Below are 70,264 nucleotides of genomic sequence, written 5' to 3'. Positions count from 1 at the left end.
TCCAGATATGAAAGAACCTTTATTCCCTGGTTGCGCAGAGGGGAAATAGCTGCCCCCACACAAATAGTGAATATTTTGGGGACCAGAGAGGGACCGAATGGGAGAGTGCAAAATTTGTACACCTTGTCTTGAAAGGCGACCCTCAGGTATTTCCTGTCTCTCCACAATTGGGATGTGAAAGTAAGCATCTTTCAAATCTCCCCGTCAGGTAGAGTTAAACAGTTCTTGATGTGTTAACATTCAGAGTGGGAGCTTTTTCAATGTTTCATTTAAAATTCTTAGATTAAGAATTAGACTCAAAGAAGAGCCATTTCTTTTTTTTTTTTTAATATCTGCTGAAAAAAACCACAGTTTCTTTCCCTGTCCACTACCGGGCAAGCGGCGCCCTTCTCCAACAAGGATAGAATTTCCTGTTTCAGGATGAAGGACCTCGAGACCAAGACTTCCACCTTTGTGACTCCAGCGAACATCAGTGGACGGAGGGTAAACTGCAGTGCATAGCTCTTTCAAATCGTCCTCCCTAGCTAGGGGGAAACTAGGAGAGGCATGCTCTGGTTTCTAGTAGCGATTGCACCATGGAAAATTCGCCCACAAATTGAGCCTCCAGCCACATCTTCTGGGCAGGGAGGCTCACACCTGTGTTTTTGTGTTTGATGACATGTCCCAGCCTCACCTGAGGCTTCAGGCTCATATTTTCGTTTCGGGCCATGATGCTCATGACTCTAAGTGGACAGGGGTCCTTGATAAACACACTGGGAAAACACACTGGAGGGAGGGGGAATAAACACTGACTGGATTTTGTGTACATTAACCGCACGTCATTCGCTGTGTTTTTCGAGCTAAAACTCGGCTGACGGTCCAGCAGCATGAATCCCCTATCCGTAGGGGTTCAGGTCCTCTGCGCCTTCCTGCCCCTCACCACTGAAGCCTGCGACTGCTTGGGATGGCGGAAATGATTCCTGTTCCAGCTCCTCATCTGTCTACGGGGGGGCGGCTGAGACGTCTACAGAGCCGGAGCCAGTCCCCTCTGGGTCCGCAACGTTCTAGAGGGACGTCTGGATCCCGACTACACCCAAAATGAGCGGGGGTTCTGCTGGGGCTCGCAATGTGGGGACCATTTGTAGGTCATGGTATCCACAATCAGCCCGAATATGCCCGACACCTTCACTGGACCATTCAGAAGCGTGTTCTTCTTCTCCTCCTCCCCTTCTCAACCTGGTATCTGAGACAGTTTCAGCCATAGGTGGTGCTGCGTCACCACCAAAAACCCCATCACACGCCCTCGGTCTTGCACTGCACCAATGGCCACCGTGAGGCTGCAGCCGATGGCCTTCCCCTCCAGCTCCTGTAGGCGCCTGGACTTGTAGGCCTTCATTAGGCAGACATTATTATTTTATTGTTATTGAGCACTGCTGCAGCCTGCCCCGCAGCCTTGTAGGACTTCTCCGCCAGATTTGCTGTCAGCCTACACACCCTGGACGGTAGCAGAGGCTTTTTCGTGGTGAGGGAGTGGAACAGGTGGGCAGGTGGACAGGTGGTTCCTCCAGGGTTGGGCATAGCCAGGTAGCCCAACTCCGGCTCGGGTCCAGGGTCCAGGGTCGACCATTGGTTGATCACCTGGATGGGGGAGGGCATATTGTGTGTACCGCCCGCCCCATGGCGACCTTACCTCACCTCCAGCACCGGAAGGGAATGCGGGCGGAGAGGCTGATCCCTAGCCTCTGTAAAATACACCCCAGCCAGCATGGAGGGAGCAGTGGGTTCCCGGTCTGCCCACAGGATCCCGAGCTTCGCCGCAGCTCGCTCCAGGAGGTGCAGGAGCTCCTGGTGGAAAGACCCTTGAGACAGTTGGTGAGTCGCCCGAGTGCCTAAGTGGCCCAATCACAGCCTGCGGGGGCCAAGTTGTGACTTGGTTGGTTTAAAGAGGCTTTCAGTTTATTCACTGAAGCTTTATGGAGACCGATTAAGGCATATTAAGAACATGAGTTTGAAATTACGCTAAACGAGATTAGGTGAAATTGATTGTATTAGCCGCATTCACCGCTAATCTGTCAAATATAGTCTATATGTTAAAACATTCATCTTTTGCAATAATCTTAAACGTAATATTAAATTGTTAAAACAATTTGATTTTTCACCCTGGTACACACAGTATATATACACATTTTATTTGATATACTGTAAATGTATGCAAAGTTACACAATTTCATACAAATAGTTTATTTTTAGTTTTATTGTATATTGCCAATTTTTCCAAATGATTGTTTGTCTATCTTTGGGGTTTTAGATGCATTTATTTCTGTTCTATTTTTTAATTCTTATTACCCCTCTCGATCAAACTCCCTATGCCAGTTGATAGAACATTCCAGCATTTACGGTAATGCCTGCTTCACTAGCCCACGGCCTGATTTATTATGCCCTTATAATAAAGCCAACAGAAGAAAAGATGCGTTGTGTAACGTGACTTCTTTTTAACTTGGTTTGAACAAGCGGGTGCGGCGGTCGCGTATGATGTCGATACCGAGTAATAGATCTCGGGGTGATTTGAGGAGTTTTTGGGAAAGCGGAGGAAACTTTAAATCCCTTTCCTTCCTTAGTCCCTCCTTCTCCTCCTCCGTGTTTTGGGAGTCGGGGACCATGGCGCCGCGCTCAAAGCGCCTCTCTGCATACGTGGCGCATACAAGTAGGATGCACAAAAGGGCAACTGCAAATGTTGCGCAATACAAAGTAGGTAGAGCAATAAAATATGTAATCATACATATAATATAATCCTAATCAGAATAAAAATACATATAGAAACATATAAGCCAAAAATAATTATTACATAGTAATATCATACACTATGTTAGTATAGTGTAGTACTATATATAGTACTATAGTAATAAGTACAATCACAGTGTGCAGTGGGGGAATAAATACTTTTTTTTACAGTGATGTACAAAAGGCGTACGCTGCCATATGAGCAAACGTTTCATGAATATATACTGGTTATATTTTAATGATCTGCAGCTATGCACCAACAAATGATCTCCAACTATGTTTTGTTTTCTTGTTGTTGTCGTCTTAATCCACCTCGCCAGACTCGGAGCAGGGCAGTCTGTGGGACCTGTGGGCTCTGGACTGGGTGCAGCAGAAGGCTGAGTGTGCGAGGTTCTGTCTGAGGCGCTCCATCTCGCCGGCAGGTCTGCTGCCCGTCTCCGTGGACATAGAGTACGAGTTCAACACCAGGAACCCCTACAACTACCTGCAGGTCATCTACTACAAAGTAAGGCATTAAAATCTGTAACGTTATGAACTGATTTTGAGGTTTTTGCCGTCAGGTCGTTAATAAAGTACAACGCCAGTGAAATTAAGGAAGAACACGGTAAAGAACGGTTTCTTCAGTCGTGTCTCACTTTCGCTGTCTCCCCCCCCCCCCGCGACACGCTGGCTTCACGCCATTTTATTCCTCCTGCGCAGCTGGTCAAGCTGCAGAAAGCAGCGTCTGCCGCTCACACTTTCTTCGTGGCCAACCCCAGCCACCTGGAGATGAGGAACAACATCGAGAAGTACAGACGGATGGACGGAGTGACTGAGGAGGCCTTCCAGGACCGAGAACTTCACCACGAGAGACACTGGGTGAGGCCCGGAGCAGACGCTTATGAAAACGAAACGAAAATAAAAGCAGGGAGAGAGAGAGAGCGAGAGGGAGAGAGAGAGAGAGAGAGAGAGAGAGAGGGAAAGAGAGAGAGAGAGTGAATTCCTTTGAAAAGTCTTAGATCATGCCGAAACGCACTCGATGGGAAAACATCTGAGAGGCAGGACTGCAGCCGGGGGCCTCAGGGACCAAATTCCTCCCAGACGCTCACCTTTGCTTCCTGCTGTCCAACCCCGGGATGCGAATCAAGCGGGTTTTATGCTGAGGCCCGTTGCCAAACGCTCCTGCTTTGGTCAAAACCTGTGAGGACACATTCTGGCATCGCATCACATTCTGAGCGTGAACCTGCGTGAGTTCATCGTTGTAATTAATTGGCAGGAATGTTGACTCTGCAGCCGTCCTATCTCTCTCTCTCTCTCTCTCTCTCTCTTTCTCTCTCTCTCTTTCTCGATTCATTTACCGCATACTGGGCAACTTTTTATCTCTATGACAGCAATTAATTAACGACATAAGCAACTCCTGATGGTTTCCCTCCCACGGCGTTGTACACCAGAATTTACAAGTATAATTATTAGTTTAAAGTTAAAAGTTCTTTGGCTCAACTATTTAATTGTTCAGCCAAACAAATCTATTTGTGCGGACTAAATTGCGTGTGAGTCAAACTAAGCATTGATAATTTACCTTTTTTTAGAATGATTGTTGAACTTAAAAGTATTTTGTGTATGTTTTTAAACGCCCCTTTTTAATGTTATGGCTGAACCGTTAAATAAATTCTTACTGTACGCTGACTTTTGAGTTTTTCGGTTCAAAAGAATCGAAATGTTACCAGCTCCTTCAGAGGTTCTCAGCAGTTAATTAAGACGGTGAGCCGTCATTCTGGAACGTATCTGCGCTGGGGAAGTGAACATACGCCGAACGCCCCGAAGTGCACGCCGGTTTTGCAGATTCCCCGCGTCCCGCCGTCAATTCTCTGGTTCACCCTCTTCTTCCCCGCGCTCCACCAACAACCCCCCCCCCCCTCCCCAGGCCCTCTACGACGCCGCCTTCCTCTCCGAGGCCTCCTCCGACTGGCCGTCGGCGGCGACAAAATGGAGGGAGTGCGTGAACGAGACTCTGAAGCAGACGGAGGACTGCCGGGTTCAGTGTGAAGTGGCGTCTCAGTTCCTGCCCGAGGACAGGGGGGTCGAGGGAGGAGCCGGAGTGTTTGAGAAGGCCGCCGGTAAAAAAACAAAACGTCGAGAAAAAAAACCCCAGTGGTTGAAGCCAATTCCCCCCCGCCGCCCGTGAGACCAAGACTGGGTTTGTTTCTTTTCTCACACTCTCTCTTGCTTTCTCCCGTCCAGATCTCTCTCTATCCCTGCTGTCGTGCAAACAGTCCTGTGTGACGCAGGTCGCCACACGGCCCGGAAGGATCTCCGCCCAGGAGGATTTTTTGCCCACACAGCTGGAGCATCTGCACCTCGCACAGTTCAAAGGTCAGGGTTCAGAAGCAGTTCAGTGCGTTATTTCCAAGTGGGCCACAGTGTCAGGCATGGTGACACCACCAGTATAAATATCGCATTTACAATATCATTTCCTCCAGCCCTCATTTTTAGGAAATAATTTGAAACTAAACTAAATTAAACTATAATTGTCAAAGCACCCACAGGCTCCAAGACTCAAAACTCTCACCTCTAACCCGGCAGATAGTCAATTATAATTCATGATTTTGGGATGACACCTAGGAGCCACTCACACAGTGCACAATTTCACGCCCCTGTCTGAGTTCCCATCCCCCACGGCTCCTAAGGGCTTCGACTGTAGAGCCACAAAAGTGACATTCTTCACAGTTTGAAGTCCTCTCCACCCGCAGCTGGAGACCTGGGCAGCGCAGTGCAGACGCTTCAATCTCTCCTTCTGTTCTACCCTTCTGACCCCAACTCCCTGGGGAACCTGCAGCTCTACTATGAAACACTAGGGGGAGACACCGAGTCACACGGCTCTCAGCCGGCTCAGGTAACACCGCGGCAGCCCGGGTGGGGATTGTTCTGCAATTCACTCTTTGTCCAATTAAACAGGCTTACACTTGCACCCATGCAAAATCAATGCAGTGCAATTAACACGCAAATTAACATTAAGTTGATTATCTGGGCTTTTATTTACATTTTAATTCTATAATAAGTTTATTTATTCTTGTTGGTCTGTCACACAGGAGATAGTTAAATATGTGAGTCAATCATTAGAAGAGAAAAAGATCCTCTATTTTGGAAGGGAGAACCTTGAATTTCACTTCATCGACCCGGTAAGTATTAGTGTCAAACACACGCTCTTGTCATTTCATTTGTGGAACAACTCTTGAAAACCCCCTGCACATTGGCTCTCGTCTAGGATCTTTGGACTCCAGAGGACATTGTACCCGAGTCACTGAGAGATGCTTGGAGGTGAGACGGGCCGAGGCTTATCTCAACAAAGGGACTTTTAGTCGACATTGACTGAAAATCAACCTTTTCCTCTGGGATACATTTGCAGGGCAGAGAAAGAAAAAATTAATGACAACGCAAAAGAGGAAGAGAAAGCGATGGACGACAGTGGATTCTATGCAGGTAACACACAGCAAGTCCCCCCCCCCCCGCCCATCTTGTTGGAATCAGTCTGGAAGTTTCTGATTTGTGTCAATTGGATTTGGGTTCATCTTGTGCCCTCTCCTGGTTTGTCCTCTCCCAAGGTGGTTCAGTTCCCCAGGTCGGAGTGACGATCACCATGGATGACGAGGCTTTGAATGGGACCAATCGCGTGGTACTAGACGGAGTGATGACTCAAAAGGAGTGTGACACAGTTCTGCAGTTAGCTACAGTAAGCCCACCGTGCATAAGTCGTTGATTATATAATCAAGCCCGCACGCAATTTACAGGAAGTGAGGTGTGCGAGGCTTTAACAAAAAAAAAAAGTGTAACACTCTGCCCCCACAGGCTGCGGGATCCGCCGGAGATGGTTATCGGGGACGGAGGTCTCCACACACACCCCACGAAAAGTTTGAGGGCCTGACGGTGCTCAGGGCTGTGAAGGTGGGTGTTGGGGAGATGACGCTGCGACACACACACACACACACACACACACACAGACACACACACACACACGCACACACACACACACACACAACAACACAGGGTTTCTGGGGTTAACCCTTTCCCGGTACCCCTCTCAGTTGGCCCAGGACGGCATGGTGAACCAGTCGGATGCCAGGCTGTTGCACGAGCTGGGGGAGCGGGTGAAAACACTGCTGTACTCCTACTTCAGGAGCCCCTCGGATCTCTTCTTCTCCTTCACTCACCTGGTCTGCCGCACCGCAATCACAGGTAGTCAGTCCCCCTGTATAATAATAATAATAATAATAATAGTAATAATAACAATAATGATAATAATAATGATAATAATGATGATGATGATGATAATAATAAAGATAATGATGATAATAATGATAATAATGATAATATAATGATAATGATGCTGATGCTGATGCTGATGCTGATGCTGATAAGAATAACAATAACAACAAAAATAATGATAATAATGATAATAATAATGATGATGATGATGATGATGATAATAATAATAATAATAATAATAATAATAATAATAACTATAGCTGCAGGCAGCGAGTCCAGTTTAGTCATGTTAGGTACGTGACAGGTTTCTGAGGTTTTGAATCTGCGCCCTGTGATCATATGCGGGGACGTTTAGAGCGGACCGAGGGACTCTCTCCTGCCGGTTCAGACCAGACGTCACTGAAATCGAGTTCTCATTGGTGTTTGAGACCCGGCAGTGTCAGCTCCGAGGGGGCCTCATCCCCGCTGCGCGCTGCCTATCCGGCCGGGGAGAGGGCGGGGGAAGCTCCTGCTGAACGATTGGCTGTTTGTGTGAGATGGTTGTTTCTCTGCTTTCTCAGCAATGCACAGGGTCTAGTTTAGTCGCAGAAATTTTACCAATTACAAAAGAATGATGGTTGTCCGGAATGGTTGTGGGCGTTGGTGTAGCGCGTTGATCCCTTTGTGTATTCCTCTCTGCTCGGACATCTTCCGAATTCCCATGGAACGCAGCATTGGCACCAATGCACTGCACACCTCGCCCATGTGAAAGTCCCCCCAGAGCCACACCCTGCACATATATCACAAATTGGATGATGATGTCACAAAACGCCCTGCTCCACCAACCCAGGTCCCTTCGCCCGGCTACTTCCAGTACCTTGGCTCCACGTCCTTCTGAAAAACGTTTTTTCACTTATTCCTGCTCAAAATATAGATCGACATGCATAAAACGTGGACCACAAAATGCCCCGAATACAACGACCCTTCATTCGTGTCCGTGGGTTTTCTAGTTGCCGTGCGCCAGGCACTTTCAGTTGGCAAAATGCCTCGGAGAAAAATAATTAAAAGCCAGTAGGAATGGAATCCTCTTGTTTTTGTTTTTTGTTTTGTTGTTTTTGTTCCTCCCACCATCAAAAGACATGTATGTTAGGCGTTGACACTCCTGTCGGTGCCGATGACCAAGGCACTGGTGAAAGAGCTGGAGTTGGTTGGTACTACTTCTGCCCACTGCTCCTCGGTATAGGATGGCTCAAATGCAGAGGACACATTTTTTTGTAGCCTACTTGTTCAACGACAAATAAATATGTTCTATTCTACTCTCTAGTAGGCCTGTCGCTGAAATGGGACCCCGATTTGCTGTAGGTAGGCGTGTCTGTTTGTCGTTTTTCGTCAATCATATTAAAACTTTTTTTTTTTTGTTGCGCCCAGGGGACCAGGAAGGCCGGCTAGACCTGTCCCATCCCGTCCATGTTGACAACTGTCTCCTGGAGCCAGAAACCAGACAGTGCTGGAGGGAGCCCCCGGCCTTCACACACAGAGACCTCAGGTACACCCCTCAAGAGCCACTCAAAGCAGTCTGATCTCGCGTTTTTAGTCTTAGGTATTTTTCTCGCAATAAATGTATCTGTTTCACGTCCTTTTCATGCAATTCAGCTTCAAGTATTTTACGAGAGTGTAAAGAATTTATTCTCCGACCTCAAACCCGTTGCTTTCACAGCGTCGTTCTCTACCTCAACGACGACTTTGATGGCGGAGAGCTCTTTTTCACGAACAGAGATGCCAAGACGGTGACGGTAAGTTTAAAACCACAACTCATTCATCATCTGAGATCCGTATTCATTCACACTGTTTAAAAAAACAAAAAAACATTTGCAAATAAACCCCCCACCCCCTGCACACACGCATCTTTCTTTTCCCTGCCTAAAGGCCCGGGTCAAACCCACGTGTGGCCGTCTGGTGGGCTTTTCCTCGGGCCCAGTCAATCCCCACGGCGTTACCGCGGTGACGAAGGGTCGAAGGTGTGCACTGGCTCTCTGGTTGACCAAGGAGAAGCTGCACAGGGACATGGTGAGTGATCGTGTGGGTCAGAAGCTTCTGGGCCGTGGACCCCTCTTTTGCATTCGTGTCGTTGTTGGCAAAGTGACACAGATGCCTGGCCAGCGAGATCCCAGAGCGCATTGCAGATGTTACAGTTGTCTTCATTTTTGTCATTTGCACTGTCCACCCGCCGACAATTTTTTACTCAAGTTACATTCTATTTCTGTTGCTCCAGGAAAGAGAGGAGGCCGAGGCCCTGTGGGCTGCGGAGGGACATAGTGTGGCAAAAAAGAAGGATGAGAGAGGGGGGAACACGCCCTCCGGCCGCAGTGGCAGGAGCCAATCGCCGACAGGGAGGAGCCAAGGAAGAGGGAAGGTGACGGGGGCCAGGGACGAGCTATAAGACCCCCGGACAAACCCCGACAGACTGATCCACCCGAACTGGTCCAATTCTTCTGGACTTTGGGATACACTCCCAAAAAAAAAAAATTTTATATGTATTTTTCCTGCACATTCATCTCCCATCTCCCTTTGAACGCAATATAGATTTTACACAGAGTCTGAGTGAATGTACAAGCAGTATCTTCGTCTTGTCGGCGTCTGGAGTCCGCTTCAAGGCTATGAAGGAGCTCTTACACTCCACCGGATGGAATAAAAGAAAAAGAGAAATGACTGGAATATGGCTTTGTGGCACGAGAGCGAAAGAGAGAGAGAGAGAGAGAGAGAGAGATGGAGAAGTGCCATGACACAATGTCTAAACACGCATGGGTTAATGCAGAGGGCTCTGATTTCATTGAATCCACTGAGTGATTACCCGATGCATGTCTCTGACAAAACAACCTACAGATTTAAATAGAATACGACCCAGACGGCGGTGACAGGTTTCACAGCATTATATATCACACTATCTGCCTGTGTTTTCCCCATGTAAGATAAGATAGTACTTCATTGTGCCGCTCAGGGATCAATAAAGTATCAAGGGGGGATATCCGAGCAGAACCCTTAGTACGTCAGAAGCAAAGCCGTTCGAGTCACGGTTCCAAACCCCCACGTCCGTGTCGTCCGTCAGAAACCCTGCTCAGAGTACGAGGGAGGAGAGTAAACACAGGGAGAAAGGCTACGCAGGAAGGGGGGGAAAAAAAGGATAGAAATAGAGGGAGATTACCGGTAATCCCTCATAAATGAGTGCATTTGTTTATGAAGCTTAAAAAATCTCCCATTTAGAATATGGAATAGTAATCCAACGAGGGATCATTTAATCATTCACATCCAGCGGAACGGCTCTTCATGCCTGCCCCGCTCCCAGCTCCTTCCTCCCAGTGCGACCAGTGGCCGCCGGCTGACGGACCCTCACCCTCCACGCAAGTCCATCAGGTAGCGAGTCGGCCGCTGTGTATGGCCCATATTAACCATCTCACCCCCCCCCACCCCCCACCCCGTGTTATAATCCCCCACAGCTGCAGAATTGGGTCGGCCGCCCTGTTAATGGAGCCTCGGTTTTAACCTTTTCCCAGCCTCACACTCTGGAACCACCACACACCCTAAAAGGCAGCATTAATCTGCTCTTAAGTAGGCACCATATCTGCCATAATGCATCTTAGACATTCTCACACTAAGTCCTCTGTCTGCTGCTGTAATTATACCCTGGCCAGGGATGTGGGATATGTGTTGACCATATGATGTTATTGCCCCCTGATTTCTACATGATTAGCAAAAAAAAAAAAAAAAACACGAGAATTATGCGAGAAATTAAAGGGTGGAAGTGCTCTGAAAATGCTTTTCAAACGTCGGGAAAGTGGTGTTTTATCGGAGCGGTTGACAGCATCACCCATTCCGTTCGCTTTCCCAATAGATTGTGGCTCTGAGTCACAACTGTTCAACGGATCAGTATTCTGGAAGCCATGGGCATTTCGGGCATATGTATGTTTCGCCAAGGTGAATTCACCATCTCAATTCTTAGTGTGATCACATCTGATCATTCTATTTGTGATAAGGATTGAGTACTGTCATACTGTCCTATATACAGTATATATACGTATATATATATATATATATATATATATATATGACTGTATTCTACATTTAGATGACTTGATATAGGATGCTGTACAGAGTTCAGCACAGAGGTCTTACCGATGGTTTTGTCTCATCTAGGGACGCTCACATCACATTGGTCTTCTATTCACTCCCTCTCTCCTGGACCAGGGTACTGTGTGTTTGTTTGACTGATATTTTGCTGCTTTTGTCCGTCGTTGTGTCTCTTGGTTCCACACCGCCTCTCCCTGGTTCCGTGGCTCAGCACAACACAGCTGAAAGGGCCTCGTTGCACCCCTCCATCTGAACAGCTTTATTCCACAGGAATTGATTGACACACCCTGGCATCAACACTAATGCACTGTAGGCGACACACACACACACACACACACACATACACACACACACACACACACACACACACACACACAAAGAGCAGGGGTTATTATTTAAGTATCTGTACATACTTAAGTATATTTTCAGAAACTTTCGACTCTTACTCACTACATTTCAAAGAAAATATGTATTGTTTTTCCTCGACTACATTTCTATCACAATATAATTGTGTAACTAAGTAACTAAGTACGTATCTGTACAAAGTATACACAGTACAGTAAGTATTTTTAGTCAATTCTAAACAAGATCTGCACAATCACTCATTTGAATTTGCATTGCATTCATATTAACATTAAACAGCAAGTGCATGTGATCAGAAACATCTTTTATTTTGCCGTATGTGAGGGTTCACACATGGACTTGAATTCAACTCGACCCCTCCTTCAAGGTCAGAGCTGGGCCGGCACAGAGCGGCGGACCTAGGTGCGGAACCGGGAGACACAAAATGAATCGCCCGGGCCGTTTTTGAAAAGGAAAACTCTCCAACAAGGGGCTCTGGATGAGGTATGGCCTCCTTAAGGGGTTTGCAAGAAAACCCGAAATGGTCAAACGGGTCCGTCTCGTCTTGCCGCACGGAAATTAATGAGGTAAAAGGACGGCGCATTCTACCTATTCTACTCCGAGGAGGATTTACTGTGCCGAGGTGCAAGACGTACAGTTTACTGACGACTACACAAAATATGAACACAAAAACGCGGGTATCAAATATAACATCTGAGATTATGTATAGAGGAGAACGTATAGATATATGGAGGTGAATCAAAGAAAACGAGTACAAAGTGGACGGTGGGGAGGGAAGAAGCACGACACGATTAGAGTAAAAGCGTCAACATGCCCAAAATGAGGGCGACACATGGTCGCAGAAAGAGATTAGGAGATTCCCACGAACCTCCACAGTGCTTCTGTGTTCCAGCAGGTTGACCAAAGGAGAGGGGGTTGACCTCTATTGGATATAATGGCTACGGAACGGGGACCTCGCGGTACGTACCTTTTCGAGCACGTTTTTATTTTGTATTTTTAAGAAGTGAAGCTCAGCGCCCCCACCCTATCTGGTCCCCGCTCTGTCTGTGCTCTTTCTAATATTAGCCTCTCCTCAGGTTTACAAAACACAAAAAAACCCTCCTGACAGTCAGACACCAGTTACAGACTATCACAGCTCCATAAAAAGCCATATCCCCAGGTCCTCTATTTATCTTTTTTTCCTTTTTTTTTTTTTTTTTTTCCCCCCATCGGAGTGCCGATCCCTCCCCTCCTCTGTGATTTCCATCTCCCTGTTGTTTTTTTTTTTTGTTGTTTTTTTTGTTTCTCTGATCCAGACCGGCTCACGTCTTTTGACCCCATGACCAGGCTCCACACCTTGTTTGGTGTAGGCCTACTCCCATTCCTCATCTCCTTATCTATCCCTCTTCCCCTCTCTCTCTCTCTCTCTCTCTCTCTCTCTCTCTCTCTCTCTCCCTCCCTCTTTCTCCCATCACTCTATTCCTCTTCGCTCTTGCCCCCACCCCGCTGTCCATCCCAGGGTTTTATCCCCTAATCACTGATCTCCCTTCATCCCTCCAATCCTCATCTGTTCCTCACAGGAACAGTGGATAGAGGGAGCACCAGAGGAATATACCCACTGTGTGCCACACGAAAAGTGAACGAACGGGAGGTAGTGCGGCGTCCGGAGAAGCTGAACATATGACCAAGATAAAAAGGGGAAGGCCGACGGAAGAGTGAGCTCCATCCATCCATCCACCCATCCATCATCCATCCATCCATCCATCCATCACCCCCAGAGGAGAGCCCAAAATTGGTGAGTGAAGGGGCAGGGGGGGCTTCATGTGTGAGTGTGTGGATAATTTGGTGTCATCTAAATTTAATTTATCTATGCGCTTATGTCAAACTCTAAAACCCTCTAAAACTCAACTTCTATTGTTTTCCCCCCAAGGAGAATATTTGAACATTTGATAGAAATCAGTGACTTTTAGGAATGATCTCGGAACTTTGGTGATTTGACTTCAAAATCTGACAAAATGCTCAAAAATCGTCTATATACATCACTACAGGAAATCATCAAGATGATTCCTAGATTTAATACTACTTTTATGCAAACTACCGCTACTTTTTTCAACAAAGGATACTTGTGGTAGTGGAGTCGAGGAAGCGGGATGACTTTAAAAGCGAAAATCATCGGACACCATGACACCAAATATCAAGACATTACACGTTGTCATATTTAATACATTGAATTATGGCTCACGTTAAATGTAAATAAACCATAAAGGGAGTCATGGGGTTGTGTGAATATATTTTGACACTGATGACTGATGATCTCGCTAGTTCTCTTAAGTTTACCGCCACACATCACCTGCAAAATGTATTTCTTTTGTTTGGTTTTCTGGAGCCGCCTGCATTTGCAAGACTTTTGTTGTTAGTGGGGTCTGTTTAAAATGACAGCGTCGGGAGATTAATTTATGAATCACGTCTCTTGCCGTGGCGTTCACTGTCTGTAACCCATGAAGCCAAATGGGCGAGCGTGGCTTTCCGTTCATTTACCTCGCGGGATGAATCAGACTCGGTTATGAATTCTTCACTGTTCCCAGATTAGTCCCGTATCGCGGCGTCCCGTCCCATCGGGCCTTCTTCACCGCATCGCGCTTTCCTACGATCACGGCGGAGCCTGAGGTTCATGGTCCGGGTCGGATTGGAAGCGTCCCACCGCTCATCAGCTCCCGTCACCACCATCACCACCACCACGACACCACCGCCGCCACTGCCTCCCCCACCACCACCACCGCCACCTCCCCTGTCCCTCATTCTCACCCTCCCCTCCTCCACCCCCTCCGCATCTCTTATCCAGATGCAAAGAGCAGTCAATAATCGGATGAGAGCAGATTTGATTCAAAAGGCTTCCCTTAAAATCTCAGCCACTGGGATTTAAAACTCACTCTCCTGCCTCGCCTCTTACCTCCCCTCCTCTCTTTGACTGTGTTAATGCACTTCGCGATCCAGAACAAACCCCCCCCCCCCCCCAGTCATTTAATCACTTGGAACAATAGCAGGGTCCCAGGGACAGAATGGCAAAAGGGCAAAACAGCGCGGCTAAAACACTCTAGCGTTCATTCCAGCACCATTATTGAAGCGAACCCATCTGGCATTTGAAAAAAAAAAAAAAAAAAAAGCCTAAAAAATGTATTAAAAACATCCAAACCAAAAAATCCCTGAAATCAAGTTCAGGGACTCTGAAGAAGTTAGGGTTTCCATTCCCATTATGGCTGAGGGGCCCTAAATGGAACGCCAACTAAAGAGCAGTTTGGGTCTGGGACTAACTGCAGGAGCCTGATGTCACCAAAGTTAAAGAAAATCTCTTTCTTCCATAGAGTCACTCCCCCCCTTCTCTCCCATCCTTTGCACTTTAAACAAATTAGAGGCAAATCAACCAGGTCATGAGTTTTGACAGGCACACACATTCAACTGCAGAGAGAGTGAGCGAGAGAGAGAGAGAGAGATTGCTGCAGAGACGCCCGTGATAAAAATCAAGGAAAACATTCCTCCCCGTTGTCTTTCTGTCCGTTTGTTTCAAGGTAAGGCAAAAGAATTAGCACCAGGGCGACTGGATCGATCAGCCTCACAAATGCCGAATACAATGCGTGATCCTGAGACGTGGGTGCGGGCTGTGTGGTGTTGGTGTGCGATTCATATTGTGCTGCTTTTCCACAATGTGTGCAAACATAATCTTATTCTGAAATATAATTTGTTCCTAGAGCTACTCTGTGTTAATAAGTCAGCCGGACTCAAACGACTCGATTGTTCGTCAAAAAGCAGCGAGTCGCTGCTTTCACTCATGAGTTGCGTTGATTGCATTTGTCACACTGTATTAGTTTATCCATTAGGTGATTGGTTCACTGCTAAAAATTGTTCTTTTAATCATGACATTACCAAATTCAATAGCCATCAAGCGTAAGAGCTCATTGAAATAGTAAATGGCACGCCTCCTGTGCAGTATATACACTATATATTTAATAGAAACTGTCGCTGGATGGTGTGTGACTCTGCTGAATGCTGTGTGACTGTAAAACAAAACAAAAAAAGGAAGAATAAATAGATAGAATAAATATGCTAAGAACCTGGTGACAGGACATACTGGTTTGGGTTTGCTGTGAGGGTGTGGATGTGTGTTCACCAGTGTCACCTCATCTGACAAACAAGTATCTCTTTATTTGCGATGAAAAATGGTAAAATGTAAAACCCCAATATTCAATAGCGACAAAATTGTGTGTGTGTGTGTGTGCGTGCGTGCGTGTGTGTGTGTGTGTGTGTGTGTGTGTGTGTGTGAGAGTTTTTGTTTGAATGTTTGTATGTGGGTGAGTTTTTGTCCTATTGTGTGTCTGCCTGTGTGTTTGCTTTGACGCTCGCAAGCCTGTGTGTGGAAGTTGGCTTGTGGGTGTTTTTTTGTCTTTGTACATGGATGTTTGCAAAGTAGTTTAAGGCGAGTTTGAATTGCAAAATAGCACTTGCCAGGCAGCCAAAAAGCGGAGAGGGAAACAACTCCGGGGACATGCAGGTCCAAGTAAGATGTTTAGCAGCTACGGCGAGTTCTGTAAGTGACGATTTAACACCTGAAATGTGTTTGTGTTCCCGTTTTCCTCTCCTTCTTTTCAGGATTGCATCACCTCCCCTGTCGTCTCTGCCTGTCTCCAGCGGTGACTGGTCCTCGGAGCCATTGCCATGGGTGAAATGGAGCAACTGCGAAAGGAGGCGGACAGCCTCAAAGACCAGATCACTGTCAGTACTTTTTAACTCCACCTCACCGCAGCTTACTCTTATGACTACGACTCGATCAACCTGAACTTCATTGTGTGTGTGTGTGTGTGTGTGCCTCCACAGGCGGCGCGTAAGACGGTGCAGGACAGCACACTGCAGGAGGCCGCCGCGGGGGTCACCGTGGTGGGCCGCGTCCAGCTGAAGACCAGGAAGACCCTCAGGGGCCACCTGGCCAAGATCTACGCCATGCACTGGTCCACCGACTCCAAGTAAATACACCCTGTTAAATGAACTTCTCCTGCCCGTGTTCTGATGGTTTTCCATGATATGTGGCACCCACAGACAGCTGCGAATAGAGTCTGTTAATCCATGAGGTCGTTTTCATTGGTAGATTGGATTCCAGTAGCGATCACACTACCTTTAACTGGATTAATTACCCAATTTAATTCACAGAAAGAAACCAATTATATTGGAGTCATTGGTTCGACTGAAAATGTTGCTTTAAGTTGTTAAACTTATATATTTTTTAAGTTTTCTTAATATATTATTTATATATAATATTTATAATAATATATGTCTATATATAAATATAGGTTTTTATAATATCTATAATATTTTCTTAGTATTATTAATGTATTCCTAATTTTTATATTTTAAATTGAGGAAACCTAAAACATGTAGGTTTTACAAATGAAAGGCAATTTTTTTTATAAGAGGAACTAGTACATTTCTTACCAACATCTGTTGTGTTTTATTTTTCGTTTTTCCAAATCTCTTCCTCCTTATTTCCTCCATATTTTTCTTTTACTCTCTGCCATCCTTCCAATCGCTGTCTAATTATTCCCCTGCTCGTTCTACCAGGCTGTGCGTCAGCGCTTCACAGGACGGGAAGCTCATCGTGTGGGACAGTCTCACAACCAACAAGGTGCGATAAAAGTCACAAGATGTATCCAGACTGTGGTCCACAGAGTGTGCACGTAGAGCTCCGCTTGATGGAAGGTTCATGACATTGATGAACATAAACCGACAACCCATACAAAAAAAAAAACGTATGCATCTGTGCTGTTTGGTGGCTTCGGTAGTTAACAGAGGTGGGTAGGGGAATCAAAAATCATACTATCAAGTCATAGCCCTGTTATTTAAAAATATAGTAATAACTCAAGTAAGAGCGGTTCTCCAAATAACAACTTTAAGAGTAAGTTACTTTAAAAAGTTACCTTTCGTCAAATCTGTTTTCACATCTCAATCGATGGGATTGAAGCGCACGGCGAAACGCTATGGTCGTACTGCTAGTAAAACGGTAAAACGTCTAACCCGAGGGGACGGATCGAAGATGTGACTAGTTACTCTGCGCGTCTCCAGGTCAGCGCCATCCCTCTCAAGTCGTCCTGGGTGATGACTTGCTCCTACGCTCCCTCCGGGAACATGGTGGCTTGCGGCGGCCTGGACAACATGTGCTCCATCTACAACCTAAAGGGAAAGGACGGCAACGTCAAGGTCATGCGTGAGCTGGCCGCGCACACCGGTAGGGGGGGCGACCTGTTCAGACTTTCCCGTCCGTGCCGGCGTCTGTTCTGACACCGGGTCTCTTTTATTTCTTCATGTTGTGCTTGTGTGACGAGCCTCTGAACCTCGGTGTTATTTCAGGTTACCTCTCCTGCTGCCGTTTCCTCAGCGACAGCGAGATCATCACCAGCTCAGGGGACTGCACGTGGTAAGAGTTACGTATGACCATCACCGACCATATATTGAAGTCCCGGACTCCTGGACCCTCCTCACAGTCCTTGCTTCGCCCCCCCCCCGCACCCGTGTTCGTCTGCCTTGCTTTTCTGGCTCCTCCAGCGTGCTGTGGGACATCGAGACAGGGACACAAAAGACCGTCTTCGCGGGGCACCTGGGGGACTGCATGTCCCTGGCCGTGTCCCCGGACTTCAAGATGTTCATCTCGGGAGCGTGCGACTTCACGGCCAAGCTGTGGGACATCAGAGAGGGCACGTGCAGACAGACCTTCAGCGGCCACGAGAGTGACATCAACGCGATTGGGGTGAGGAGCCACAGAGCGTCCCCTGAAGCTCACTTCATTAGGTTGCAAGTTGTGTCCATGGTGGTAACCATAAGATCAGGTGCGGATACAGGTAACCTACTTTTTGCCCCTCCCCCAGTTTTTCCCCAATGGTAACGCAGTCATAACAGGCTCCGACGACGCCACCTGCAAACTGTACGACCTGCGGGCCGACCAGGAGCTCATCACCTACCAGGACTCCAGCATCATGTGCGGCGTCACCTCGCTGGCCCCCTCCCTGTCCGGGCGCCTGCTGCTCGCCGGGTACGACGATTTCAACGTCAACATCTGGGACGCCCTGAAGGCCGAAAGAGTCGGTGAGTGGGAAAAAGTGGGGAAACTGAAAGGAGGGCAACGGAGAGCGAAAAAATGACGGAGCCCTCTTCAGGAATCCTCTTCGGTCAGACTGATTAAGCGTAGCCTGCAAGGGCTGGCTTTGGGAGACAGACCCGGCGGTGCCGCGAGCTCCCATGCCCTTAACAGGGCGGCCTATTTCAGCGTCCGATCCCTCACGCTTTGCTGCTTGGTTCGCCGCCCCCCTCCCCCTCCACCTTCCGCTGCATCCACCCGTCGGGCTCTACCCTTCTACCCAATGGAGGAGTTAAGCTCATCGCTCCTTTATTTCAAACAGGAGTGAAATACGCCTGCCTTTGTTTGCTCTAACCTTGCCGGGAGTGATCGGAAGCAGACCCCAGGCGCCATTATATGCTTGATGCGTGATAGAATAAAACAAATTTGAAGGTCATTCTTGGAGATGTCTGTCAGAAATGTTATCTTTAGTGAGATTGACGTCACTGAGTATTTTTCACCGGCATAAGATCGTTCACGCACTCTCCAGTGAACTGCCCCGCCGACCTCGCACACAATCCGAGCTTTTGCCTCTCTACATTTTGTTGACACACATGGACGAAAGTTCATAAACACTTCCCAGCACTCGAGATCTGCCAATTTCTATGCGTGACGTGACAGACCGATTGTATGGACGATTTCACTTTTTTTCCAGATTGATTACAGACACGATCAACGATCATCGTTTTGTTCAGTAGTAGATGTTAATGTTAATTATTGAGCACAATAGGTATCATACAGTTCATAAAATCGGTAAAAATCTGAATCCCTATTGATCTATTCACTAATTTCTTTATGATTATTGAGTCACTATATTGAAAAACATTTGTGTACATCAGTTAAATTTAAAGTGATTCACATTATATGAAATGATCTACTCGAATTGTATGGGCTTTAATCATCATTTTAGACTCTGGATGGACCTTGAAGTTTTGTAGCTGTTACGAACAATGAAATTATATTCAGCAATACACCTCCCGACTCATAATCCATCCTTTGTTTTTGTCTGATATTTCAGGGGTGCTGGCTGGTCATGACAACAGAGTAAGCTGCATCGGGGTGTCGACGGATGGGATGGCGTGTTGCACAGGATCCTGGGACAGCTTCCTCAAGATCTGGAACTGAGGGAGTTCCTCGTCAACCGGGCGGAAAGAGAAAAGCAGGAGCGAGGGGGAGAGTGACCACCTGCCAGCGAGTTGGAAGAAGAGGATTTCGGGAGAGTGGAGAATTATTGATTTTCTAGGGAGGGGGGAAAAGGGCCAAGGAAACATGTAGCGAGAGAAGAGAGTATTTTCATTGTGCCAAGTCCCATCTAACGACGGAGAAGGGTTGTAAACATGCATACATATGATGGAGGAATTCCCTCTTCTCTCCACCACTTCTCTCTCACATTTCTTCTCAAGCTATTGGGGAATATGGGCTGGGGGCTGGGGTCAACAGTGAAATATACTTAAGATTCAAGACGAATCCAATCGATTCAACGTGCAGACTTGTTACAGTAATTGGAAGGATCACCCAGTGAGAACAGTTGCCAAACGGGAAGGATAGACACTGAATGACATAAATATACACAGGTCCAGTAACAGCGCATGTAGGTCACGCAAGCTATAAAATACCATTTTATATCAACCACAGGTTACAATTCAAATAAATCATGAGAGCGTTTGCGTCTTGTTCCCAACTGATCGTTTTTAGTTTGGTAGGCTTTCCCCTCGATACTTAAGGTCCTTATCTTTACTTTCTCCATTTTCTAAGTAGCTTAGAAAGTAGTTTAGAATGGATTTTTAGTGTGCTGATGTCTAAATTAGTATTTATGAGTTGTTTTTGTATGTGTGTTAGACAAATGTTTGAGTTGGGGCTCTTATCCTATGCCCTGTTCCCCACTCGCTGGTCATGAAAAGTGCTTTGAGTAAACCGCTGGATTGACGAATGAGAATATCAAAATGAACTCATGGTTCCCTGAGCACTTAGAAAAAAAATAATATGGCCCATCTTCCAGATTTATCAGATGACATTGGACATGAGAGTTTGAATGTGGATGATGACCAAACAACACAACTCTGCACACAAAAGATTACCTTCCCTTCAAATCGGCGTAAAGCTTCAGTTGTTACACTGCACCAGGTGTCTAGAATTTGGACTTCACTCTGAAAAAAATAAATACACTGCATAGTAAAGCCATGGTCTCTTTCTGAAAACTTTCTAATAAATGTGGAATTCTGTATGGACTCTGTATGGCATGTTTTGACCAAAAGCGTTTCAAACTAGTATCAGAATATCAAGGTTGAGCACAAATATCTGTGACTTATTGTGAAAACAATACTTCCACCTAAAATTTCCCAGAGTGACAGCAGTAGTGGGATTTTGTAGGACCGATTACAAGTTGAATTGTCACTTTGGACAAAAACATCTGCTAAAGGACATCATGTATGACATTGAAAGATGTTAGTTGTTTTTCCCCCTCTATTTTGAGACAAAATACTGTATAGTGGCATACCATCCAGTTCTTACATTATACAGTCATTAGTTCCTCCTATTCAATGGGTTTTATGTCCCAGAAGTCCCTTGAAAAGGACGCCACCATTTTAAGTAAAAGTGTTAATTGTGGGGGAAAATAAATAAGGGGGTTTGTGGAAGGGCAGACAACTTTAATTGAACTTTGCTGAAAGTAAAAACGCTGACAAAAACCAAGCATAAAACCGACATTTAAACAAACTTATTTCACAACGCAAATTAAAAGTCATGGAAATTACAGGGCACTTCAAGACAAAAGACTTTTCTCCAGACTGAAGAGCAGATGACAGATAATAGGGTAGTGTTGTCAGACAATTAAAGAACTTAATATTTACAAAATAGGACACAACAGGAAATTGAAAACTGGCAGGAAAGGTGTAAAGAGGCAGTTGAACATTTACAAAGATTTTCTTTTCAATCTGTACAATTAAAAGTGTTTTTAAAGAAATCTTAAAAAAACAAAACAAAAAAACAACAAACTGGCAGGATCCCACACGTCACTCCCTCATCCTCTGTTCTCCTGATCCAGAGCCACAGTCATGACTCTGCGGCTCATCTTCCCGGGCCTCTGCCGGTCGGGGGTGGAGGCATTCTGCTTCACCTGACGAGTGGAGGAGACCAGTTAGATCAGTGGAGAGCAGGTTAAGTAGAAAAGTACAATCATTAAACACATGGTACCACTCTTAATTTAAAAGTCCCCGTAAAATACAGTGATTTTTCTAAAACACATTGTACAGTTAGAAAATAAATTTCTGAAAACATGTGAAAAGATTAAACTACAGTATGCAACACTGAATTGTGGAGTTAAACCGTTGTTCACGATTTATGGACCACATTTTTTGTGCAGGGCCTAATTCAGGGCTGGATGACGCACAGCGGCCCTACTTTTCATTACTTATTATAGTAGTGAAAAATATTGAAGTCAAAATTTCTAATTTTGAGTATCTTCATTTATCAAACAGCCAACAACGAACAACCTCTTCCATCAGGGGAAGAAACTCCATGGCTCTCTCCAGTATAGCCCTACATTACTGGACCCCCACTTGACTTAAAAAAAAAAAAAAAAAGCTGAAATTTCACATAAAGTTGATTAAAAATAAACAAAGAGTTTGAACTGTATTTTACAAGAGATGTTTGCAGCATTGTACCTGAGCGTGCTGTTCTCTTGGAGAGTTTGTTGCCTTAAGGATCTGCAGTGGGGAGCGGCTTTCAGAAAGTCCATTACCTTAAGGAACAGAGGGAAGAGACACAAAAAAAAAAAAACACCAACACACCACAATTAAAGCAACAATGGGCAAAAAGAGGTTTCCCTGTTCCGTTGCATAGAATTGTATGATTTCAAAATAATAGTTAACACACCTTTCTGGTTCCCCTTAGCAGACTGGCCCTTGTTTTCTTTGGTAGCATTCTTAACAACCAGCCGGACAGCAAGAGGAGAGGAGCCTCCCTTTGTCCCACGAGCCTGCACCCCTCTGGCTCTGAGCCCGGTGGTACCAAAGCCCTTTCCTAACCACTGGGGCTTGAAAACCACCTGGCTTGGACTCTTTGGGTCAAAGGTCGGGCAGCGGATGCCAGTGCAAGGCTGCGGCTGCTCCTGGTTCAGGGCTGGAGTTGAGACAGCCGGCAGCTCAACGGCAGCAGGAGAGACAGGAGGCGGCTGGACGACAGTCACCTCCTGGTTCAAGGCTGGACTTGAGACAACTGGTAGCTCAATGCTAGCAGGAGAGACAGGAGGCGGCTGGACGACAGTCACCTCCTGCGCCACAGACGGGACCTGCGCTGCCTCCTCTGGGGAAGTTTCAACTCGAGAATCTGTAAGGGCGGGAAGGGAAAGCTGGGCGGGGTTCACAGACGCTTCTAGCTCCAAAGTGACAGAAGGGAGCGCATAGGAGTCGTGGGTTCTCAGCCTCGTTGGAAGAGGTGACTCTTCGGCCTCCTCCGCCTCCTCCACGGTCAGCTCATCCTCCGCGTGCACTTGGGCCTCCTCCACAAGCACAAAGGGGCTGGAGCTGCCAACACACTTGAGCGACGCCGTCTCCGGCGTGGCCAGAAGCGCAGCATCCGCCACCTTGCAACACAATGGAGGAGGAGTGAGGAGAGGCTCGCTGGAGCCCAGCTCCTCCTCCTCCTCCACAGTAACCTCTTCCAGCTTGAGCCTGAGGGGTTTGGGTTGCTTGTCCACAACGTCACCATTGAAAAGCAGGGCCAGGCGACTGGGGAATGAGGCAAATGTCACTGTAAGAGAAGCAGATATTCCAAATAAGTGCACAGCACATTTTAAAGCAACGGTTATAAGTTGCAACAGAAGACTTCAAGCATGCGGCCACCTCTCATAGAATCCGTAAGAGGTGTGCGGACGATGCCAACCGTGGGTGACCGGGGGTCACTGGAGAGCAGGTCACCTTCATTGGTCAGCTCACCTGGGCACAGGTCCACCAGCCTGGACGCAGCCTAAATAGCAGAATGAACAAATTGGTCAAATCCTGCAATCTCCCCTAAAACATTATCAGATAAGAAAATTGGTTCCAGTTAAAATAGTTTGATTCTTCTTGACGAACACGACTAGCTGATGTGCCTGTACCTGGATTGGGGTGCGGTCAACAGCTGTTGAAGGAGACCGAGGGTCGACCAAACACCTGGTCGCCACGCTTTTGGGACACGTGTTGAGCTCTGGTTTGGGCTCAGAGGACACGGTCACCTTGCTGTTACTGGATCCCATTGTGTCGACTGCTTAGTGTAGCTGTAAAGAAAGAAATCGGAGGAATTAGAAATCTGAATGAGGTTTATTGGACCAACACATCTACATAAGACAACGCATCTGTTGTAATGTAGTGCAGGCAAACGAGGAGCATTAAAAAAAAAAAAAAAAAGAAGAAGAGGCCACTTAACAGTCTAAAAACAAAAACAACTGTCGGGACACTTGAGAAACTAAACAGCAAAAAAAGGAATACACAGAATGTGATCTATGCACAGACAACGTAATTAAAAGGCTTTGGCAGGGGCTGAGTGGACGCTAGTATTGGCTGTGGATATACATAGAATGTGTGGCTGTGAGACACACACACACACACACACACACACACACACACACACACACACACACACACACACACACACACACACACACACACACACACACACACACACACACACACACACACACAGGGCTTAACCGTCAAAACTACTTTCAATGGCAGCCTTGCATTTGGCTTTCGCGCTAACATAGCACGTAAGTTAACCTGGTCATTTAAAAGCCAAAGCGCCGCCCGGAAAGTGCCCGTCACAATCATTTCGCGCTGAACTATATCGACTGATGTGACTCGGCGCAGCGGGACTCGCTTCGGGACTCACCTGAGGCGCAGCGGAGGTGGCTTCACTCCGTCGCGGGGAGAGCCGTTATTAGAACTCGCAGCCGTTCCTTCAACAGTTTAAATGGAGCGCACGTGTCTAATTGCTGGCCAATCGGCGCGCCCCGGCCTCGGGCCTCCTCGGCGCCGACTGGCCAACCCCGTCGTAGGGGCGGGAGAGGAGGAAGCCGATTGGCCGAGATCGCCGCGTTCAAAACGCGAGGCGTGGAGGCCGGAAGACAACAACTTTCAAAATGAGCGCAACGACAACTTGGGACCGTTTGGCAGCGAGGCGCCGCGACGGGAGCGATTTCACATTGAAGCTCAAAGCGATGGATACACGAAAAACGTTGATTATATAAACAACTACAGTAATAAATAAATAAAAATATGATAGAATAAATTATGATGCCGACCCTTCATAAAATGTTTTCGTCGAGAAAGAATAAAAAATAATGTGGACTCGTGACTCGAAAAGTGAGGTACTGGCACAAACAAAACATGGAATCTGAGCTTTATTGCTGGATATTATATTAAACATTACAGTCAGGTTAACTAGGTTGAAAACAATAATAGTGCAATAATTATAGTACAGTACACAGTATGGCAGAGAGCATTATTTTACAATTAAGCAAAGCTGTTTTACAAGGGTATTGAGAAAATAAAGCAAGAAGTAGAATCACAACGAATGCCCACATACATACACGTCTACTACACAATGGAAACAGTCTGAGTGGTTGTCTTTGCTGACTCATTGTTGGAAAAAGTAAGGTGAAAATAAAATCAGCACTTCCAACCAGCGGACCTTGCGTCCTTTCTTTTTTTTTTTTTTTTTTTCCCCCTCTTCATTCCGGCCCAACCTAATGTTAAACTCAAGAGCACTTTCAATAATAGAATACTCTTTTCAGCATTTCCGAAATGTAGTACCTTTCAAAACTGCACATGGGTAAAAAGTTTGTAATTTAGTAGCCTTAGCCACCACCACCAAGAAAACACGCGCGCGCACGCACACACACATACCCACACACCTTTTTTTTTTTTTCCTAAACCAATAGCAATTGTATTTTCTCCCACTTAGATTTTTTCCCCCCGAATCGGTGGAAAGAGGAATCGAGGGGGAATCTTCTGTTGTAGTATTATGATATGCTGTGTCCGTGTCATCACAGTGAGTCCTTAACCTCTGGTCGCTTCCCAAGAGAGATTTGACTTGAGTCCCTTAATGTCAGCATGTGTACACAGTTTAACATCTTGGCAGGTGGACGGTTCAGTGTCATACTCATTCCATCTCCCTCTCCACTCTCCCCTGCTGCGATTGGATGGATCCAAGAGATAACTATCATTCCCCCCTCATCGATATGTCATCTTGCTGTTCTCCGCGTTTCCTTCCCTAATTTTTCTCCACCTCAGAACAACACATTGTCCCAAACATAACGCACTCACACACTATGTCCCCCCGCCCGCCCCCAGTCCTTCATTCAGGTCCACCCTCTACCTCTCTTTGACAGAAATGAGCCAGCAACGTGTCTAAGTCACGGCGGTCGGCCACAGAGTAGAGAGAACTCTCTCCCATCATGCTGAGAGCCATGCGCAGGGTGGACCAAATGTTATCAGACATCATGGTGGCCGCGGCACCACCTGGCCCTCGTGCGGCTCCTGACCCCGCGCCGTCCCCTGCCGCCTGGCGCTGTAAAGACAAAGCTTCCAGAAAGTGCTCCACGGCCTCCCTGTGGCAAGAGTGAATCACATACGTGCAGGTCCGAGGTCAGACAAGGTGTCATCATTACAGCTAAAGCATTGTGTTTTTTAGAAATAGAAAAAAAAATTCTGGTCAAAGAGGCAGCTTTTCTTTGTTACCTGTGTGCCCCTAAGTTGACGCAGCTGATGCCCAAATTGTAGCGACTGCGGACAAACCCTGGCTGCAGTTCCAGAGCCCTCCTGTAGGCGGCCACTGCCTCCTCTGAGCGGCTTCCGTTGGCCAGTGTGGCGCCTAACTTATTCCAAAGTAGGTAGTCCTGCAATGAAAGAGTCCATTAGAGAGATGTGAAATGGACAGGTCACGTGTGTTGGGAGAATTAGAGTAAACCTACAAATAACAAGGGGCGAACTGAGCCATTGTTTTCCTATGAGGAGCGCAGCGGTGGCCTTTCAATATTGTGATACCCCTGGGATAAATAGAACTCAAACCAGGCGTTTTAGCGCTTTAAGCGTTTAGCGTTCAAAGTGCAACCATAGGAGGATGAGCCTGTTTGCTGCTGCGCAAACTTTACTAAATTTACAGTGTGACGTAACAAGGAATGGGAGAAAAACATGTGATCCAGTGGGAGGACAAACATATCCGCCAGAACTCACCCTAGACAACATTAAAATGCCACGACTTTGTGAAAAAAAAATTAAAATAAAGGTGCATGGATTTTATTATTCCAAAGGTGCTTCTGTGAGAACTTGTCTACTAGACGGCACTGACTCTTGCCATGTGTAGGCAGGTTTTATGATATTAAGGCAATAGTAATATTGACCTGTGGTGTGACGGACAGGGCAGCAGTGAAACAGTCGATGGCCTTGTCGTACTCCCCGCTCAGGTTAAAAAGAACACCCAGGCCGCACTGCAGCTGGGGATCCACCCGGGCGGGGTCAGAATTTGCTGCATTCAGAAACAGGGACTGGACCTCTGTAAACAGGGATCTGTACAAGATTTAAGAAAATAATTAGGGAGCGGTTAAAGTACTCAGTCAGCTTTTCCAACCGTTTACTTTATCCTTATATATTGACCACAGTTCAAAAAGCTACGAGTTCTTTGAGCTCAGAGTAACTGTCTAAAATTAAGGGCAATATTAACTTCAATGTGGTGAGAATGGTACTCACTCATGTAACAAGGATCCAAACCTCTCCTGCTTCTCCCTCTCTCTGGTACTCTCCCTCTCACGCTCTCCCTCGCTCTGTTCCAGGACAGAATGATATTTGGGATTGTGTCGCAGCCAATCGCGGAGAGTCTCGCAGGCTTGCCTGTGCAGCGACTCGTTGGTAAAACTAACGGCCAATGCCATTAGAGCGGTCAGGTTGTCGTTCTTCAGCTCTATACATCTGTGAGGGAGGAATGAAGGGTGAAAACAAGGGAATCAGAACCACAATCACAACACCATGTCACTGTCACACATAGATAAACCCTGAGGGGCTTTAGTATAGTGCCCAAGGAATTAATATACTTTATGACACAGACTCTGCTTCAAGGAGAGTCCATTGTAAGGCCTTTCCTCCCCCGAGTCCTCCCTTAATACACACAAATCGAAAGGTACATTACTGCATTCCCTCTCGCAGTCTTTTTTTTTTTTTTGGTCAGTCATTGGGCATTACGGTAACAGGATAAAACAGATAGAAGCATACAAATGCACAGGGATAACATTTCAACGGGGGAATTATAAATAAGGGGAATTATAAAAAATAGCTTTATATGTATGAACTGTCCGCGCCCGGACACAGATCTGAACATGGCTCTCCGTGCGCCCCGATTGCCCGTTCCCCCAAATAAAACAACTTAAAACAGTGTGGGGACGGGGCACGGCTCGTAAGCAGCGCATGGAGAAGGGTCGATCGCGGAGAGAGGGTCACGGAGAAAGTGTCCCCATCACGCACGGTTTTAATTTCATACGCACTTGTTTCAGCCACATTCGGTTAGACTGACAAAATTCTGAGTACATCCCTACCGTGCTCAGATGTCACGACTGACTGCAGACCAAAACAGAGCTGATCCTGGCTTTCTAGCTGCCCTGTGCTGCCAACACTACCAGAGTGTTTCTTCTCAAACAGCTGCAGAATAGGCTTGAGAGAAGCTGCACCTATCATCCACCATCTTGACTACAGCAACTCTCCTCCTACCAGACTGTCACCTCCATCTTCTGGGCTCTTCCTTGGCTCCCAATCTCTGCTCGCTTCAAGTTTTAAAGATCCTGGTCCTCGTCTACAGGGAGCTACATGGAACTGCAACATCAACCTCTCTCACCAAGTTCCAACTCTGGCTCTCTATTTTAACCTTTGCTGGTTGCCTGGCACAATCATTGTATGTAAAAACACATTAATGAAATCAATCATTAAATCATTATTAAAACAAAAATACTTTAATCACAAATACAATATTTAATCAAAATTAATTTTCGTTTCCATTTCTGCTATTCTGAGTAGATACCTGCGGAGGGCGCTGATGGCTGCAAATTCTTGCTCATTCTCTGCCTGGGAGGTTCCCAGATATTGCCATGCCTGCAAAGGACAGTTAATCAAGATTCAATGCACTGACTTGGACATTGTACTTTTACTAAGTTACAAAATACCAACATACTGGAGCTAAAATCAAATGGAAATCAAGTGGATAGGGGTTCGACTATATCAGACCCGCCAACCTATTTACTAATTACTCCATCAGTTATTCACACTGTAGCCCTCACGTTATAAGGCCAACCACATTGTATGCAAACTACTACCGCAAACTATATACAGTATACACATTCATCTCATTAGGATATACCCCCTGAAATGCATCATCTCGTATAGTTACCCAACATATTACCGTTTGTAATTTTCTTGGCCAAATCAGGTTCCTGAAGTCTGACCTGCTGTTTCTGATTTTGGCCGATTCCAATTTTCATTCAATTGTATGTTCATAATAAAACATTGACTGTTAACTATCTTTTACATTGTCATCCGATCATTTTGAGTTTATATCCGTGATCAGAGAAATCTAATTTTCTTATCATTTGGTCTCATTGGGTAGATATGCTGTACGTCAATGACAAATAAATCCCATGATCTGATCACGCTCACGTCATAGGACAGCTGCACATACGGACTACTGCTTTAATTTTCAGTTACCACAATAGTGAGATTGCTGATTTTGACACTGTGTGTTTACCATTGTTCATTATTCACTATTCATAAATAGAATATGGGACTGTCACCAAGTTTCAGTAAAATGCAACCTGTAACTCACTGAGATTTAGTAGGACACAAAATAACTAACATGGAAATATCCAGTTCAAACTTCAAATGAAAGTCTCTTTCACTTTTAAGGACAAATATGCCTTTGTATTATATTTATATGATACTTCAAACATGACATTCCAAAATAAATTGCAATCACTGCAAAAAAAAGTAATGATTATATATATATATATATATATATATATATTTTTTTTTTTTTACTTCATATAGACAATTATATATTTGAAATTGGTTTAAGAAGCAGAGGTAGTATATAAAGGCCTAAAGTGTCTCACCAGTTGGTTGTCTGGTTCTCTCTGTACAGCACTTTCAAAGAAGCGCACAGCTCCAGGGATGTCCCCCGCCTCCATCCTCTTCAGTCCCTCCGACAAGGGGTCCTGGTGGGACAGGTAGGGGTTGTCCTCTTCAAATTGGTATCCCTGTTACAAGAAAAGAGGAAATTCAAAAATAAACAGAATGCATTTAAAAAAACAAAAACAAAAGGAAAAGGAAAAGAGGGAGTTCACCCAGGTACCAAACAAGAGGGATGGATAACACACACCTTGTCATAAGAAGAGCTGAGAAGGTGATCAAAGTCGGAGAGCCAGGGATGGCTCTCTGCGTCCCTCTTCGCCATCTCCTCCCACTCCTGCTGCAGCTTCTCCCAGAAGTCCACATCGCTCTGAGAAAACAACAAAACAGCCAGACCAGTTCTCCTTCAGAGCTTGTCTTACAAGTGTGAAATTGAATCATTTTCTTTAACCTTTACTAGAGCGGGAAAACCTAGCTGCACCTTTGAGAACCTTTTTCAACACCCTAGCACTTACACACAATCACACACATTTCCAGCTCATACTGTGGATCTAGAATTCAAACTGATGACAATTCAGTTACAGAGACTCACTTTTTACTCACCACAAGGCTATGGCTGTCCTCATTCAATATACCCTTGATATGAGAGATGAGTTTCTACTTTTCTCACCTCCACTGCAGCTTTAGCCTGTTGGAAATCTGGTCCGGATGTGGCAAACTCATCTACCCAGGCTTCAGCAGAGTCCTGTGACACCTATGTGGGAACAGAGAAATAAGCACAATTGGTTGGAACCCTGTGCTATGCTTTATCATTTTACTTGAGCCAATGATATGACAGTGAAATGGGTGAAGGAATAGATGGAAAAATGGATGGAATGGAAAAAGGAAAACAAAGAAGCCATACAAACAGCAGGGAGAAATGGGCATTTCTCTTTCTCTTCAGCTTGTCAAGTGAAAGGCAAGCCACCATATAGTTCCTGCAGTGACGGCAGGAATTATCTTTAAAATGAAAAAATCCAGTTAACAGCAATGTCAGTCCAATGCTGTGCGAATCTTCCTTAGGTTTGAAGGGAATCTTCCTTGGTACTAAAGGAACAAAAATCTACTTTAAAAAGTGCTCAAGCTAAACTTGTGTGTAGTTGTAGCTGTAGTTACAAAAAAAAAAAAAAAAAAAAAAAAAAAAAAAAAAAAAAAAAAAGGAGGAGTAGAATCCAATCCAAAAAAAGAAGAAGAAAAAAAATCGGCTGGTACCATGAGCGCAATGCAACTGAAGCATCAGTTGCCAAGCCACGCTGCATGGCGTTGCCATGACTACAGCGGCCCTACCTGCCTGATGACCTTGGCCCACTGCTCGGCCTGTTTAGCCTTAGCTTTTTCAATCTTCTCATTCCCCTCTTGGGTTTCCAAGGGAAGACTCCCTCCCCCAGACTCCTCCAGGAACTAGGATGGTAAGCAAGGATGGGTGGTGGGCAGGAGGGCAGAATGTTTCAAGGAAGTGATGGGTGGTGGGTGGAGTTGTTTTTTTTTTTGGTAAGGGAGGAACAGGAGTAGTTTTGATTTGGAGTGGATGAATGGTAGTTGTTAATCGGGGGAATGGCAAGCCGAGAGTTAAAAGGCAGGTCAACAAGGGGGAGAGTAGACGTTAACAGTTAGAAGGAGGCTCCATTTCTACAACTTCTATGAAATGTGAGTTAATGCAAAAACTTTTGTTCAGTAAAATCAGAAGAGAAAAAAAAAAAAATGCGCATGGTCTACTTTTTTTGTATGTGTGCTGCCGAATAAAACAAAGTGAATTGAAACTATCCAACCCATCTTAAGATCAACAACTGACGTGAGGACCGGAGTGAAGTTGGGGCTGTTTAGGGAGAGAATGTATGCAGAACAGTGGATGCAAGGGGAATCATCTCCCTGCTAAACTATTTCCATCTGCAATGGTTTGTAGCACTGAGCTGTGAGATTACACTACAAGAAGAGTGAATGGCTGCTGTTTGGTTACATTTGTGGAAGATATGACCCTGTACTGCAGTGACTCACAGGCATATTTGGTAAAAAATAAATATATATATATATATATATATATATAAATGACTGAATATGCCTCCTTGTGAATTCCTGGTTGAAACCATCCCATCCTCAATGGGAAGTGGCTCGTACCTGGTTGAGGGTGGAGGCCCAGTTCTGAGCCTCCTTGGCCTGAGCCTTATCTGTGTGCTGTTTGTCTGCTTTGTTCTCCACTGTGACACTGCCCTCGCCAATCTGCCTAATGAACCGCAGGAACTACACAACAACGGAAAAACGAAAACAGAATAGAAGTTACTTTTTTCCGACACTAATTGGCCACACGTTTTTGCATCCAACATATTGCTGCTCCACATCAAGTAGCACAGAGGCTTGCCAAAGAAAATGGCCACGAGAAACGCTGCAAACTGCGTTTCAACATGACCATTGCATTATGTTCTCACAGAACTCAATACAATAACATCATACAAATAAAATAAAAAATGGTGCATGGCGATAGATGTGTAAAAAGGCATGAACCATGAATATAAAACGGAAGAAAAATACTTCCAACGATGAACACAAAACACAGAGCTTACCTCGGTGTTTTGTAATTTGGGGTCATCAACCTTGGAGACGAGTTCGCTGGCCGTTCGCTTCAACTCCTCTCCTGGTTGATACTCTTTTGTCCTTAAGGATGAACAGAGACAGAATTTAATTATATGATATAAAATGATCCTGACCAAATAAAATGAGAAATTTTATTCTCATTTTCTATAAGTCAGTATATATCTGTAAATCTTAAATATGCATGGCAAAATGTAACTCAGAGAATACAGCTTTTCACTACAATACACAACAATGCAATAGAAAACGCAGATCAGAGGGCAGGGAGCACATGGATAGAGTATACAAAAATCATTATAGCATATTAAAGAGATGACATGCGTTAATATTTTGAGAGCTTTAACATGAGATATAAAATTCCAAGTCATTATGGAACAGGCAAAATACATTTACCAAAGCAAGTAAGATATTAAAATGAACAACAAAATTATTATTATTATTTTTTTTTTCTATACTGGTCATATGATTCTAGCAATACCTCTCTCCGGTGTACAGAACAATGAGGGTGAATCTGTGGTAAAGCTTGACATACCTTACGATATTTTTTTTTTTAGAATCTGGACAATTACAAAATAAATGGAGAACAGTTGTGTCAGTCAAAATCGAAGGGAAGGGATAAAAGCCACAAGAGAATAGATATTTATATTTTCCAAAACCACTAATAGTTTTGCTGCATTTGGCAACTCAAAGGAGCTAAAAGATCATTATAAACACCATCACAAGGTGTTTGTTGTTTGTCGTTGCTTCCAGCAACCCAAGGGACACCCAAGGTGTTAAATTGTCCCCTCTGATTAAAGTAAAATCTAGCTTGTGTCGCCTCATAAACTTTCAACACATTCATTGTAATCCACCTTTGAGTTCCAACACACTTCCTGAGAATGACAAAAATATAGGTCATTAAAAGCATATACCCAGTGGGCCATGTAATGTAGTCTAATATCCTTGCCATACACATGTGTTTTCCTCCATCACGCTCCCCTTCCCCGATTCATGGACACTCGCATGTTCCCAGCCTAGGCGCTGTATTCCAAACTGAACTTCCCGAGGCCTCCCTTTCATTTCTCTCACCATTCCTGGTCCTTGTCTCCGAGGTCCCCCAGCCACAGCTTCTCCTCTGACTGCTCCAGATATTCCTCTGCCCAACGTCCAGGATCTTGAGTGCCACAGAGGAACACAAAAAGCGCAGAGACTCTAAGAAATGACTCAGAAAATTAGTCTCATGTCTGCTTGCATGTTGTACACGACTTGACTAGTGACCATGAAATAATTTTTTTTTATTTTTAGAATCTTTACATAAACCCAATGTGTTCATGCCTGACAGAATATGAGTGCCAGCTGAGTCCATAACACCAATAGCACAAGTGAACACTCAGGAGTGAATGATAGAGATAGAGAGGACCAAGAAACAACACAAAAAAGGATACCTGCAGCCTCGGCAATGAACTCCCTCGTCCAATCTGCATCGGCCGTCTCGCTGACTCCGGCCATCGCAGGAGAAGAGTCAGCGCCCGACATGAATTCTGCAGCCCAGTCGCCTGAGAGGGCCAAAGCTGCCACACCCGGGGCTGTGACATGGAATTGAATGACACTAATAAACGACTTGAGCGACCTCGGGAACAAAATGTGAGGAGACATTATATTAAAAAAATAATAATAATAAAAATATTGATAAACACAATTCAAAACAAAACTTAACTTCAAGGTACCTCTCTGTGGGGCCTGTCTGTAGCTTTGCTGGTCAATCTGCTGCATTTCCTCCAACAACTGGCCCATGTCAAAGGTTTGTGGAGGCCTTGGGGGTGCCTGGAGGAACTCATTGACCAACTGGAAGTGCAGTACATTCATGTTACGATCAGTTCATGACCCATTATAATTTTCTTCATATTACTGGAGAAGAAAATCTACTGTTGTAGTAGCAATAGCATTTCTTGGCTGATCTTAACAAAGGAAGGCCATTCATTGGTATACAAATTATTATTTTTTTAAGATTATGGGGACCGACCTCTTCTTCACTGGCAATTTCAATGGGTGTTGGGGCAATCTGAAAGAAGAAGGAAGAGATGATAAAATTAACATATACCAGGCAAGGTAACACATCCAAAATCTACTGTGCGTCATTTGGCCAAATGTGTGCTATGAATGATTTAGAGTATCAAATTAAGATGAGCAGTGAAAAATCCAAATAATACATGGAAAGGTATATTAATAAACAATGAATGCAATAATGTTAGAAGAACATGTCATGTTACAGGTAACTTTTGACTAAACGTCCATGCTTACTGGAGGTGTCGACCGGTGCCTCCATGCGCCGCCTTCCTGGGTCAAATGACTGGTCAACTTCATGAGGGGATTGGCTCCCCCACATTCCGGCTCCACCAACTCCCGCATCGCCATGGCAACACAAGGATGAGGCAAACCCAATCAGACCACCTGAGAACAGGGTATGAAAAGTACATAACATATGAAGTCTGGATAGGGAATTCACCACAGGGCTCCAACATTCATTCACCAGACATATATAGACAGGGTGGAATCAAACTACAGTACTTATAGTGTAGCTCTACAAATGATGACACTAAATATATTTGCAAAATTGGCTGTATCAAATGAATCCGTCAAAACTTCACTCAATTAACCTTTCATTAGCCTATATGAATTACTTTTTTAAAGTTATTTTACGGCCTTGAGATCTACCAAATCAGACCTAAATGAGAAACGGAATACATTCAATTCTACTGACTTTGTTTCATCTTTCTATGAACTAAATCAAAAAGATTTGGGGTTTTTTACGAAACCATAGTCACTGAAAAATGTCAGATTAGATTTAGTGGTTTGTTTAGTCCTGACAGGGCACCTCAGGTGCAATCTCTAGGGTGCCCAGCCACTCAGATCTCACAACAAATATTCAAGCTCCATCTGTCATGTTCCTAGCTGTTGCCTGACTCCTCCCGAGACACAGGAAAGAACAAAAAAACAATGCTTTGTGAAGCCCCCTCACCCACAACAAAAGATTATACAATATCCTTTGCAAAGTTTTGGTTTAACATGTCAAATTCGAGTAGTTGATCTCACTACTGGGACCCAGCAGGTCAGTTAGATAACTAGCGAGCTGTTGTGTACACAGCAGCTTACTGAACTACTCCAACAAGTTTACCACAACACTCATTTCCACAATGAACCATGTCAGGAATAGAACATCCCTCTCCCATCTATAAACCAATAGCATGCAAAATGTGCTGTTCTACAGGTGGATCTATCTATAAAGCGTTATAGATTTAAAGAGCCAAACAGCTGTTGTATTATCAGGGCCACACTAAGAGGATTAGACAGATATTAATACACACACTTCCACAGAAAGGCTATAGATTGAGTGCATGACACCTGTTCACTTGCAGGCCACAACCGTTCAATTCGCTGGAATTCAATTCAAGTAGTGAAAACAAACCATTTCCAGCCTTTGGTAAGCCATAAATACATACATACATACATACATACATACAGTACATACAGTACATACATACATACTCGATAATAGATACTTTATTAATTCCCCTGCAGCAGCTCACATCAACATAATAGTCAATAATAATAAAGAATATAACAATATAATAATTTAACAATAAACCTCTATCAACAATGCACACTAAGTTTGCATATATCTATACATTGCTGTGCTAGTAGTTCTGTTATGTCCCTTTTTAGAGGATCATTAACAGACCAGTTGAACAACGACAGCCAGGGTGAACTGTGTTGACACAGAGCTTATTCTGCTCCACTAACACTTATTAAACTGTTAGCCTGCTAGCACTGGACACACCGGGGTAGGCTAATTAGCTAACCCGCTCCCATTCTATTCAAGTGCACGAAACATTTCGCCAAGTGGAAAAAAAAATAAAAATGAAAACGGCAGCGATCTGCTAATGTGCGAAAATGTCAGCCAGCTGTTGTAGTTAAGCAGCGACTCGTCCATAACGTGCAGTCGGCTCAGAGAGCACGGAGCGCTGGGTAGCGTGTGTCGAGCTCACCGCTGCCGAGAGTGCTCCTCTTCTCTTGATTCCCGACTGTCCTGCTCAGAATAACAAACAAAAAAAAGAAAAGGGGGGGAAAAAATAAAAAATAAAAAGAAACCGACGCTTTCGTTGCGACGTCCAACTGACACGGCGCTGTCACCGGCGTCTCTCTATTTACCTTCCTCCCCCATGACCCAAAACCCCACCAGCACCAGCAGCACCAGCAGCACCACCAGCAGCAGCAGCAGCAGCAGCAGCAGCAGCTCCTCTGCGCGGAGTGTCCGTATCCCCCGCACAAAGGCTTCCTATTCCCAAACAGTGTCTACGCAGAATGCGGGCCGCGCTTCTGCAGCACAGCGCAATTAGCTTCATTTGCGTCTAATCTGTATAAGTAATAGCAACGTAAAAAAAAACCACATTGATCATTATTATTTTTTATAATTATTATTATTATTATTTTATTTTATATATACGTGTTATTGTGTATTTTCTTAATAACGTGTATTGTGTCCTTTATTTTGTGTGGGGTTTTTTTTAAAGACTCGTTATCTATTTTCTATTTTTATTACTTTATGTGTGCCACTGCAATGTCTATCCATCAATCCATCTGTCAGTCTATCTATCTATTTATCAATCCCCCATCTGTATTTCCATCTATCTATCTATCTATCTATCTATCTATCTATCTATCTATCTATCTATCTATCTATCTATCTATCTATCTATCTATCCGTCTATCCATCCGTCTATCCGTCTGTCTATCCGTCTGTCTATCCGTCTGTCTGTCTGTCTATCCGTCCGTCCATCTATCTATCTATCTATCTATCTATCTATCTATCTATCCATCCATCCATCCATCCATCCATCCATCCATCCATCCATCTATCTATCTATCTATCTATCTATATGTCTATCCGTCCGTCTATCTATCTATCTATCTATCTATCTATCTATCTATCTATCTATCTGTCTATCCGTCCGTCTATCCGTCTGTCTGTCCGTCTGTCTGTCCGTCCGTCCGTCTATCTATCAATCTATCTATCTATCTATCTATCTATCCGTCTATCCATCCGTCTATCTGTCTGTCTATCCGTCCGTCCGTCCGTCCGTCCATCTATCTATCTATCTATCTATCTATCTATCTATCTATCTATCTATCTATCTATCTATCTATCTATCTATCTATCTATCCATCCATCCATCCATCCATCCATCCATCCATCCATCCGTCTATCCGTCTGTCTATCCGTCTGTCCGTCCGTCCGTCTATCTATCTATCTATCTATCTATCTATCTATCTATCTATCTATCTATCTATCTATCTATCTATCTATCTATCTATCTATCTATCTATCTATCTATCTATCTATCTATCCATCCATCCATCTATCCATCCATCCATCCATCCATCCATCCCTCCACCCACTTGGCTTATCAGAATCTAAATCCACAAATTTTAACCTCTGGTAGCCATCTGCTGCTGAGGCAAATGTGTTATCTAATGTTTATTCTTTTGGGGGAATTGTGATCAGTTTGTATCAAGCCGATTTTGTCGTTGGACAAAACAATCGCCCTTTACGTCAACATTATTCATAAAGACGTCATATAGATTTTTATTATGAATTTTGTAGTATTTTTCTGACAGTTTTCAATAACAATCAGTCATCGTAATCCATGTTTTCATCGTATCAATAATTACAGTTAATGTTCCATTAGTAACATAGTAATAATATAAGTTATTAATGCAATGTTTATCCATTCTTAACGATACACTTAAAAACGACAGGCTTCATTTTACTGACAGATTTAGCACTGCACATTGATAGGCTACACAGACAAACAGCAAGAGACACAGAGGGGAGTGAGGGGGAGGCGGAGGAGAGAAAGCACACAGTTATACATTCATTGAACCGAAGATATGGAGAACAAAACAAAACCTGGGGTGTGAAGAAGAGAGTGACATAGAAAGTATCTTATGGAGGAGAGAAAATGAAGGCAGTGAAAGAGAAGTGAGTGCTTAAGTATTACAACGATGTGCCCTCCGTCGTCTGAGTTTGTCCTTGACAAGTTTCGGAATTACAACAATATAACACGGAAATAAATCGACACTCATCAAGCCAGAGAATATCATCCTCATCACTATTACAATTATTATTATCGTCGTTTCCTGTTTTCTGATTCTGTAAATGGAACATAGATGGAACAAAGCACGACTTATAATAAATCATTCAGTAAATTATTTTCTCTTCCATCTGAAAGCATACGGAAACAAAAATAAGTGGCTTTGATAATAGTGATAACAATAACATTATCATAATAATATTCATCATTGTATGTACAGAAGATTCATTACAATCAATACAATCAAAACTGCCCAAGCTGAGCTGACATTCGCAAACAGCAGGGGTCACATTATAATGTGTGTGTGTGTGTGTGTGCGTGTCTGTGCGTGTGTCTGTGCCTGTGTGTGTGTGTGTGTGTGTGTGTGTGTGTGTATGTGTGTGTGTGTGTACAACGTGAGGTTCTCGGAAGATCAGTATGCAGTGAGCTAAACAGTGTAATGAGAGTCGCTTAAACACATTCCTGGGGTCATGGCAGAGGTCAGAGGTCAGGTTACACCGCATGACAGGTGATCACGTTATGAATTTAGAAGCATGATCTGGTGCCAGGACCGCAATCACAAACTCGGCAGCACCGAAAACAAAAACCCGCCGTCAGAAAATTATCATTTTTCCCCCGTCTCTGCGGGTCAACCGGTGATGCACAAAATCACCGATTAACCAACCCACCGGTGTTTTTACCCTCCGACCACGGCTGAGGGTATTAAAAAAAAAGATGCCGGGGCGTGAATGAGAATGCTTGACCTTGCAGCTGTGAAGCCGTCAGCTTCCGACGGACAAAAGGTTCAAAAGCCAGAGAAAGGTCGCGACGCTGAAAGCAAAACGCACAACATAAGGTAAGCAGCGGGTGAACCATGGCCTCGTTATGAGCCACGAGATCGGAAACGGTTGACCTCGCTATATCCGCGCGCGCGGGTTAATGGGCGCCGAGGAGCGCGCAGAGGGCGGAAGGAGGGAGAAAGACTGAGCAGCGGCCGCCTAGAATCCTTCTACGCGGGGGCGGCACGTTGTGGGTTCTTCGCCCACGGATCTAGTAGAAGGCCAGTCGCTTGTGAATCGCTTCAATATCAATTTTCTAAGGATTTCTTCTGTTTGATACTAAAACATATACAATCTTTTTTGTTTGTTGATAATGATAATAATAATGATAATAATAATAATTATGATGATGATAATAATAATAATAATAATAATCAATATTATAATAATGATAATAATAATGATAATAATAATAATAATAATGATAATGTAAAAATAAAATAGTCTCACTCAACTGCATTACACTGTACAGACACGTTACCATCTTGTGATTTAGAAACCGTGGTGCACCACATACAATTTTGGTGGATTTTGGTCAGGCTTTTAAATTACATTAACTGTATACATTGTGCCATAAAACATTTAAGTGGTAAACAAACGCCCCGCTTACTATAGTTCACAGATGGCGATTTGCGTCAGAGCTTTATAGTGTGTTGTGCGTTGTGTTTTGTAAGCATACATTCCTTAAACTAGAGGTGTCAGCAGTTGTCAATATTAAACGAGTTTAAAGTGTGTGAGTGATGAGTAGGTTGTGGTTTTTTTTTTCCGGTAGAACTGGTGCAGAAATACATCTGGTTTAGTAGCGGCGGGGATTGGCGTCCCGCCCGTCCTTCTTGATGATGATTCGCTGGTCGTCGCTGGCGTCGTCGGGCGACTCTACTACCTCCTCGTCCTCCTCGATCTCTCCTTCGGTGTCGGCGGAGATGCCCATGCGAGACTCGTAGGACTGCGGAGCAGACGGGGAAATGTTCGTTGTCAAGTTGAAATGCGGCAGAAACAGGCGCGTAAACAGTCGCGCTGTTGTAAAACGGCGTCGGCTACATATCTGGTAATGACCTCCATAGGGTTGACAATGATGGTGAGGGCGGAGTCGTCCCACTGGCTCCCCTCCTTGGCTCCTCCCCTTGCGCCTTCGCCGCGGCGATGGATGGAGCGGATTCGGAAAACGCCCAGGATCACCATGACGACGAGGAAGCCCACGCACACCATGATGATGACGGTGGCTGCCCCCGGCACAACTGTCAGAGAAAAAGCAACGTTGGGCTTGTGTGTAACACTTAACCTTGGCCTATTAACGTAAAAACGTTAACCCTTAAGTATGAAGATGTGAGAACTGCAATTCTATCTGATGTGAACACCTCTTCTCATCAATTGGAGACATGATCTGTTATGTCATTTCAGGTCAAGTGTTTTCATGAAAGAAAAAAATGCATTATAAATAAAACTGCAGTTCCCACAGTGCAAGTGCATTAAACTGCGGGATTAGCAGAAGTGTGCCGCGTAAGATCACAGCCGCGGCTGATGTTTCTACTGCCGCCCCGCGGAGAGCTGAAACCACGGCGACGGACTGATTTACCTGAGTTACGGTGCGGGTTGGGCAAGGTGTGCCCGCTCAGCTCCCCGGAGTGGTGAGACGGGTGGAGGAACTGCTGCTGGGAGGCCAGGAGGTGCGACGGGTGGTACAGGCCTTCCAGAGAGTGCAAGAAGTTCACCTGAAGGAGGGAGAGAGGAACGTTTGATCATGATACCCTCGATGACACGGTCAATTTTACTGCTACTGCTTTTCGGCCGGTAACAGCGCTGCCGCCCGCACTCACCTCAAGTGTTAACTCGTTGCTGGTATATCTGCCGTTCATCTCAGAGCAGGACAGGCGGAATCTCCTCTCGAAGCGGGCCGAGCCTTTGGCCAGACGGTAGCGAACCGAGCGCAGAACATCTTCATACACAGATATGGACTCGGCGCCTGGAGGAGCGACAGGGCCGAAGTTGTGGCGATCCGTACATTTGTCTGTGTCGGGTGGATTACACGACCTCGCCCCAGGATTCAATTCAATACTGCAAGGGTTTTTGTTTTTTTTTACATCTGGGTGTACCCTCATCTTCTCTCTAAGACAGTCTAAGACACTCTAAGAAGTTTGCCTTCTTCTAATCGATTGATTTTTTTTTTCCACTCTTGAGGTGGTGGGTGGTGGCTTTTTTTACGAATGTTCTTCCATGTCGACCGTTTACGGACCACAACCAGCTACGTTGCTGCCTTTCACTCGTTGCGCGTGCTAATGCCTGCATTCTTACTGGGAAAGGCGGACCCCGCCAGCAAATAGAGCACCACATGCATAATGCATAATACATTGACTGGCTGTTTCTAATAAAGTGTCCAACGATTTTTTTTCCCACAACATAATGCCAGGCATCACCACTTTAAAGTGAAGAACATCCTCTCTCTCCGAGCACCATTCTCTGTACTTTGCAAACGCCTACAGGCCTATAAATATACTCTGCTGACGGTGTACCCGTGATGGCGATGTAGGCCGTCGTGTTGATGATCTCCAGTCCTCTCTCTCGCAGAACGTCCGTGTCCACCAGGAGCTCCTCCCTCTCTGGGTTCAGCTCCTCCCCCAGGGGCTGCACCTCGCAGCCGTCCAAGGTGTGAGCCACAGCGTCGGACATTAGAGCTGTGGCAAGAGGGTCAGGGCGGAGAACAGATACCCAGAGTCGTCACCGGCGCCGCGGGAGGGGGCAAATTTCCGAAAAAAGGCTAATTTCGCCCTGGAGGCGGCCTCTGAGTGTGAACCGCGAACCCAGGAATCTAGAAGGTGTCGAGCCTCCGCGAATCATTATCTGACCACGGAAAAGAGACCCAAAAGAGGATGTTGTTGTCAAGGTAGGAGCTAATTCAGACCCGGTGTCTATAAAGTGAACATACATGTCCAGATTGTGTGTGAGACGGATTCCACCCACACCTGCTATTTAAGTTGAACTCAATCATTACAGCAAATGGTGAGGCCATTGCACTTCCATTCGGGTTGGCCACCTCAATAAATACCGGTATACTCACTTGACGTTTGAGTGATACACAACACCCTAAGGCTTGCTCTGTACATACCCTTTGTCCAATCAGTCTGGAAAGAACGTTGTTTTATTTTTTTTAAATACGTTTTTTGTTTTTTTTTTACAGTTTGTTGATTGAGCGTTGCAGAAAAGTGTCTGCTTTGTTGTTGTGTTTGTTTATTGGTTTGGAATAGACATAGACCTGCATCTACACACACAAACGAATGTGATTTTTGAACGTGGTCCTGGATGCGGCTACGTTCACACTAAACTTAAAATGTGGTTACGTGTGCGTCTGAACGCCCGCTGTGTGTGAATCTCACTGCATCCCGTGTACCTTCATATCTGTATTTATAGCCGTCCAATTCGCCATCTGATCACCAGAGAACGAGGCGTGAACGTGGACTACGATTAAAAAATGTGCGTTCGGGCTGGATCCCCGAGCCGGGGTGACTCACCTCCGCCCTCCATCACCTGGGCCGCCGTGTTGACGGCGTGAGACAGGGAGCAGACGATTCGGAGCTCCGGGAAGAGAGGGACACCCCGAGGGCCCTCGAACTCCGGGGCGGGACGGGCCAGGTGGGGGCCCACCCCGGACAGGGAGATCTGCGGGGCGTCGGGCTGCAGGACCACCAGGTAGCCCTCCAGCTGCTTCAGGGATAGACAGCTCTCCTCGTTGAAACACCTGACGGAGGAGGGGCGGCCGGCGGAGCGGGACGAGGGCGGAGAAAGAGAGATAACGAGTGAGTAAGGTTAAAAATAAATAAAATGAAAAGTTCTCTTTTGGTTGATTATGTACACCATACCACCATCAGTGGTCGGATGTTTCTACATAAACTGACTAAGCCGAATAATTTGTTACCATATTATATCAACATCCGTGGTGGATGTTGCTGATTGGTGACCCCAAGGGTAGCACAGACAACAATAGCTCTTTGATTACATTTTTTTACCGCCAACTCATAAGAGCACATCAAACTGAGAACAGGCTACTTGAAAATAGACGAGCTCCTTTGCACAACAATTCATCATCGCATTCAAACGTTTTTAAGTGGTGCGTTTATGTGGCGTGACTGCCTTGGGTGGGTGGGTACGTGTGTGTGTGTGTGTGTGTGCACGCGCGTGTGGGTGTGGGTGTGCGTGCGTGGGTGCGTGCGTGCGTGCGTGCGTGTGTGTGTGTGAGTGTGTGTTGGCTGTGTATTACGGTTTTACTATGTACACAAGTGAGCAGCTGCTAATATCAGCCTCTCCAGAAGGGCCTGCTGTTCAGCCATCTGGGCAACTCCTGGCCAGTTTTAATCTTAACATATTAAACATGAGGGCGGAGGCGGGCGGGGGCGGGCGGGGGCGGGCGGGGAGGGGGGCCTCATCCTCTTGACCTGAGACCGAGATAAATAATTGCCGAGACACGCAGCCAAGTTGGTGACCTTGAATCAGCGGGATCTTAAAACCACTCCGGGGGAAGAAAACACAGCGGCCTACTCCAGCACCGACTCCGTGGCCTGGTAATCTTCCTAATCTATTAAAAAAAAAAACCACAACAAAACCAACCAGCCCCTAAACACTGAGCGCGGTGATATGTGCAAAGCCCGGGGATGAGAGGAGGAGCTTTTCATTAGCGGCTCTGGCAGTCGTCAGTTGGAAAACACCGTATCGAACATATCTGCACCCTGCCGCACCCGTAATTAAAATCGCACGAGCTTAAAGTGTCCGCCGGAGCCGAACGTCCAGGTGAACGGTCACCGAGGAGGGTTAAGCCTCCAGCTTCAAATTGAAGTGTTTTATTTTTTATTTATAATTTTTTTTTTTCCCGGTCATCTGATTCACTGTGATCTTGAGTGCCTCCAAAAATTCAATTTCCTTCGACAATATACACAGGGACCTCTACAATCCTCTCCTGATTCTCCTCTCACGATGAGCACGCCGTGCCGTCAATAACACTGAGTTAGGTCGGGTTTCTTTTGTGCGAACTTGAACTTACACGTTCAGAAACACGCTCCATCGTCTCCGCCTAGAAGTAATGTATAACTGTGGCAAAGGTTTCGCTCTTTCCTTTTAACCAGTCCAGCACCATATTTGTTAATGATCAGTCAAGTTTGGGTATTATCTGGGAGTCTGCTCTCAGTGCAATCATTCAGGCTTCATATTTACCATAAAAAAAACAAAAATACATTGAAAAAAGATAACATCAGAGATATATTAAAGCAGTTCAAAGTTGAATGGCAATTTTTAAATAAGCAAAAATGTTAGCGGTTCTCCTCTGGCTTATGAGGTTAATATTGTTAAAAATTTGTGTTGAACATAAGTGCTTGGAACATTTAACATTTGGACATTTAAAATATGAAAAAATAATCTGGTCATAGTTATTCTTATACTAACACCAATACCCGAACACACTAGTCAAATCTGTCACCCAGACAGAGAGAATTTGTCAATTTGAAAGGCCTTTGAGCTGTAGGTTACAAGTCACTGAAAATCAGTCACAAAGAGATTAGATACTCCTACTTATCTGATTCTGTGGCAGATATTCAGTAAAAATCTGTGTTCTTTGTTCATACTGGTCCTTATCATTTAGCCGAGGCAAAGTGCATTTCTGATGAGTTTAACGTCAGTGGAAACGGAAAGGCACACCGTTCTCTATCTTATCATCTCTTCCTGTGTTTGGAAGGAAACATTGTGTGTACAGTACCATGTTATTTGTTATGCATATAAAACCCACGCTGTAATATGACTTGCGAGCGTGTGAGTGAGTGCGTGCGTGTGTGTGTGTGTGTGCGCGTGCGTTGTGTGTGCGTGGGGGTTGCCAGGTTGCGTCCCTGGGTACCTGAGGGAGGTGGTGAGTTTGAGGGGCCGGACTCCAGGGGTGGCAAAGCGTAATGAGTTTCTGTAGGTGACCTGCTGGACGGCGCGGTTGAAGCTCTCGATGTCGTCTCCTTCCAGAACCAGCACAGACTGGCTGGGGTTCACATGGACCTGAGAAGTCAAAGGGTCAGGGTCTTCCTTGAACTCAAACACAAAATGACTCACTTGTCGTAACACATATTATCATAAATCTTTAATTATACTGTAATAACATTGGGGACATTGTAATCATTTAGTAATAACACAGTAGTCATTTATAGCGACTCACTCGTTATATCCGTATCTGCTTTATTGTATTCGTATTTATTCATCCTGTACAGTTTATCCACCTATATTTATATATAGACAGTGACTGAGAAAGTGTCCCCATTACAGGTACGTATGTGCAGAGCTTTTTTGTTTTTTTTTGTCTGTTTTAAATGTACCCCTCCCCCGACCGGTTGTTTTAATCTCTTTTGGGAGTGATCCAAGTCTTAATTAGAGGGGTCCGACCCCCCCAAATCCCCCCCATAATTCGTACGATGCCCATGACCATAGCCTCCGCTGATGCCTTTTAACTTAACTTAACCCTGTGCATTAAATTGCTTTTTTTGTATATTCTGTTTATTTTGTATACTTATACTTGGTCATTTTTACTTTTTTTTTTTATCTGACTATATTCCTTGGAAATGTGGCTATTTTGTACATTCGGCTATTATTGTTTTTTATTTTTTCAGACAATTCTTTCAGAGATTATCAAACTTTTTATGCCAATCGAGAAAATTTCTCAATGTACTTTGGAAAAAATAAACGGATTCTGATTCTGAACAGGCGTTGAAAGTAATGTGAATCAGACTGTTGAGACCCCCTTGATTGATTGATTGATTTCTTCCCCTTTCTTCTGGACCGCACCTTCATGCCGGAGCCCAGGGTCTCTAGGTCACCAAAGTCCAGCCCCTCCCTGCAGGCGTAGAGGCACTCCACCACGCTGTGCGGCTCCACGCTGCCCGGACGCACCGTCACCCCGGACAACAGGCCGTGGTAACCGCCTACAAACCTCCCTGAGGGCGGCGGATGGAGGCAACAGTCAACACACAGCAAAAAAAACAAAACACACACGCTCATAATGAAACCCAAAACACACAAACACAGGGGGATACACCCGATCCACACACACGCGCGCATGCACGCACGCACGCACGCACGCACGCACGCACGCACACACACACACACACACACACACACACACACACACACACACACACACACACACACACACACAGCCACAGGCGGAAAATGGTGCGAAAACAAATTCCAGCAAAGTCACCTGAGTCTTTACCCTCTGGGATGGTGTTGTTCAGGATCTCCTTCTGCTTCTCTTCTGGCTCTGCAGGGAAAACATATGGCTTGAGATGAAACTCGACAGGAAAACAACAACGCAATGATGAAAAGCGAGAGAGGCGAGTGTCAAAATGAGGGGAAGAGTACGCGGGCGAAAAAAAGGCGCCGGCGAAAGAAGCTGACAGTCAGCACGAAAGCGCACGAGGTGGAGTGTGGCAGATAATAGACGCGGAGCCCCCCGTTGGAAAAAAAAAAGGGCTCGGGCTCCTCATTATCCGGCGGCATCTGCCGCCGGCAAGGAAGACACTCGCCTACCAGCGCGGATGAGCGCTCGTAGGGGTGCGTGAGCGTTTTCTCACCACTAATTGGCAGACAGAGCGTCCTATTTTAACGATTAGCACTGGTGTAACTGGCAGGCTAGCCGTCTGGTCTGCTTGTTGTTCTGTTCCACTGAATAATTGATACGTCAGTGATATTATTAGCTCTCAAAGGCACACCGATCCTACCGAAAATACAACTAAATGAAGTGAAGGGGAGACAGGCACAACGCTGCGGCTCGGCGTGAGTCATCAAACGCCCGACGGGACTTGAACTCCTCGCCGGCGGACGCCGGTCGTCAGATCTGTCGCCATGGCGATTCATTTCCGCGACATTCCAGTGACACGGGCGATGTACCGGAAGGGCTGGTCTTTGCTGTTTTTTTGTGCATTCAGCTGCCTACCCCAGCAGGCGCCGATGACCATCCTCTCGCGGGGCGCCGGGTTGGGGATGGCCCCGTTGTCGTGGATGAGTGCGGGGTCGAAGGTCACGCCATCTACGTACAAGGTCACAGAGGGGAACTGGACGCTGAGCGACAGATGATGCCACTCGCTGTCACAAACCTGTTGGAGACGGAGAAGATAAACCGACAAATGAGATGAACTCCGAGGATGGCGGCGAGGGACGATGCAGTGTTTTGTGATGGTTAAAAAAAAAACATTTTCGGTTTTTGACATTTCGAGAGACAGAGGGGTGGAGAATCAAGGAGATATGAAGCGAAGGCTACAGGAATAGAGGATAGAGAGAAGACGGGAGGAAGAATAAAATCGAGTGGTTCAGACGGAGGGATTTGACTAAATCTGCCCTGAATAAGCTCGACATCCCTTTAATCCGTCCAGGTTCAATCTGTCTGGGACCAGTGGTCCCAGTCAAAACATGCAACCCTCCCCCTCACACACACACACACACACACACACACACACACACACACACACACACATACACACACTCGCACATACACGCACACACACACATACACACACTCGCACACACACGCATGCGCGCAAAACACACACACACACACACACACACACACACACACACACACACACACGCACACACACAATCTTGTTATTTTGACAAAACGATCTCCTAATTATGAGGAAAGGATGGTGTTTTTACGGCAAAGACGACAAAAGATGAATTGTTTGGAGAACCCTCGCATAATTACAAACCACTCGGTAGCCATCAAGCGTGAAGCACGTTATGTGCCAAATATTCGTATGCAGGCAAAACTTTCATTAAGAATTGTACGCTGCGATTTTAAACGCTTCATGGCGGCATGCCGCGTCTCTCGGATTGAGACACTAAAGATTTACTGAAATTCGTTCAAAGCCGTGGTTATAATAGTAAGTATCACGTGTCGTCTTGTTTTATCTGCTGCGTGGTAGAGAAACAGGTGCGACGCCAAGTTAACTGCATCCGGCTCGACCGACATCGAGACGTAACGTCACCAATATTTAACCGTCATCGGATTGTCCCTCCAAATACGACAACCAGGATGTTACATCTGTCCAGAACGATCCCTTCCTTCACTGCCCTTGTGCGGAGTGATGGTGCAAGAAAGTCCAAGAAATGAATTAGTCGCTGTAAAGAAACATTTCAATGCTGTGCCACTTTGGTGTGTCCCTGGACTCGGGCGTTCGAGGCTAGTTTTTATGAGTTTTATGAGTTTTTATGCCATTAAAAGAGTCAATGGAATACTGGAACACGTTCTTTTAGCGTCCTTGCATGCATTGCGAGGGGATTTGGGCTGACGCTATCAGGCTTACATTACAGCAGCCCACCATCACTTGTTAGACCTGGCGGACGAAAAGAGCGGCGATGAACTGCGACGCTCATACGACGTTTTTTTTTTTTCCGAGGCATCGAGGAGATTGATATGTAAGAGTCCTCCCGAAGACCTGCTGGAAAAAGGCCCGGCAAGAAAATCAATTGAAGAATTAGGCGGAATCAGAGACATCATCTCCCAGGGGCGCAGACATGCAACCCACCCCCAAGTGCAGGCACAAGACGCAGCCGCAGGCACGGAACCCGGGCCGCGGGCACCAGGCACGGACCGCAGGCCCGGATCCAGGCCCCGCGCCGACAGACCGGCAACCCGCCCGAACCGCCCACCCAGCAGGCGAGCCGGCGGAACCCCCATGCCCACCCATGTTAGGGCGAGCCCCGCCCCCCCTCACGCACGCACGCACACACGCACGCACGCACACACACACACACACAGGAGTCATACCGTCATACTTGCTCTCTTTTCCCTCACTCCTCTCCACATTTTTAAGTTTATTCTATTTTCCATGGGAACAACCGATCTTTGAACAGTTTGGCACATATTCCTAACCTGGTGCTATACACGTGCACTGGTGGTATTATGTGTGGGTGTGTCCCGTCCTGAGGGATAAAAAAAAAAACACAGGAACGGGAGTTCTCCGAGAGCAGTAGCAGCTCAGCAGCTACCATTCCCCCAGTACCTGCTCCAGTTTCCACAGGAACTTAACGGGCCGAGCGGCGGAGACGTCAGGCCAGTAGAAGAGAGAGAGGCGACAGCCGTGGACGGAGAGCGAGTAGTGGGAGTAGGAGTCGTCTGTGGAACGGAATAGAGAAGAAAGGACAGAGTCGGGGGCTGCCTTGCGTGGGCGAGAAATCTGTCGCCGTCTTTATTTTCTATTTTCTGCCGCTTTTTGCGCACGTCGGTGCTCATAATGTACATAGTTGGACATATTCACCGCCACGCCCAGTGTGAGCTCAGCCTTATGCGGTCCCTGTACCGTACTAGCCAATTAGCAGGCACCACGGGAGCAGATGAGGTTTACGTGGCTTCCCGAAAGGCACCTCCATTGAAGTGTTTGAAGGAGGGAACAGTGTTCAGTCACTAGTCCCATAACACAGTAAGTGAAAATGACCACCTGTCCCTTCGCCCTAGAGACTAAAGTAGCTGAGTAAGATACATGACATTTGGTGTTATGATCTATTCAAATAAGAAAAGGAATATGTGAATGGAATTAGAGAAGGTAAAAGGATTTGATCCGAGCAGAACTTGTAAAATGACCGCCTACAACTTACCATTCTTGACGGTGCTGCAGACAATAGTCTCCTCCTCCTTGTGGGAGCCTCTGGTCTGGCTGGTTGCAGCCTGGATGTTGGCTCCGCCCCGCCGCATCCACAGCTGCAGGGTGAAGTGGTCTCCGGCGACGGCGGCCACCACCGAGTCGGGAACCACAGCGACGTGGGCAGACCCGTTGAAGGAGAAGACCAGCGATGAGTCGGAGGAAGGGAGGGTCGGAAGGGACGAGGTCCAATTAGCTGCCGGCGACGGGGGTGGGAGCAGGTCCACCTCCCCCCGAACAGCACCTGACGTGGACAGGAGAGAGCGGACGGAGGGGATGAATGAATGAATGAATGGGTGAATGGATGAATGTATGAATGAATGGATGGATGATGAGTAGATGAATGGATGGATGGATGGATGGATGGATGGATGGGTGGATGTAAAGCAGAACACACCACATAGCCGGCGGACGGATCTGTCCGAGTAACTGTCCCTGTCGCAGCCTTTTCCGATGTGGCCCGTCTGGAGCTCCACGGTGGCCTGGATGTTCCACACGGTCTCCTCGCAGGTCTCCAAGCGGAGGCTGGGGAACAGGGGAATACTGCCCGACCCAGGGGTGTACTCCACACGCTTGGTCCACCCTGGAAAGGAAAGCAACAGAAACACAGTGTTAACTGCAGCACGACCAGTCTGCAAACCATAGAGAGATTTGAAAAAAAAGGGTACTGCAGTACAACCTTGTTTTCTTCTCAACAACTCCACTTAGTATTATTTTATTACACTATACTATTCTATACTATACACCAAACTATACACTATACACTATACTATACTTTACTATACACTATACTATATACGATACTATACACTATACTATACTATACTATACTATACTATACTACACTATACTATACTATACTATACTATTTTATACTAAACTATACAGTAAGATATGACTTTATTAGTCCCCTGGGGCAAAGTTCCAGAATTTATACTATACTATACTTTACCATACTAAACTATACTATATTATACAATACTACACCATACTATAATATACTATACTATACTTTACTATACTATACTATATTATACTATACTATACTTTACCATACGATACTATATAATACTATACTATGCTATACTACACCATACTATACTACATTACACCATACTAAACTATACTATACTACACCATACTATACTACACCATACTATACAACACCATACTATACTATACTATACTATACTAAACTATACTATACTATATTATATTATACTACACTATACTATACAGTACTACACTATACTATACTACACCATTCTATACTATACTACACCATACTATACTATACTTTAATATACTATACTGACAATATAGTCGACACTATACACTATTGTATGATCCTATACTATGCTACAAGAACATCACCCTTCCAACCCCTCCTGAACTTAATTTAATAAAAAATTAAATGAAATAAAAAATAAATAAAATAAAAAGAATAATATAGTAATAATCACAGTGTTAAGATGATTTCATTATTTTGATTGATTGATTGATTGATTGATTGATTGATTGATTGATTGATTGATTGATTGATTACCCATCCAGCCTGGCTTGCAGGAAGGCTTGACCGTGACGACGACCTGGGCGTCGGCCTGAGCGCGGTTCTTTCCGCAGTCGAAGGCGGTCACCCAGAAGGTGTGAACGCGCTGACGTTTGGAATCCAGCGGCTCAGTGTTCTTGATGTTACCTAGGAGACGGATGAAGGACGAGAGAGAAATTGAATGGAGAGAGAAAACAGGACAAAAAAAAAAAGAGAGAGCGAGAGAAAAAAAAGAAAGAAAGAAAGAAAGAAAGAAACAGGCCCACACATCCAGAGTGCCGCACAAACTATTATTTTGGTCTGATCTACTTTATTTTTATTTTTTTTATGTTTTCATCTCATAAAGAGACAATTAAAATGTGTTTCGATCCAAAGACATAATAACTTTCAGGGGGAAAAGGGGGAAACAAAGCGAGAGACGGGTGTGTTTTCTATTTCTGGTGACGAATGCAGGGGAGGCATTGATAAAAGGTCGACAGCCTGAACGCGTCAACCCACGAGTAATGAGTCAGAAAAGACCGTTTCTCAAACGCGGTGGAAAAAACAACAAGTCTCGCGCAAGAAATATCACTGAGGAGAGCGAGACGGGCCCGACCCAAAATACACACAAACATCTCCCCTTCTGCAACCCGCTGCAGGCGGCAGGTTGCATCTGGAAAGTCACTGGAAAACAGAATCCGGGGGTGAAATACTATAATTCTCTGCTCCTCTTTTCCTGTTTACAAAATCTCTGTTCTGGATTTTCCATGATCCAGTCGACGGGGTTCAAGGGGCGTCTTAAGGACCTTGAATTGCATAAGCTCCTTACTCAGGAGGGATACGCATTAGGGCTTAATGCGGTAAAACTAAAATTCAAGCTTTAATAGTTTTATTGACTTAGAGCCGCGATACCCGACAGCTGAGGGAATGTTTATTCCGGGAGCAGCGGAACAATCGGACGCCCACACAAATTCTATTTTTGAATGTGCTGGCATCCATCTGTGAGAGGAATTACGTAGATGTAATTCCTAAAATACTAATTTCTCACTGAGGAATTCTTCAGTAGGGGATAGATACTGAGCGATGTGTGCGCGCGCGCGTGTGTGGGCGCGCGTGTGTGTGTGTGGGCGGGGCACAGTAGACGGGGTGAAACAACTAATTGAGGAATCGATTGACAAAAAATTGGTCAAATTAAATGTTAGTACTCAAATGATGGAATCGATGACGTATCAAATCCATCATTTGAGTACCAACATTTAATTTGACAATTTTTTTTAATGTGTGCTATGCTGCAGCTTCATAAAAAATGTGAATATGAAATAATAGTAAAAGAATATGACGTCATTTTCAACACAAGGATTAATAAGATAAGATAACATAACATAAGGTTTTTATTAATAATAATGTATTAATCTACTATGAATAAATAACGATGATAAGGTATTAATTTACTGTATTACACATGTACCTTGTCACTACGTGAGTCCAGGACCGAAAGACTCATTTAATTCTGCGGCCAATTTCTCACCGTCATTATCAATGGCGAAGGGCACGTTGGGAGTGATGATGTCGTAGAAGCAGATCTGGCTGTACTGCGGGGAGCAATCTGCATCCAGAGCCTCCACGCGCACTATGCGGTCGAACAGGCGGCCCTCTGGCACCGACGCCTCGTAGCGACGCTCCACAAACACCGGGGAAAACTCGTTGACGTCGTTCACGCGAACATGCACCGTCGCCCTGGGGGGAAACCGGCGGGGAGGAGACGGAGGAAGATGAATTCCTGCAACAGCAGCTCACAGCGACGGCTCGATGGCCACGCAGCAGGATATACCGGGGAGTGGAGTCAAGTCAAATATAATAGGGAGATACACTGCAGAAAAAGTAGATGAGTACAGCACATGGAAGGATGTGCCATATATGCCTAATTTAGGTATACTAAGATTGAATTTATACCTTATATACCTATACCAATAATTTTTCCTATGCATAGAATCACACTTTGTAAATTATATTTATATATACAGTATATATAGTGTGTATATATATATATATATATATATATATATATATATACTTTTTTAAACTATTTTTTATATTTATACTATTTTAATACATTTGGCTATTTCTGTATATTATCAATTTTTTTTAATACTAATTGTCTGTACCGAAATGCATCAATTCCCACCACAACAAATCCCTTGCCAATGAAAAATGTACATGGCGGAATGAACAGACTGTGATTCTGGATGAAGGCGTTGGGAACTGACTTGTGGGATTTCTTGCTGTTGACTCCGTCGGGCCCCTCGCCGCAGTCGTAGGCCTGGATGGTGAAGCTGTGCTCCCGCTGGCTCTCACAGTCCAGGGGTTCCTTGGAACGCACCAGACCCTCCCCGGTGGAGCGGTCCAGCACCACCGCCTCGAACTGCACCGAGCTGGAGCCAGATGGTCCATTGTGCACCCTGAAGCCACATATCTCACCTGGGTGGGGAACGGGACGGTTCGAGTGGAAATAATGAGGGCAGGAAAAAGGACAAATAAACCCCCCGCCGGGCCTAGAGAAATATCTGGAAGGTCCTCTAAAGTGGGACTAACTTTTTCTTTCATTTATTTCAATATTGGAGGAAAAAAATCAGAGAATTGATTTAATATATAAATGCACCAGATGGCGCCGTGTTAATTACTAAAATAAACCAAATTAATTTCAGAGAAGGGAGTGGAGTAATATTTGTGGATCCATTAAAATTTGATCTGGTAATTAATATTTCCAGATTCTGAAAGCCTGCTCAGTGCTAGACGTGATAATCTGATTTCGGTTTTTCGGCGGAGCTGGAGCGCTGGCAGGTTGAATTACACTGTTAGTCTTGTTGTGCGGACTAAAACAGTGGACGCAGCACTTCATTTCATCGTTTTTAATATTTCCAACTCCCTCTCGGGGATACGCTGTTTTCCATGACACCGTCCTCATTGCTTCGCTCGGAATATATTGAATATATTACGGCGCGTCTCCGCTGTGCTCCTCTGATGGAAATGGGTCCCGTCAGTGTCATGCGCGGCACACATTATTCAAAAACGGGCCGGGCTGATCTCACGCCATCTTAAACAACGGAGGTTCACTCCGCGGAAACTTCACCCTCCATTTCAAGCGGTTCGTCGGGAAAAACTACCCGAAAATGACAGGGTCTGCTCCGAATTGGGGCGTGCGGCTGTTTTGTTAGGTCCGTCCGCGGTAAGTGGTGTCCGTCTCAAAACGGCTCGAATCGATGACCGATTTGAGCCGTTTTAGACGGACGCCACTTAAGATAATAGACAATTTGCTAAATTCGCAGCTATTATCCGTCAATCCATTCGGCCGCTTTCTCGCGGGCCCGGCCTGTGAGCCGCGGAGTCGCGAGTTTTCCCACTGCTTTGTCATTACCGGCGTAGTGGAGAGGGGCGTCTTTGTCCAGGGCGAAGAGCGGCGGGTTGAGCAGCACGGTGTTGTCGTTCTCCATGACGATCCCCTGGTACTCCGTCTCGATCCATGGCTTGTGCTTATTGGCTGGACGGCACAAAGAGGAGGACGGGGATGATGGAGGGGAGAGTTTGGGTTAAATGGAGCAATTCGAGGGAACCCGACGCGGCTATTCTTAGCGTTACGTGGCGAGGGCGCCGTGCCGGGGGCGGCGCCGGCGGCGGGCGCCACCGAAGGAACGTTCGCGGGCGCCGTACGGGGCGCGACGACAAACGTCCGTACGCACGTTTTTTGGGGGTTTTTTTTCCCCCCACTTCCGGAGACACACGTGTCGGGCGCCAAATATTTTCCCCTCTCTCCCTCTCTCCCTCTTTCATTCTCCGCACGCCATCCCGGTCGCGGAGGTGGGGGAGGGGGGTGATGAAAACTAGTCGGATTTCCGCCCCCCTTATCGCACACGCGGGGAAGTCTATTGCGCGTATCAATCAGCCCGAAACCGGCCTGACGCGAGCGGCGCACAATGGGGGACGCGAGAAAAAGCACTCGAGTCAAAATCAAACGCGGGGGTTTTTGCGGCGAATTCACCTTTAATTGAAAATTAATTATTCATTGTTCTGCTCAATGTTCTGTGCCGAGCGATCAAAGGGCAAATTAATGAGCTGGAAGGACGACGATTTTACACTCCAATAATCAAAGGCCGAAAAAACAAAAGGGCCGGGGGGCGGCGGGGGGGGGGGGGGCCGTCCCCGCCGTCGTCCTCGGCGACTGGAACCGACACTGTGAAGTTTTGAACTCCGCCGGGCCCGGGCGAGGGCGCCGCCCGTCCTCCGTGGCGTTCCACTTCTCCCTCTTCTCTTTTTCCTGGCGCTTATCTGCCTTCGCAGGCGCCGACGCTCCCGACGGAAGGCTGCTGATGTCGTCTGATCCGAGCGCCGTCGCCAGGAGGGAGGGGGCACAAAAATAAACGGGGGCCTCGCGTTCGGTCTCTCCCCCCGACGTCCCACCTGATCCTCCCGCTCTTCCGGAACCGTCTGTCTCGTCCCTCTCTTTTTTATTGGGGGTGGGGTTGGCCATTTATCTCTATCCGTTTCGTCTCGCCCTCCCCCCGCCCCCCAACCCCAACCCCAACCCCACCCGATCCCAATCCAATCCAACCCCACCCCCTGCTGCACAGCGTTAATCTGAGCATCAGGGCTCTGGATTACATCCGGGATTACAGACTGAGAAGCATCCCGTTCCATCCCTCTCTCCCTTTCTCCGTCACTCCGGCTCTCCACGACCTCCAACCCCTCACCCGCCCCCACCCCGCTCTCTCTCTCTCTCTCTCTCTCTCTCCCCCACCCTCCCCCTCTCTCTCTCCCTCCTTCTTCTCCCATCACCTGATGCCACGTGCTTCCTTTCTCCCTCTCCGCCCGACCCATTACTCTCTCCTTATCGGTCCGCCGCTTCAGCCGCAAACTGTTGGCGCCCGCATCGCCCGACGTGCCGCGTATCCTCGCCTCTCCCCCTCTCCCTCCCTCCATCTCCACCCCCCTCCCTCCATCTCCACCCCCGCCCCCCGTCTCTCTCGTCTCTCCGACCGTTCCGTCCCCATCTCTCTTTTTCCGGCCCCGCTCTCTTTGTCTCTGCGCATTGCTTCTCTCCTCCCGTTTTGTCATCCCTCCCTCCTTCTCTCCGCACGCCGTCGGTTTCGTTTTCCTTCCTCGGCGAAAATAGCCCTCGGGACGACCACGTCGAATCAATAACTAATAGGCGACGCCGGGAGAGAGGGAGAGAGAGAGAGAGAGAGAGAGAGAGAGAGGGGGAGAGATTCATCAACTTTGGGCTCGTCATGTAGGTTCTAGGAAACACACTGATAACGTAGACATGTCGTGCGTGTGTTATGAGGAATGTCGTGCGTTGTAGTATCACACGTATATTTATATTTCCGTGTCGGACGATGTGATCGCTACACGTTACAGTGAGGGTTAGAATCCGTTCCTCGGGGCCGATTGAGTAATCGCACGTGTCGTAGGGGGTAAAAGAAAAAACAGCCGGGGCTCCGAGTGCCTACACAGGTTCACCCTCCTCTCCTCCGACGAGAGCCATCATCAACATTCACAAGCAACAGTCGAAAAAGGATGAGGAACTGACCTTTGTTGCCGTTGACAACTGAAGTCAAGCAAAGGAGGAGGAAGGAGAGAAAATTCATTCTGTCCATCTGAGGGAGGCAGGGGAGGGGGGGGGGAGCGGCGCAGGGGAGGAAGGGAGGGGGGAGAGGGAGGAACACAGTACATGCATTAACAGCTGATCGGCACCTGAGCACAGAGGCAGAGACGCGCCAGCCACGGAGGGGGGGAAGCAGGGCAGCCGCCGCGCCGTCCCGAGGCGGAGGCAACATGGAGGTTGTCGCTGCGTGTGTTCCCGTGCCCAAAAGCGCAACGTCTACCACGGCTCACATGTGACCTTTGAATGGAGGGGCCTGTCCGGCGGTAAATAAAAAGCACCGCCCGCCCCCCGCCCCCCGCCCCCACAACCCCCCCTACACACACACACACACACACACACCGCACACACCGCACACAACCACAAGGAACCGAAAAACTGCAGATTAAATCATAAATCCATGCATGAATGTGGGTATGCATGGCTGTGTGCTCTCCCACCCCCACCTGCCCCCACCCGCTGCCGTGCTGGAGTGGTCCAAATGGATTCCTTCGAAAAAAAAAATACAATATGCGGGTTTTTAGCGTCTACGTGCGTGCACCTGGGTTAAGGTGCATGTGGTGTGTTTTCACGTGCGGTGGCGTAGGAAAAAATATATATATATGCGGTGGCCGGTTGTCAGTGGCCTGTTGACATCATTTAAATTCACCCCGTGGGGTGTTCAGCGGCGCGCTGACATAAGATGGAGACATTTTCACAAATACAGCACTGGCCAGGCAACGAGACACGAGGGTATAAATATCAATTCACCCCACAGCCCCCCCCCCCCCCCCGCCCCACCGCCCCACCAGACATGCGTATAACCTATGCGACAATAATCAATCGATTCTCAGCGGCTGGATATTGACAGACATCGGGAGGTTGGACGCGGACAACAATACCAGAAACCAAAAGGGGGAAATGTCGCATAGTGTGACCGGCTGACGGCGGGGGAAGACGTGACGCTGCCGGGCTCACGTTACCGTGCGGAGTGATGCTCTGGTACCCAGCAGCCTCGCAGCATCCGCCTCTCGGTCCTGCCGCACGCACGCACGCACGCACGCACGCACACACAAACACACACACACACACACACACACACACACACACACACACACACGCACGCACTCTCGCACGCACGCACACACGCACGCACGCACACGCGCCTCTTCTTCTCCTTGGAGATGCCGGGGACCGAGACCGGATCGAAGACCCGGGGATGTGCGGAGGATCCGTGCAGCCGACGTCCCTGTTTTTCGGTGAATTGCTCCGTGGAGGAGGAGGAGGAGGAAGGAATGACGGTGATGGTGGTGTTACGCCGTGTCCCCTCCCTCCCTCCCTCCCTCTCTCTCTCTCTCTCGCTCTCTCTCCTCCACCCGCCCACACTGCGTCCTTCCACCCCACCCTCCCTCACCCCTCCCAAACTGCTGCTCTGGCTTTTTATGGGATGCGACGGGGGTTGCGTGGCTTCCCATCCGCATGCATATCAACGCGTTCCAACCGGCTCCAGGTTTATGATAATTATTATTATCGTTATTATTATTATTGTGGGCACGTGGCGATCACCACCACTCTGTACCTGTTCGCCGCGCGTGCGTGCCTCGCGGGGCAGACTGCAAAATGACGTCATATCGCCCCCTTGCCCCGTGCTCCTGTCTGACAGATGGAGGGTGCGCGACCAGCGTGCGTGAGCTACACGCGCGCACACACACACACACACACGCGAGCGCGCGCGAAGAGACGACACTACAGTGGCGTGTCAAACATACGGCCCTCGGCCCGGATTCGGTCCGCAGGCAGGGGTCCAAACCGGCCCGCGTGCTAACTCAGGACGAATAAATGCAAAATATAGGACTATATAATATGTCTATTTTGATAGATTGAAATATTCCCATTCAGTTATCGACGTGTGTACAATTATTAGGCCCATAGATACAACTTAAGTGAATTACAGTTTCGACGTCCTCCACATTAGTCGGAACCCTTCTATCTGGTTAATAAAATGGAATTCGTGAAAGTAAACGAGTCGTAGTTATGGCGGTGATGTGGGAGGAGGTGGAGGGAAAAGAACAATAAACAACCTAAATCCATATTTGATTCCAACTTTATCAGCCCAGAAGAGCGTCGCAGTTGCACAGTGACCTGAGTTTGTGGCCTCTGCCCAGTGCACACCAATCACAACATGCAGGGGTTTTTTTTGTTGTTTTTTTTTTAAATCCAGCACTTTAATTAGCATTACAAAAAATGTATTTAAAATTACTTCGCCCTCAATTTTCTTTTGCTTTGTACATTTGGTAGCATTAAGGCAAAGAGTCTATTGAAAAAAAATCCACATCAAGGAACCATCACCATGTGATGTATATATATTGTCCAAATCCGGGCTGTTGCTACAGTGAGATGCTGTCCTCTTCTTGTGTCTCTGACATCTGAATGGCAGCAAAGCCCATAACTCAAATCATTTCCATATTGAAATGAGATGCATGTAGTCTATTCTCACTTGCAAGTTGCCAAGTGAAAGAGTGAAGAACCAAGGGACCATGGGTGACATTGTCCATAACAACATAGTGAATATGGCAATTTTGCATGTTTGTTTCAGTTCTGCTTCCAGTTCAGCGTGACATTCTTGATTTAAAAAACAAAAACAAAAAGAGCTTCTGTCCCATGGTTGTAGAGTGAGAGGGCAGGATGAGCGAAAACTTGCTGAGAGGCCTGGCAGAGTGCGAAGTGAGAGCGATTGAATTTGTGAAACCAATCAGGTACTTGTAGACTTATGAAAGGCAGAACTCACTGCTGTCTGAGAATCAAGGAGCAGTGAGCAGAGAGTCTGCGGAGGTTTTAGGATAGGTTAGGAAACATGGCGGGAAGAGACTGGAGGAAGAGAAAGGGATTAAAATAAATAGTGACAATTAAAAAAAAAAAAAAAAAAAAAGTTTCATGGAATGTTACCCAAAGCTATAACTTGTCTTTCAGAAAATATCCTAAGATTATATTAAATCAAGAAAATTAATATCATATTAGAACTAAAATTGTAAAAAAAAAAATAATAATTAAACATTCATTCATAATACAAGGCCATTTTCGAGTTTGAGTGTTAATGTACAGTGAGGGTTACAGTGCTTTCTGTGAGTGAGTTTTGAGCATCCATTTCCAAGACCCTGCTGGATAGAACACCTCGACAAAGCAGCAGTCTCTTCTTTTCCAGCAAGCCTCGTACATGTTGTATTATTACATAGGAAAGTGCCAAATACAGGTATTTTGTGCTGGAAACTCTGCCGTGTGAAGGTTCACCACTGAATGCAGGGAGTGTTTGAGTTGAGACCGAAAAACAACAAAATATAATCGAAGCCAGTGACTGACTCCAAACCCGTGACTTCTGAGTGCAATTCTGTGGACACAAAAAGTCTGAAGTTCAGTGTTTGCTCTCGCCCATATTGTAGAAAAAAACAAAAAAAAAAAACAAAAAAAAAAAAACAGGAAATCCCTCCCCCAACCCCCCCCCAAATTGGCTCACAATTACCCATGTGGCACAACGGTCATTTCCTGTAAACATGTCTCCCAAACGTGTCCATTTTTTTTTTTTGTAAAAACACCTTTGCCATTTAAAACACAAAAATATATAGAAAGATTTTTTTTTTTTTTTCCATGGACATACATAATATATATTACTAAAAGGCCTTAAAATATTTTCCAATCTGCTCCTCCTTAGAAGTCACAGTTCCCTTCAGTTGCATCCTGGGTGAACATCGAGCTGTAGAAAGACAAAAACAAAAGAAAAACATAAATACACACCTCTCTCAAGAGAGAGAGAGAGAGAGAGAGAGACGCATCTTTCAATCTCAGTTTGATCATCTTGGCTGTGACTCACGATTTCCATTTCACATTCAAGTGCTCTTGAGCAACATTCCGGTTAAACTTGAGAAAATATTGAACTCGTGTTTTACCATGGTCAGTCTTAGTCCTGCTTTTTCTCACTCTGTTGTTTCTTAGGCACCAGCACCTTACGGAGGTATGGCAAGCTTAAATAGGCAGCGAAGAAGAACAGGTGACCACAAAAATAAACGGACGAATACACCTGGGGAAAAAAAAAAGAAAAAGGAAAAAAATAGAAAAATGAGGTTGAGAGAAAATCTTACGTTTAGACGTAATGACATGGATACAGAAACCACATTCAGGGTGGTGAGACATTGCTTATAGTTGTGTGTGTGTGTGTGTGTATCAATGTTAGTGGAGCATTACATAAAGCATTACTTGTTTACAAATAAGGATTCAAACTGGTGATCAGGTCACAGAACCCTCGGGTGTTGCGTGGGCAGGATCTCAGAATGTATTCTATACGATACAAATCTATCAATATAATAGAGAATTGCAAACTTTCAGTATACCATCTACCATGCATTCAAAAAAATAAAATAAAATTTATATATATATACACATATACATATATATACACATATACATATATATATATATATATATATATATATATATATATATATATATATATATATATATATATATATTTCACTGAACAGATTCAGTCTTATACAGAAATAAGATATCTCAATGCACTGGTGATTATGCTGTCATTTAAATTAAGCTGAAAAATTGTTGCGCAACTTCCAAACAAACTGTCAATGTTACAATTTTCATATGAATTCGGATATTGACACACACACACACACACACACACACACACACACACACACACACACACACACACACACACACACACACACACACACACACACACACACACACACACACACACACACACACACACACACCTTGAGCCATTTGTCATAGGTGAAGAGGCAGAACGGCACCAGGGGGTATCCCATGAACAGCCAGTGTACAAACTGCTGAAGCACATAGACAAGGGGGTAGAGGGGGCTGTGAGCCAGCTTGCTCAGCAGAGGACTGTCCTTCACTAGAGCCTGGACCTGTGCCCAGCACAGGCAAAAACAGACAAGGGGGGGAAAATAAAAAAATATATGAAAATAAAATCAACAATCGCTGCAGACATTAAATACAATGATGAAACATGGAACGCTGAAGTGCATTTGAATTATTGAATTTAGTAATAAAATTGAGAAGATGCCATTAAAGATTCAGCATTAACTTGTATGATTCACATTTCAAAGCTGGATATTCTTTTTTTCCTCAATTGTATAATTCAAGGCAAAAGCGTTGCATTTTTCTTAATCAAAGGTTTGGAAGCTAGTCAGTTTTATTAGGGATTTTGTGGTTTCAATTAAATTTGAGCATAAGCATCTGTCACATTTTTAACTTTCCAAGCAGGAATTTGAAAAAGGGTGCTGCGTAGATCCAACTTTTTCCACTCACCATTGGTAGTCTATGACATAGACTAGCAATAGTTAAAAATAAAAAGAGAAAAGAAAAACCAACAACCGTTCAACAGAAAAGTTTGCGCCAGGTGTACCTGTCTCTCTACGTTGACTATGATGAATTCCATGGAGAAGCATATAATGTAGCCGGAGTGCAAGCCATGCCAGATGGCTAGAAACATCAGTGTAGCCATCTGAGAGAGGATCTTATTGCCCAGGAACTTCAACCGCTTGAACACGTGCCTAAAGAGCGACGCAGAAGTGCACAATAATTGCTTGTGTGCCAATGTGTGCATAGTGAACAGTCATATTACATCCTCCACTGTCAGTCACTGCACATATTTACACTACATATCAACAACCAATTGTGCCAACCAAAAACTGGCTCATGTTCGTGTCATTTAAATGGCGGCATATACTGCGGTGTTATAAAAGCATTAAACAACTGACTCATCTTCTATATAACTACACACCGATCAGCCAGAACATTAAAATCACCACTAATATTGTGTAGGTCTCCTTCGTGCCACCAAAACAGCTCTGACCCGTCGAGGCATGGACTCCACAAGACCTCGGAAGTTGTCCTGTGATATCTGGCACCAGGACGTTAGCAGCAGATCGTTTAATTACTGTAAGTTGCGAGGTGGGGCCCCCGTGGATCTGGATTGTTGTTCCAGCACATCCCACAGATGCCCGAACAGATTGGACCCTTACCCTGGCCATCCACATGATTTAGAAGAAAACGTGATACATCAATATCAGGCCACCTTCTTCCCTTGCTCCATGGTCCAGTTCTGACACTCACCTGCCCATTGTAGACGCTTTCGGTGGTGACGCAGCCCCATACACAGCAAGCTGTGATGCACTGTGTGTTCGGACACCTTTCTATCATAGCAGCATTAACTTTTTCAGAAATTTGTGCTAGAGCAGCTCTTCTAAAGGATCGGACCAGACTTGGAAGGTACTAACCACTGCATAACAGGAACACCCCACAAGACCTGCCGTTTTGGAGATGCTCTGACCCAGTCGTCCAGCCATCACAATTTGACCGTCAAAGTGGCTCAGATCCTTACGCTTGCCCACACATCAACCTCCAGAACTGACTGTTCACTTGCTGCCTAATATATCCCACCCCCTGACAGATGCCATTGGAACAAGATGATCAATGTTATTCACTTCACCTGTCAATGGTTTTAATGTTGTGGCTGATCGGTGTATATCCAGTCCTTTTTCCACCCCTCCAATACCACATCACTGCACCCTCTTTAACCAATTCAAAATTTTCCCATGGCATCCTTGTAATTGATTGAATATATACAGTAAACAGCTTTGTACGCTTACAATCACCCGTGGGACTGACCTGGCCACCCAGGCGTTGGTGTTTATATTGAACGAGGAGATGGTTCCTGTGAAGAGGGGTGTGGTTTCAAACAGCCACACCTTCATGTTGGCACAGGCATCCCACTTGTGATTTCCGTCCTCACCCAACCCATTGTATCCTAATCCAGAGAGTATACATACACCCTCCTGCAACACAGCACAGGCAAACCAGTTAAACATTTAACAAGTTGAGACGCTTGAAAAACAGGGAATATATTCAGCAGTTCTTTGTAGCAGTCAGGCAAAGTTAGCCGTAGGAAAACTAACCACCTTAAATGACTGTAGGCAAATGTATGCGAAAACTGATGTGTTTGTTATAATGCTGCCTCAAGGTGTTTGTTTGTGGCTGTGAGTGTGTGGTTGTGTGTACAGCTGTACAAATCTCATTACTTTGTGAAACAAGGTTAAAAGATCAAGATGCTACTTACTGCTATAACCCAACAGCTGACATATTTATACAGAATGACTTTGGCCCAAAGTAAGATAAACACACATCGATACCAGAATGGCTGGGCCTGTAAAATAAAAAGACATACATTTTAAAATAATAAAAAAAATAAAAATAAAATTAAAAAAATAAAATCTAATTTTTAAAGGAAAAGATTTATTGGATCTACAAAAAAAGTGCAAGCATGAGTGGTGATGGTTTTCAGTTATGTGGTCTTTCTCACCTCGTACTCATCTGTTAAGTAGTAGCTGTCTGAGTAATGTGGACTGAATATTGTATATATAACCAGGCAGAGTAGACCCAGGCCAAACCGCTTCATAGCAGGTATAACACTGGCAGAGAAGGAATGATAAAGAGAAATGGAGAATGGCAGCGAGAGAAAAAGAAACGTTAACAGCGTTAATTAGGGGGTCAAGGCGCTGGACAGATGGCTTGTCTCTAGTGTGATATGTAGTTAGTCTTACAGCTCCTTTCACTTTTCCATCATGCAGACCCACTCCCTCAAGCTTTCTCCTACCTGTTAGGGGGCTTCCCGGGGCAGTCTGTGAGCTCCCCCGCCACCAGCCTCTGGTAGCTACGCAGGGTAAACTGGGGCCCCACCAAGAAGCCTCCATAGAAGTATGCAAAGCCACACACTTCCAGCAGGGAAGGAACAGTGGGCAGCGCTGCCTTTTGCTGCTCTGCATTTAACTGGGACTGGAATGGAAGGGAGTGGGGGGGGTAAAGAAAGACCGGTGGGAAAAAAAAAAAAAGGTAATTTGTAAAGACACTCAAAACAAAAATGGAAAACTGTAAAAGAGAAAAATAAGACAAGCAGAGATAGGAATGCATTTTGCTGAAGATTATGGGCTCTAAGCAGATCCACTTACCAACAACACTAAGTCTGGTCATAATCTAGACTGACCACTCACTCATATGGACCACATGTATTTTACAGGCATTTCACTGTTATGTGATGGTGTAATCTGGGCTGTTTCAGATAAGTAGAGACTCTTTACCCTTGGCCTGACTGGATGGATTTCATAACAGATAAAAACAAGGAATATAGGAAAGAATGATAATGCAGAAAAACCAAAATTTCCTGACCCCCCCCCCCAGGGATTAATTAAGTAGTATCTTATCTTAAACATAAACTATAGACAAGTTAACTGTGGCCAAATGAACCACAGTTAAGGTGGCCTAACCTGTGAAAATAAGAAACAATAATGCAAAGCGTTCCAACAGGCAAAAGAACTATACTCAACTTAGTTCTGTAATACTTAAGTGAAAACCAGAAGAACTGGGATGTGATATGACGTAAATGAGACACTTTCCATAATAACAGGTTTAATTAACTATAAACTACAGACATGTCTGTTAACCAATAACTGACTATCAACTATTTTGTGCAAATTCATTCACTAATCATTTCTTGGCTGATGAGCACAGTCATTACAAAACTGTAAAAAAATTAAATAAAATAAAATAAATAAAATAATAATAATAATAATAATAATAATAATAAAATACATCACCAACACACTCCCTCTCATACATAAGAGGGGAAAAAGCAACAGACCAAAATTCTACACATTAACATAGATACACAGAAAACGATGTGGACGATAGTCAAATAGACAAGAGATATCAATCAACTTACTGGTTCCTTCCCGCCATCATAGTAATCAAATGACAAACCTGCAATAAGAAGAGGTAACTGGCATTAGGGCCTTTGTTAGAATAAAGAAAATTGTCGTTTGTATAAACATCTGATGCCGTGTCGAAACTTATTTAGCAACAGGGTGATGGTTGACCACAATACTGGCAAAACTGTAACAGGAACACACGAGGACAAAACCAAAACAGTAAGAAACTTATATCAACACAACAAATTGCAGGTCTTTTTCTTCCCTTTTATGTGAACCGGTAAGAAAGTTTGAGAAAATGAGGTTCTATCTCAAGCAGAGAAGTGGCTGCTCATGAGGTTAACGTACCAATAAGTTTGAGTGTGAGGACACAATGGGGCATGGTCCATTTGATGTCATACTCCTCCGTTGCTGTGTAGTAATACCCTGCCAGCAAGTACACCTGGAGGAAGACAAAGAAGAGCAGTTGATGAAGAGTGGTGGACACACACACACACACACACACACACACACACACACACACACACACACACACACACACACACACACACACACACACACACACACACACACACACACACACACACACACACACACACACACACTAAACGTTCCGTCTCAAAAATGTTTTTAAATCTTGCTGGCATAAGCAACAAGAAATGCTTAAATCAAATGCTCATTGTTTTCTTTCGCCAAACAGGAGATAGTGGTGGATAATGGTAAAGAAACACGCAAAAAATAAAGACAGTCAAACGCTGCATTGGGAATAGCAGCGTCAAGCTTTAGAGGAGTTTGTGAGCTACTGGAGCCAAATCGCGCTGGTGGACAAAAAGAAGGCGGATGCCATCAAGTGAGCCTGCATCGCACCAATGGGCAGAGAGAGAAAAAGAGATGGTACAGAAATGAAGTGGAGGACAGAAATAAAGAGAAAAGAGGGAGCGACCTCACCATCTGAAAGATAAAACTGCTCAGGACAGCTGTTACCGTCCTTCCCATGAGCCTCAGCATCAGGAACTGGACTAAGACGCATACTGCAGAATGATAGAGCTGAGAGCCTGAGAGAACAAGGCAAACACAGAGAGAGAGAGAGAGAGAGAGAGAGAGAGAGAGAGAGAGAGAGAGAGAGAGATGGCAGGGGATGGTTGGTAAGTGCACTCAAGTTTGATCTGTACAAGTACACATGGCAACAGCATTTTCCCTCCTTAGTTCAGATTTGTAACAGAGCAAAAGAGGGAAGAGACAGTTCATATATCAAAAAACAAACATCCAAACAGGAGTTAAGAGCATTACACAAAGTGAATGAGAAAGAAACAGACCTGCTGTAATATCCAAGAGCAGCCACAAGAGAACAAAAGGACGAGAGAACAGTGTTAGAGCCACTGGCCTAATGTGGCATGCAGCCTTAATTAGTGTGTGAGAAGCTCAATATGTTCCTTCATTCATCATCTCCTTCAGATTCATTTTTTAATTCATGGTTATTTGCTGCTTGTTATATTGCCAGTCTGTATTTTTTTTTTTCTTACTCCCCATTGTTTACTCTAATGCAACATTGAAATTTGGTTCTCTTTTGGCCAAAACAGCTTCATCTTAGAAATATAAAGAGTTTCTAAAGCGTCAATATTTAGCTACACACAGGGGGAAGCAGTAATGGAGTTAGCAAGTCCTATTACTATATAACGGGACATCCCTAAACCACTTGGCTTTCAATCAAAATCGGGCAAAAGCCTCTTTGCACACCGATCAGCCACAACGTTAAAACCATTAACAAGTGAAGTGAATAACATTGATCATCTTTTTCCAATGGCACCTGTCAAGGGGTGGGATATATTAGGCAGCAAGTTAACAGTTGGTTCTGGAAGTTGATGTGTTGGAAGCAGGAAAAATGGGCAACCATAAGGATCTGAGCCACTTTGACAAGGAACAAATTGTGATTGCTAGTCGACTGGGTCACAGCATTCTCTAAAACCGCAGGTGTTGTGGGGTGTTCCTGGTATGCAGTGGTTAGTACCTGGTGGTTCAAAAAAGGACAACCGGTGAACCGGTGACAGGGTCATGGACGCCCAAAGCTCAATGATGCACGTGGGGAGCGAAGTCGAGCCCATCTGGTCCCATAGCACAGAAGATCAACTGTAGCACAAATTGCTGTAAAAGTTAATGCTGCTATGATAGAAAGGTGTCAGAACAGACAGTGCATCACATCTTGCTGCGTATGGGGCTGTGTAGTCGCAGACCGGTCAGAGTGCCCATGCTGACCCCTGTCCACTGCCAAAAGCGCCTACAATAGGCACCTGAGCGTCAGAACTGGACAATGGAGCAAGGGAAGAAGGTGGCCTGGTCTGATGAATCACGTTCTCTTCTACATCATGGGGATTTCCGGGGTTAGGGTCTGATCCAATCAAGCATTTGTGGGATGTGCTGGAACAACAAGCTCGATCCATGGAGATCCCACCTCACAACTTACAGGACTTAAAGGATCTGCTGCGAACGTCTTGGGGCCAGATACCACAGGACACCTTCAGAGGTCTTGTGGAGTCCATGCCTTGGCAGGTCAGAGCTGTTTTGGCGGAACGCGGGGAAGCTACACAATATTAGTGGCGGTTGTTGTGGCTGATCGGTATATATTCATGCCGTAATGCCCTTAGACTGGTTCTTGAAGAGCAGAAACAAAACCTGTTTAAATGCAAACATATGTAATTTATTCATCTTATTATCAGCATATGTAGCACCCATTGGAACAAATTGTCACAGGTCCAAGAACCTATTTATTATTACCCATTTCATCAATGCATAAAAAATGTAATGAAGTTAAAATGTATTTCTACCGAGGCACATTTTTCATAACTAGTCAAGCAATACTTAAATCAAAAACAAGCTTAAAGAACCCCAAGCAGAAAAGTTTGACATTCAAGCTATGCCATTATAATATGCTTCCAGTGTATTAAAATACAAAAGTGTGATTAAGTTAGGAAGGTTAAAATGACAAACAGGTAAACACAACCCTTTAATATTGTTAATCTCAACAAATAGCCACCCAATAATTACACTTTGACTGTTCATCTTGTCTTTTCATCTTACCAAAGTTAAATGCTGCTAGGGCCAGACCAGAAAGAGTGTGAAACAGGTGAACAATAGTGGCAGGCTGGTGGAATAAGACCCTTCTGTACAACAGGGCACAGGGGTAACCTGTAGGAGAAAGGAGAAAGAAAACGGTTTGGAGAGCTACATGAATGAACATTAATCAGCCTAACCCATTCTTTACGGCCCTTGGTGTTAACAACACGATCTTGTGGACTGGTACTCCCAGATAAGTAGTGACATTTTCACTCTGACAAATATGTCACACCATGGACTCTGTATGTGTGTGTGTGTGTGTGTAACCTTCGTATTCTGAGGCTTTGCAATGTGGTATATTCTTATCTAAACTATCCTATAAGCAGTCTTTTCTCGTCAAAAGAAAACACAGCAATTGTGATGTACCCAAGGGGCACTTATGACAAATGTTGCATCACATAATTCCAGGAGATATACTGAAATAGAAGAGGAACACAAACTGTTTACTATAAGTGCACGGTCGGTTTCAACTAAAAATAATCTCACAGGATAGGTGGAGTTTGCCGACACGTAAGCACGTCACCAGGGAAGAGAAATAAAAATAAAGTCCACGTGTCAGGCCGAAGTTCACAGGAGACTCTCTCTGCCATTTTCCATACCCCCACAAAAACAACCCCCCCCTGGGATATGAACTCTTGTGAGTCTACGAGTTGCTGGGAGCCAGTATCCAAAATGGCAACTTTTAATGCAAATCCTGCAAATCCCACTCAATAGTGTGTGGTGCAGAATTGCACAATTTCCTATTTCTGACAGTGTGAATTGTTGATACAGACATGGATTGCTTAATGTAGATTTTAAGGTTCTTTGTATCTCACCAAATCATCTATTCTTTGGTTCATAGTATATTGCCAGGTTTTTGCTTTTTTTTTTTTTTTGGTAAAATTTTGTGTTTATTGCCAGGTTTTCAATTTGTTTATTCTTATGATTGTATTGCTATTATGGCCTATTGGTTTATGTGAGGCACTGCAGCAGCACAAATTCACTCGGAATCAGAAAGATTTTATTGTTCTGAATTATTTTATATTGCCACGTGTATTTTCACATACAAGCAAAGTGACTTGGTATATGGTTGAATAAATGAATGAATAAATCCGCGGATGAATAAAGAAACTACTTCTCTATCTACCTACTGATCTGGCGGTCTATTGACAGCACAACCAGTACCTCAACTCAGCTGATGTTTACCCCCAGTCAGTGTGGACACACAACACAATGACA

General features: G+C 45.3%; 6 protein-coding genes across 10 annotated transcripts in view; 2 read left to right on the top strand and 4 right to left on the bottom strand.

Annotated features, from left to right (window-relative positions):
* Window positions 1-1,656: 1,656 nt before the first annotated feature.
* On the top strand, window positions 1,657-9,690 carry p3h3 (prolyl 3-hydroxylase 3; the record flags this gene model as incomplete). Its single annotated transcript, XM_080004770.1, has 17 exons — window positions 1,657-1,851; window positions 2,353-2,377; window positions 3,081-3,265; window positions 3,460-3,618; window positions 4,664-4,856; window positions 4,981-5,112; window positions 5,490-5,632; window positions 5,829-5,918; window positions 6,005-6,057; window positions 6,146-6,219; window positions 6,342-6,469; window positions 6,586-6,681; window positions 6,822-6,972; window positions 8,410-8,527; window positions 8,699-8,774; window positions 8,908-9,048; window positions 9,254-9,690. The coding sequence occupies 17 exons, from the start codon at window positions 1,657-1,659 to the stop codon at window positions 9,419-9,421; spliced, it is 2,127 nt and encodes a 708-aa protein (XP_079860896.1). The 3' UTR covers window positions 9,422-9,690.
* A 6,391-nt stretch (window positions 9,691-16,081) lies between these two features.
* gnb3a (guanine nucleotide binding protein (G protein), beta polypeptide 3a) lies at window positions 16,082-20,826 on the top strand. Of its 2 annotated transcripts, none has more exons than XM_080005470.1 (8): window positions 16,082-16,215; window positions 16,318-16,463; window positions 17,056-17,119; window positions 17,557-17,719; window positions 17,842-17,905; window positions 18,037-18,238; window positions 18,357-18,573; window positions 19,623-20,826. In XM_080005470.1, the coding sequence occupies exons 1-8, from the start codon at window positions 16,159-16,161 to the stop codon at window positions 19,727-19,729; spliced, it is 1,020 nt and encodes a 339-aa protein (XP_079861596.1). In that variant the 5' UTR covers window positions 16,082-16,158; the 3' UTR covers window positions 19,730-20,826. The 2 variants fall into 2 exon arrangements, with proteins under 2 accessions (XP_079861596.1, XP_079861595.1); XM_080005469.1 differs by having other exon boundaries at window positions 17,842-17,908.
* Window positions 20,827-21,245: 419 nt separating this feature from the next.
* On the bottom strand, window positions 21,246-24,507 carry cdca3 (cell division cycle associated 3). The gene is made up of 6 exons (XM_080005467.1): window positions 24,470-24,507; window positions 23,700-23,858; window positions 23,446-23,569; window positions 22,478-23,353; window positions 22,267-22,343; window positions 21,246-21,719 (listed from the first exon to the last, which is right to left on the bottom strand). The coding sequence occupies exons 2-6, from the start codon at window positions 23,835-23,837 to the stop codon at window positions 21,624-21,626; spliced, it is 1,311 nt and encodes a 436-aa protein (XP_079861593.1). The 5' UTR covers window positions 23,838-23,858; window positions 24,470-24,507; the 3' UTR covers window positions 21,246-21,623.
* Window positions 24,508-24,972: 465 nt separating this feature from the next.
* On the bottom strand, window positions 24,973-36,575 carry pex5 (peroxisomal biogenesis factor 5). 3 transcript variants are annotated; one of them, XM_080005459.1, is made up of 17 exons: window positions 36,396-36,575; window positions 34,651-34,800; window positions 34,373-34,411; window positions 34,077-34,194; window positions 33,795-33,935; window positions 33,439-33,523; window positions 32,343-32,433; window positions 31,900-32,022; window positions 31,072-31,185; window positions 30,416-30,499; window positions 29,996-30,115; window positions 29,730-29,873; window positions 28,646-28,716; window positions 27,328-27,546; window positions 26,982-27,147; window positions 26,320-26,477; window positions 24,973-26,189 (listed from the first exon to the last, which is right to left on the bottom strand). In XM_080005459.1, exons 2-17 carry the CDS (start codon window positions 34,762-34,764, stop codon window positions 25,937-25,939), a joined length of 2,040 nt encoding a protein of 679 aa, XP_079861585.1. In that variant the 5' UTR covers window positions 34,765-34,800; window positions 36,396-36,575; the 3' UTR covers window positions 24,973-25,936. The 3 variants fall into 3 exon arrangements, with proteins under 3 accessions (XP_079861585.1, XP_079861586.1, XP_079861587.1); XM_080005460.1 differs by lacking the exon at window positions 31,072-31,185; XM_080005461.1 differs by lacking the exons at window positions 31,072-31,185; window positions 31,900-32,022.
* A 3,540-nt stretch (window positions 36,576-40,115) lies between these two features.
* clstn3 (calsyntenin 3) lies at window positions 40,116-57,153 on the bottom strand (the record flags this gene model as incomplete). Its single annotated transcript, XM_080005458.1, has 18 exons — window positions 40,116-40,265; window positions 40,376-40,557; window positions 40,896-41,031; window positions 41,137-41,282; window positions 41,830-41,991; window positions 42,826-43,052; window positions 45,192-45,340; window positions 46,121-46,269; window positions 46,536-46,595; window positions 47,271-47,430; window positions 49,339-49,451; window positions 49,931-50,218; window positions 50,372-50,557; window positions 51,521-51,670; window positions 53,031-53,239; window positions 53,770-53,980; window positions 54,918-55,040; window positions 57,087-57,153. 18 exons carry the CDS (start codon window positions 57,151-57,153, stop codon window positions 40,116-40,118), a joined length of 2,868 nt encoding a protein of 955 aa, XP_079861584.1.
* A 3,529-nt stretch (window positions 57,154-60,682) lies between these two features.
* Window positions 60,683-70,264, bottom strand: part of lpcat3 (lysophosphatidylcholine acyltransferase 3) — a 10,062-nt gene continuing 480 nt past the window's right edge. Inside the window, exons 2-13 of one of the 2 annotated variants that reach the window (XM_080005462.1) lie at window positions 69,011-69,118; window positions 66,884-66,990; window positions 66,284-66,377; window positions 65,950-65,987; window positions 64,828-65,006; window positions 64,534-64,642; window positions 64,291-64,377; window positions 63,843-64,009; window positions 62,578-62,725; window positions 61,922-62,077; window positions 61,079-61,209; window positions 60,683-60,885 (exon numbers count right to left, since the gene is read on the bottom strand). In XM_080005462.1, the coding sequence (XP_079861588.1) occupies window positions 61,090-61,209; window positions 61,922-62,077; window positions 62,578-62,725; window positions 63,843-64,009; window positions 64,291-64,377; window positions 64,534-64,642; window positions 64,828-65,006; window positions 65,950-65,987; window positions 66,284-66,377; window positions 66,884-66,990; window positions 69,011-69,118 (1,313 nt within the window). In that variant the 3' untranslated portion in view covers window positions 60,683-60,885; window positions 61,079-61,089. The remainder of the gene's footprint in view (window positions 60,886-61,078; window positions 61,210-61,921; window positions 62,078-62,577; window positions 62,726-63,842; window positions 64,010-64,290; window positions 64,378-64,533; window positions 64,643-64,827; window positions 65,007-65,949; window positions 65,988-66,283; window positions 66,378-66,883; window positions 66,991-69,010; window positions 69,119-70,264) is intronic. The other variant, XM_080005463.1, reaches the window with a different exon arrangement.

Source organism: Zeus faber, assembly GCF_960531495.2.
Source record: "Zeus faber genome assembly, chromosome: 8".
In the NCBI taxonomy this organism is placed as follows: domain Eukaryota; kingdom Metazoa; phylum Chordata; class Actinopteri; order Zeiformes; family Zeidae; genus Zeus; species Zeus faber.
This window is presented reverse-complemented; position numbering and strand designations above follow the sequence as displayed.

Excerpts from the sequence above, each read along its gene's own strand:
- pex5 (XM_080005459.1), bottom strand. The coding sequence starts at position 34,764 with ATGGCGATGCGGGAGTTGGTGGAGCCGGAATGTGGGGGAGCCAATCCC. Across the intron at positions 34,195-34,372 it reads AAATTGCCAGTGAAGAAGAG|TTGGTCAATGAGTTCCTCCA; the intron begins GTCGGTCCCCAT and ends CTGCACTTCCAG. Across the intron at positions 30,500-31,071 it reads GGGCCAAGGTCATCAGGCAG|GTGTCACAGGACTCTGCTGA; the intron begins GTAGGGCCGCTG and ends GTTCCCACATAG.
- gnb3a (XM_080005469.1), top strand. The coding sequence starts at position 16,159 with ATGGGTGAAATGGAGCAACTGCGAAAGGAGGCGGACAGCCTCAAAGAC. Across the intron at positions 17,120-17,556 it reads ACAGTCTCACAACCAACAAG|GTCAGCGCCATCCCTCTCAA; the intron begins GTGCGATAAAAG and ends GCGCGTCTCCAG. Across the intron at positions 18,574-19,622 it reads CCTGAAGGCCGAAAGAGTCG|GGGTGCTGGCTGGTCATGAC; the intron begins GTGAGTGGGAAA and ends CTGATATTTCAG.
- cdca3 (XM_080005467.1), bottom strand. The coding sequence starts at position 23,837 with ATGGGATCCAGTAACAGCAAGGTGACCGTGTCCTCTGAGCCCAAACCA. Across the intron at positions 23,570-23,699 it reads TTGACCGCACCCCAATCCAG|GCTGCGTCCAGGCTGGTGGA; the intron begins GTACAGGCACAT and ends TCTGCTATTTAG. Across the intron at positions 22,344-22,477 it reads TGCTAAGGGGAACCAGAAAG|GTAATGGACTTTCTGAAAGC; the intron begins GTGTGTTAACTA and ends CTGTTCCTTAAG.